The 70,333-nt window shown below is 48.1% G+C and overlaps 4 protein-coding genes across 6 annotated transcripts; 2 read left to right on the top strand and 2 right to left on the bottom strand.

Moving 5' to 3' along the window:
• Window positions 1-15,235: 15,235 nt before the first annotated feature.
• ZNF22 (zinc finger protein 22) lies at window positions 15,236-20,084 on the bottom strand. Of its 2 annotated transcripts, none has more exons than XM_025397380.1 (2): window positions 19,263-19,360; window positions 15,236-17,258 (listed from the first exon to the last, which is right to left on the bottom strand). In XM_025397380.1, exon 2 carries the CDS (start codon window positions 17,167-17,169, stop codon window positions 16,495-16,497), a length of 675 nt encoding a protein of 224 aa, XP_025253165.1. In that variant the 5' UTR covers window positions 17,170-17,258; window positions 19,263-19,360; the 3' UTR covers window positions 15,236-16,494. The 2 variants fall into 2 exon arrangements, with proteins under 2 accessions (XP_025253165.1, XP_025253164.1); XM_025397379.1 differs by lacking the exon at window positions 19,263-19,360 and adding an exon at window positions 19,570-20,084 and having other exon boundaries at window positions 15,239-17,258.
• Window positions 19,689-20,180, top strand: C9H10orf25 (chromosome 9 C10orf25 homolog). The gene is given in 3 exon segments (XM_025397384.1): window positions 19,689-19,928; window positions 19,930-20,028; window positions 20,142-20,180. Coding segments are annotated over 3 exon segments (378 nt in total).
• A 5,952-nt stretch (window positions 20,181-26,132) lies between these two features.
• On the bottom strand, window positions 26,133-61,578 carry RASSF4 (Ras association domain family member 4). The gene is made up of 11 exons (XM_025397378.1): window positions 61,555-61,578; window positions 50,610-50,695; window positions 49,025-49,100; window positions 38,181-38,323; window positions 36,731-36,822; window positions 35,882-36,039; window positions 31,477-31,578; window positions 31,138-31,189; window positions 29,794-29,915; window positions 28,868-28,965; window positions 26,133-27,596 (listed from the first exon to the last, which is right to left on the bottom strand). Exons 2-11 carry the CDS (start codon window positions 50,669-50,671, stop codon window positions 27,536-27,538), a joined length of 966 nt encoding a protein of 321 aa, XP_025253163.1. The 5' UTR covers window positions 50,672-50,695; window positions 61,555-61,578; the 3' UTR covers window positions 26,133-27,535.
• DEPP1 (DEPP1, autophagy regulator) lies at window positions 41,893-43,432 on the top strand. 2 transcript variants are annotated; one of them, XM_025397381.1, is made up of 2 exons: window positions 41,893-42,181; window positions 42,738-43,432. In XM_025397381.1, exon 2 carries the CDS (start codon window positions 42,763-42,765, stop codon window positions 43,399-43,401), a length of 639 nt encoding a protein of 212 aa, XP_025253166.1. In that variant the 5' UTR covers window positions 41,893-42,181; window positions 42,738-42,762; the 3' UTR covers window positions 43,402-43,432. The 2 variants fall into 2 exon arrangements, with proteins under 2 accessions (XP_025253166.1, XP_025253167.1); XM_025397382.1 differs by having other exon boundaries at window positions 41,996-42,181; window positions 42,575-43,432.
• Window positions 61,579-70,333: the final 8,755 nt, after the last annotated feature.

Genomic DNA, 70,333 nt, shown 5'->3' with positions numbered 1-70,333 from the left:
CACCTGCAAGGTTGTTTGCTCTGCACTTTACTTGTGCACTCATCAGTGGAAGGATGAAGGGGGCTGAAACCTCACTTCTCCTCCACTTTACATGTTATGTCCTGCAGCAGGGTCCTGTTAACTTGGAGGAAAGGATTCCTTTCTTATTCATACAAAGACAATGAAACTAGTGGTGGTCCTGCATTTAGCAACCTACAACCCCTGAAATGTTCTGATCACCAATATATTCCAGCCAACACATGATCTAGTAACATAATCTAGAGCCTCGCTTGGCATAAAAAGCCCACAAAGATGTGGTCCCTGCTTAGTTCAGATTTTACTAATCTCTACTTTGTAGTCTATTCTCCAGCTATGCTAACCCCTGGCGAGCCCCTAAATGTGACATTCTATCCCAAGCTTTCATATCTTTGTACAGACTGCTCTATCTTTGGAATACCCTTCCTCTGCTCCTGTGCTGTGTGGGCTTCAAGATGGTCCCTAGTTATCTCTGCCTCCTAATTTTCACATCCTGTGTGGTTCCCTCCCTTGAGGGTTGATGGAGTGGGGGCTCTAAGTTAATTCTAACCAATAGAACATAGCAGGCATAATGGAACATCACTTCTGTGATTATGTTACATAAGATTGTAATTTCTAACTTGCTAGCAGACTGTCTCTTGCTGGCTTTAATGAAACAAATTGCTATCCAGTGAGCTGTTATATGAGGAGGCAGGCCCACATAGCAAAGAACTATGAGAAACTTCTAGCCAACAGTCAGAAGGAAATTAAGCCCTCAGTCAATAGAACACAAGAAACTGAATTCTGCCAATAACCACATAGTTGTGGAAGAACATCCTTACCCAGTCAAGCCTTGAGATGAAATTGCAGCCCCAGCCACCGTCTTTTTTCTCCCAAGTTGTTTTCTTTTTCTTTTTGTTGACACATAGAAACCATATATATTTATAGAATGCAGAATAATATTTTCACGTATGTATACAATGTGTAATTACAAAATCAGGGTAATTGGCATATCCATTACCTCAAACATTTACCATTTCTTTGTGTTGTGAACATTCAAAATTCACTCTTCTAGTTTTCTGAAAATACACAATAAATTATAGTTAACCATATTCATGCCACAGTGCTACAGAACACTAAAACTCATTCTTTCTATTTAGCTGTAACTTTGTATCAGTTAGCCCTCTCCTTATCTCCCCTCCCTTCTACCCTTTCCAGCCTCTAATACCCGTGATGCTACTCTCTACTTCCATGAGTTTGGTTTTTATTTAGCTCCTACATATGTATGAAAACGTTCAGTATTTATCTTTCTGTGCCTGACTTATTTTGCTTAACATAACATCCTCCAGCTCCATCCATGTTGCCAAGAATGACAAGATTTTATTTCACATTTTTTTGAGATAAGGTCTCTGTCACCTAGGCTGGAGTATGATGACATGATCATAGCTCACTGCAGCCTCGAACTACTGGGCTCAAGTGATCCTCCTGTCTCAGCCTCCTTGAGTAGCTAGAATTACAGGTGTGTGCCACCATGCCCAGTTGCTTTTTGTATTTTTCCTAGAGACAGGGTCTCACTATGTTGCCCAGGCTGGTCTTGAACTCCCATGCACTCCTCTAACCTCAGCTTCCCAAAATGCTGGGATTACAGGCATAAGCCACCATGCCCAGCACAGGATTTCACTTTTTATGGTTGAGTAGTATTCTATTGTGTATATATACCAAATTTTTAAAATCCATTCATCTGTTGATGGACATTTATGTTGATTCCATATCTTAGTTATTGTGAATAATGCTATGGGGGTGCAAGTATGCCTTTAATATACTGATTTCGTTTCCTTTGGAAAACACTCAGTAGTGAGATTGTTGGATCGTTTGGTAGTTTTAGTTTTCTGAGAAACCTCCATATGGTTTTCCACAATGCCAGCCAAGTGGGAAGCCCAATATCTTGATTGCAGCCTGGTGGGAAGCCAAGAAGCACAGGACCCTGAGAAGCTATGCCTGAACTCTTGACTCACAGAAACCGTGAAATAATAAATGTGTGTTGTTCTAGGCTGCTAAGTTTATAGTTATTCACTCTGCAGCAATAGATAACTAATACAGCACCTGAATTCAGAAAACTCTTGGTCATCAGAGACTGGGGTGCTCCTTCCTCTTGATTCCAATACACCAAGTACATTCCCTATCATGCTAGCCAGAGACTTGAGAGCTGAACTCTGTCCATTGTAATTCTCATCTTTATTTATTTATTTATTTATTATTATTATTATTTTTTGAGATGGAGTCTCGCTCTGTTGCACAGGCTGGAGTGCATTGGTGCCAACTCAGCTCACTGCAACCTCCACCTTCTGGGTTCAAGCAATTCTCCTAGCATCAGCCTCCAGAGTAGCTGGGGTTACAGGTGCATGCCACCACACCCGGCTAATTTTTTGTATTTTTAGTAGAGGCAGGGTTTCATCATGTTGGCCAGGCTGGTCTGGGATTCCTGACCTCAAGTGATCCACCCTCCTTGGCCTCCCAAAATGTTGGGATTACAGGTGTGAGTCACTGTGCCCAGCCTCATTTTTATTTCTGTGTTCTTTTTCTCTACACTCTGGATATGTCTCCTGAGCTCTCTTTTACATCTCTGTTGTCTAAAATATCTGCGCTGGTCTCTGCGGCTTTCAGTGTGGATTTCAATTGCCTGAATTTCAATTTTAGATTTCTTGTAATCTTTCCTAATCCAACTGTTTTCTTATTTTGTCTTTTTGCTTTCTGAACTTGGCTTCTCTCATATTTGTGAGGATGAGAAGCATTTTGCTGCATTTCAGTAGATAGTTTTCAGAGGTATTGTACCAGGTCTGGTGCCAAACTCCCATCCTCTTAGTCTTGCTTCTGATTCCAGCAGTGACTGAGGCAAACAACTTAGCATGGGCTTTGACTTACCTCACACCATGAGTGTCTTGCTCCAAATATGCCCTGCGCATCCTTTACTTTCTATTTTTGGATGTCTTTGTCATCATGGACTGCAGCCCTCTCTCCAGCACATAAGAACCATCACAATCTGGAAGTATGTGGAGGATTTAGTGTCCTGGGCAGCAGCCCTATCAGAGCCAATGGATAAAGACTGCTGCCTGTGGGTCCTTGGGTAGACAAATGGGAGAGACACTCTATCGGCTCCTTTGAAGGTCCTGATGGAATTAAGTCCAGTCACTCTCAGCCTTTCTTCCTTTTATCACTTTCCCAGGGGACTCCCTTCCATTCTCTCAGATTTTCCCCCAAATAATTTATCCTTATAGAATAATAAGAATATATATATTCTTGCTTTCACTGTTTTTGGTAGCATCCAAGCCAAGTCAAGTATATTATTCCTTTCTAATGCCAGGATAATTCCTTTTTACTAATCTGTAGTATTCGCCAGCAACCTAGATGACCTGGAAGCATCTTCTTGCCCAGAGCCTCCTGATGAGAGCCCAGCCTAAACCTTGATTTTGGTCTTGTGAGACGCTAAACAGAAAACTCTGTTGAGCCCATCCAGACTTTTGACCATTAGACCTATGTTGTTTTAAGCTACTTAGTTGGTGGTACCTTGTTTTCTCACTGATCTTGAATCATGGGAGCAGGCCAAGAGATAGAACCTGTACTGGTTTAGATAGTGTCTCCCCAAAATTCATGTCCTTCCTGAATTTCAGAATGTAACCTTATTTGGAAATAGGGCCATTGAAAATGTACTTACAGTTAACATGAGGTCTTATTGGAATAAGTAGGCCCTTAATCCATTCTAACCGGTATTGTTATAAGAAGAGAAGAGGTACAGACACTGAGACACACTAGGGAGAAGGCTTTGTGAAGATGGAGGCAGAGATTGGAACAATGTGTCTATAAGCCAAGGAATATTAAAGATAGCCAGCAGCAACAAAACCTAAGAGAAAGGCATGGCACAGATTATTCTCCTCTAGACCCCACAGGGAGTACATGGCCCAGTATACACTTTGATTTCAGACTTCTAGAACCCAGAACTGTAAGGAGACAAATTTCTGTTATTGAAAGTCACCCAGTTTGTGTTACTTTGCTATAGCAGGGCTAGAAAACTAATACAGGACCTAAGTGTTTTTCTGCGCTTTTTGTGGTCTTTGTTTCATCAATCAAAGCCTGAGCCTTCCATGTATTAAGGAAGGACTGCATTCCTTAATCTAGGCTTATTTGTTAATAGGTTGTCTATCATTCTGAGGTTTTAGTGAGAGCATGGGTTTGTATTCTCACCTGTATGTTCAGGAAGATATCTGTGGGTGTTTGAAATAAGCTCTTTTTAGAGACTGCTCTAGTAGTCAGGGTTCTCCAGAGAAGCAGAATCAGTCAGATATATATAGATACATAAAAGGATACTTATTTTATTTTATTTTTTGAGACAGAGTCTCACTCTGTCACCCAGGCTGGAATTCTGTGGTGCAATTTCAGCTCACTGCAACCTCCGCCTCCTGGGTTCAGGCAATTCTCCTGCCTCAGCCACCCTAGAAGCTGGGATTACAGGCACATGCCACCATGCCTGGCTAATTTTTGTATTTTTAGTAGAGATGGGGGTTTCACCATGTTGATCAGGCTGGTCTCGAACTCCTGACCTCAGGTGATCCATCTGCCTCGGCCTCCCAAAGTGCTGGGATTACAGACGTGAGCCACCGCGCCCAGCCTATAAAAGGAGACTAATCATGGAAATTGGCTCACATGATTATGGAGGCCAAGAAGTCCCATGATCTGTCATCTGCAAGCTCAAGAACCAGAAAAGCAGGTGGTGTAATTCCATTTGAGTCCAAAGGTCTGAGAACCTAGCGGGCTGCTGGTGTCAGCCTCCAAATATGAAGGCTCAAGAACGAGTAGTATCAGGGCCTAAGGGCAGGAGAAGATGGATTTCCCAGCTCCAGAAGAGAGTGAATTCACCTTTCCTCTTCTTTTTTGTTTTAATCCAACCTTCGAGGGATTGGATGATGCTCATCTACATTGGTGAGGGCATATCTTTTTTATTCTGTCTACAGATTCAAATGCCAATCCCTTCCCTACATACACATCTAGAAATAATTATTTACCAGCTACGTGCATATTACTTAACCCAGTGAAGTCAACAAGTACAATTAACCATCAAAACCGCTGTGTAGCATGACCATTCTGAATGTTGTTGTTGCACATTTTGGAAACTTACTATAATTTTTTTCTAGGACCATGTGAGGCATTAATTAATTATCAAAATAATAAATGTTGACAGAAGATAAGTAAGTCCTTCACTCCACTACATAAACTTTGCCTTGGCTTTGGGGCTCTGGAGTTTTAAAAGGCCAGGTCCTGAAAGGAAAGGCCTAAGCCAGTCAATTTCCCTTCAATTTCAGAAAGGAAATAAAAGAATATATGATTGTCAAGTGGTATTATTTGGAATAACATACCCTCAGCATCAGAAAATGGAGAAGAGGAAACTGAAAAGAATCTGTGTAATGTGCAATAGTGTATATACTTGAGGCATTCTTCTACATGGCTGCCAGAAAGATCCATTAAAAATGCAAATCTGGCCGGGCACAGTGGCTCAGGTCTGTAATCCCAGCACTTTGGGAGGTACAAGATGGGTGGATCATTGAGGTCTGGAGTTCGAGACCAGCCTGGCCCACGTGAAACCCCATTTCTACTAAAAATACAAAATTAGCTAGGCATGGTGGCAGGCACCTGTAATCCTAGTTACTTGGGAGGTAGAGACAGGAGAATTGCTTGAACCGGAGAGGCAGAGGTTGCACTGAGCCGAGATGGCACCCCTGTACTCCAGTCGGGGTGACAAAGTGAGACTCCATCTCGAATTTAAAATAAAATAAAATAAAATAAAATAAAATAAAAATAAAAATCTGACTCTATATCGCCCCTACTTAAAGCCCTCTGGTAATACCAGAATGACTTCAGGAACATCAGTCACACTTCTTAGTCATTCACACCCTCCATGATTGGTGACCTCTCTACCTCCTCACTCTCATCTCCTCCACTCCCAACACACACTCTAAGTAACAGCCACATGGGGCTGTGCACAGTCCCCTGAATATTCCATGCTCCTTTATGCATTGTGCGTTTGAGTATGTGTTCCTACACTGGCATGGCTTCTCTTCCTCCAACCATCTCAGGCTGAACTGGCAAATCCTTCCTGGCCCATCCAACCAGAGGAGGGTCTCTCATCCTTGGTGCTGTGCTGGGCCCAGTGCACGTCTCCATTCTGCATGTATCCCCATCTTTGGGGATACATGATTTGGTTTCGTGGCTCACTTTTTGCTGTAGCTGTGGCCCAATGAGTCCCCCACTGGCACTACTGGCATGGAGCCTATCACTGTTTGCTGATTAAAGACACAAAAGTAGAGTGCTGGCCGCCCATCCAGAGTCACATCAGAGCTGAGTAGCAGCCTGGTGTCTGCATAGTATGAAGTTGTGGAGATAGACAAAACCTGGAGTCGAGTGGGACGTGGCTACATAACTTGAAATGAAATGAAAAAGAAAAGATAAGCCAGTGCAAACACACAACCTCAAAAAGCATGACTGTTCTCACTTTGTGACTCTTGTGCCCATGCACAGTAACCAGAATTGCATCTCCAAGATTATTTTCCAGGAAAAGGAACCAGTACTTCTTGGAGGACAACTGATTACACGGCTCAGGAAAAATCACCATGGGCCTGGACTTAGTAGTAACAGAAAATGGGATGCTATCAAGATGTCAGGGCGATGGGCTCCCACTAGTGAGACTCAAAGACCGGAATCATAATTACGTTTATCAGAAGAGCTTAAGCCAGTGAAAGGTCATGAGTTCATAAGGTACTTAAAAGAGGAGAGTTAATATTATGTAATAAAACAGTAGTTGTAACATTTAAAAAGATGTGTATAGTAGGATTAAAAGAAATTTTTATATATTTCAATAAATATCAGAATATTAATATGAGAACTTTTTCTCCTAATTACATGTTAATTAAAAGTTGATACACATCTATGTAAGAATATACACTTTTTATTGGAGCACAAGAAAGAGAACAAAATAATGTGGTCATAGTAGATATATGCAATCTGAAAAGCTAAGTTAGAAAATATGGCTTAATAATTCTGCAATGAAGTTTAAAGTTTAAAACCAGTACTTGAGTTAAATTAAGATTTTTTTAAAGGGAAAATTGCCTGTAAGGAACTTTTCTCAAGTAAGTGTGAAGTAAAAAGCAATTTAAATGCAGGCAGACCTCATTTTACTGCTTCTCTTTATTGCACTTTGCAGATACTGCATTGCTTACAAATGGAAGTTTGTGGCAATCCTGTATGCAGCAAGTCTATTGGCACCATTTTTCTAACAGCAGGTGCTCACTTCATTTGTGTTTTGGTAATTCTCACAATATCTCAAACACAACAATACTGAAATTAGGCCAGTCAATAATCCTATAATGGCCTCTAAGTGTTCAAGTGAAAGGAAGAGTTGCATGTCTTTCATCTTAAATCAAAAGCTAGAAATGTTTAAGCTTAGTGAGGAAGGCACGTCAAAACCTACGCAGTGAGCCAAGTTGTAAATGCAAAGAAAATGTTCTTGAGGAAATTAATTTTTTTCTTTTTTCTTTTTCTTTTTTTTTCTTTTTTTTTTTTTTTGAGACAGAGTCTCACTTTGTTGCCCAGGCTGGAGTGCAGTGGCGCGATCTTGGCTCACTGCAACCTCCACCTCCTGGGTTCAAGCAAGTCTCCTGTCTCAGCCTCCTGCAAGTGCCTGCCACCACGCCTGGATAATTTTCGTGTTTTCAGTAGAGACAGGGTTTCACCATATTGGTCAGGCTGGTCTCGAATCCTGACTTTGGGTGATCCGCCTGCCTCAGCCTCCCAAAGTGCTGGGATTACAGGCGTGAGCCACTGCATCCGGCCGGAAATTAATGTTTTTTTAAAAAATCATCATTCATGGATTCAGTGAACATATAAATGACAGGAAACAGAAACAACCTTATGACTGATGTGAAGAAAGTTTTAGTTGTCTAAATAGAAGGTCAAAACAGCCACAACATTCCTTAAGCCAAAGCCTAATCCAGAGCAAGGGCCTAACTCTCTTCAATTCCATGAAGGCTGAGAGAGGTGAAGAAGCTGCAGAAGAAAAGTTGGAAGCCAGCAGAGGTTGGTTCATGAAGTTTAAAAGAATAGGCCATCTCTATAACATAAAAGTGCAAGGTGAAGCAGCAAGTGCTGATGAAGAAGATGCAGCAAGTTATCCAGAAGATCTAGCTAAGATCACTCATGAAGGTGGCCACACTATCTAGCTAGGACTTTCATACCTAGAGAGGAGAAGTCAATGACTGGCTTCAAAGCATCAAAGGACAGGCTGACACTCTTATTAGGATCTAATGTAGCTGGTGACTTGAAGTTAAAGCCAGAGCCCATTTACCACTCTGAAAATTCCAAGGCAGTTATGAATTATACTAATCTTACTGACTCTGTTCTGTAAACTGAACAAAATCTGGATGACAGTTCATCTGTTTAAAGTATGGTTCACTCAATATTTTAAGCCAACTGTTGAAACCTAATGCTCAGAAAAAGATTCCTTTTAAAATATTACTATTCATTGGCAATGCACCTGGTCACCCAAAAGCTCTAATGGAGACGTACAAGGAGATTAATGTTGTTTTCACAGCTGTTAACACAACATCCACTCTGTAGCTCATGGATCAAGGACTAATTTTTATTTGCTAGTCTTATTATGTAAGAAATATATTTTGTCTGTAGCTTCCATATTGATTCCTCTGACAGATCAGGGCAATATAAATTGAAAACCTTCTAGAAAGTATTTGTCATTCTAGATGGCATTAAAAACATTTATTATTCATGAGAGAAGATCAAAATATCGACTTTGGAAGAAGTTGATTCCTACCCTCATGGGTGACTTTGAGAAGTTCAAGATTTCAGTGGGGGATGGCACTGCAGATGTGGTAAAAATAGCGAGAGAACTAGAATGAGAAGTGGAGCCTGAATATGTGACTAAATTGCTACAATCACATGATAAGATTTGAATGTGTGAGGGGTTGTGTTTTATACATGAGCAAAGAAAGTGGTTTCTTGAGATGAAATCTACTCCTAGTGAAGATGCTGTGAACATTGTGGAAATGACCACAAAGGATTTAGAATATGCCATAAACTTAGTTGGTAAAGCGGCATCAAGGTTTGAGAAGACTGACTCCAATTTTGAAAACAGTTATACTGCGGGTAAAACGCTATCAAACAGCACCATATGCTACAGAGAAATCTTTCATGAAAGAGTCAATTCATGTGGCAAACTTCACTAAGCATTTGCCACGGCCACCACAACCTTAAGCAACCACTATCCTGATCAGTCAGTAGCCATCAACATCAAGGCAAAGCCCTCCTTTAGCAAAAAGATTGAGTCTGTGAAGGCTCAGATCATCTTCAGCATTTTTTTTTAGCCATAAAGTATTTTTAATTAAAGTACACACATTGTTTTTTAGACATCTTGCCCTTGCACACTTGACTACAGTATAGTGTAAATGTAACTTTTATATGCACTGGGAAATAAAACAATTTGTCTGACTCACTTTATTGTGATATACACTTTTTTGCTGTAGTCCGGAACCAAATTTACACTATCTCTGAGGTATGCCTATAAATTTGTGTTTTATTGTTTCTAAGTAGATAGGATTCACTTACTGAGGTCCTTAGAAGACCTGACTCAATAATATAAAAAGTTATTAGTTTTTGCAAGAATGGATATAAAACACACTACCAAGACTTACATAACAAAACATACTACCAAGACTTACATATTTGACTAATTATTGTTTTTTCAAAGTAGTCGTATGTGAAAGTTATATGTTCATTGCAATGCTGCGATTGCTCAAAATATTGTTAGAATACTAATTTGTAAATTTAGAAATTGCCTCCAGAGCTAATAAGTTTCAAGAATATAAGTTCCATCCCTTTTCTGTTTTCTCTTTTCTCTTCTTCCTCCTTCCTTTCTTTCCTTTCTTTTCCACTTTCTTTCTTATCGTTAGAAACAACATTACTCCTCCCCTACAAAACACACACATTCAAGACAGAAAGGAGCCCTGTCATTACAGCTATGGGCAGGTTGTAGCTAGAGCTGAGAACTCTAATGGTAGTCCCCTGAAGACCCATTCATAACCTCGAGATACCTGAGGCTGCCCTAGCTACCCTTCCTAAGTCCCGTTGGTTCAACTCTTTCTTCAGTCATCTTTCTTTACTTCTCTTTATTTTGCTTTGGTTAATGACTGTTGGTTTTAGCACCTTGAAGCCATAGGATCATAACTGAAACAAGTTTACTTGCCAACTTTGGCTTCATCTGGTCTTAAGACCAGAGAGAAAAAAATGACTTGCCTAAAGGCACATAGATTTTCCATAGCAGAACTGGATCTAGAACTCAGGACTAATGACTCCAGGTCAGAGACTTTTCTCTTACATCACACTGCCTTTCAGATTCTACATCCCACCCCAGATGCACTCAACTGCTAACCACCAAGAGGTTCACATGTGTAGGCTCTGTGGTACAGCTCAGCCTTTTGGAAGAGGGGAGAAGAAAAGCACCAGGAGAAGGATTAGAGTAAGTTCTAGATGAGATGGTCACTTTATGAATTCAGTGCTCACAACTGGCTTCTCAGTGGTGACTTCTCATCTACCAGGCAAAGGCGAGAAAGGACCTAAGTGTTGTTCTGGGACCCACTTTCCTGTTTCCCTAGGCTGTTCCCAATCTCTGTTTTGCTACTGGAATGTAATTCACTTTTAATTTACATTTCAACTGTAAATAGAATGTCTGCACATGATAAGAAGTTCAAACAGCTTCTTATCTATGAAAAGTAAACTGTTCTCCCAACTCTGCAGCTCCTGCATCAGTCTCTACAGCTGCATTTCATTCCCGAAGGGTCTGGCTTTGCATTCTAGCCATCGTGTCAAAGTCTGGGCCACTGTTCTACACAGATTTTCATGGAGACTCCTTGGAGAGAGTGCTTTTGAGCAGAGTGATGGATGAAAGCTTGATGGAAATAGACTAAGGGGAGACTGCCAGGTAAGGAAACAGGGAAGATAAATGTAGACAAATCTTTCATGGAGCTGGCTGTAGAAAAGAGCAAAAGAGAGAAACTGAGAAAGTAGCTATTATTTGTTTAGCAAACATTTTGGATAGTTTCTTTTTCTACCAGGATAAGAAAAGGACTTGCCTATCCTCCTGTGTCTTGTAAGTTATTAAACATCTAAGTTACAGTGGAAATAGAAATGGCATTCAGGTAATTTGACTAAAATGTGCTCAACTTTTTAAATTATGCTTGTATTTTCAGACATTTAGCTGAACCCTAGTTGATTGTAAAGAGTAGTCTCTACATTTTGAGCATGGTATTTTCAAAGGAAAACACAGATTGAGCATCCCTAAATACGAAAATCTAGTATTTGAAACTTTTTGAATGTCAATGTGACGCCACAAGTGGAAAATTCCTCACCTGACCTCATGTGATAGGTCACAGTGAAAACTTTGTTTCATGTGCAGAATTATTAAAAATATTACCTTCAGGCTATGTATACAAGGGGTATAATAAACACATGAACTTTGTGTTTAGACTTGAGTCCCATCCCCAAAATATCTCATCATGTATATACAAATATTCCCAAATAATGATTAAAAAAAAAAAATCTGAATTCTGATACACTTCCGGTCGCCAGCGTTTCGGATAAGGGACACTCAACCTGTACAAGTTGAATGTGGAGAAACTACAGGACGGGCTGTTTTCCATGATCTCTCCTTTGCTGCCATCTAGTGACAGTTTATGTAACGTCAAATAGAAAAAGTCTGTTTTCTAACAATGAAGTCTTGATGTGGCTATTTCCTCTTACCCAGCGCCCTCACTGGGCTGAAGTATTTCCAGCTGAGCCTGGGAATTTAATTTGCTGGTTTGCATCAGCAGTGACACTTAATCTCCTCGAGAGCACTTATTAAACTACACTCTGGGTCCTGTACAAAACGAGGCAAGCTGACCTCTGAAAATGACGTATGGTACAACTACAACACAAGCAAAGGTCATGAGAGCATCATAAAAAGCCCATTATCGAACAAATATATGACACTCCATTGGAACCAGATGCCTGAGAAATGAGTCTTTTCTATAAAAATGTGCAGCCAAGTGTATACATTGTTTTATATTGTTGGTACTGTATCTTTGGAAACAATCTCTGGAAACATAATTTCTAGATCAGAGAGTAAATGCATATATGCTTCTGCTAGATATTGCCAAATCCCTCCTCAGTATGGGTTGTAACATTTTGTATCCCACCATCAATGTCTGAGTTTGGCTAGCTCTCCACAGCCTCACCAACGGAGTAGGTTTTACACTATTGGTCATTCTGATACATAAGAAATAGTAGCTCCTTGTAGTTTTATTTCTCTTATTATTGTCCTTTCAGCCAAAGTCTAGCTAGAAAAAGAGAAACCAGACCAATTACTCTAATAGAGAAAATGGAATGCAGGTGCTGGGTTAAACCGAATTGGTGAACTTATCAGGCAAAGAAGAAACATGGACATAACAGAAAGTCTAACTAGCTATATTAAACTATGTGGAATACACAGAATGGCTTCAGTTTTCTCACTGAACCTGAGCTTCTCTTCATGACTGTTTGCCCCCGAATCATCATAGTGTCCCCTCTTTGACTTACCTGCCTAAATTCCGATATTTAGCCTTTTAATCCCACTGAATAGACAGGCTTCTTGTATCCTAGGGGACCCATTTAGATTGCCCTGAACATAAAGATATAACCAGGGTCTCTCTGGGATTTAAGGTTATTCATCTCAGAAGCTTCATTTAAATTGGCATACCCATCCTGAATTCCTGAATTCAAAAATCTGTGCCTGAGAGGTCTCTTGACAAATTGGGATATAGTGTAACACATTTGTAACCTGGTATTATGAACTCGACACAGTTCCTGAAATGCTCTACGATGTAATTGACATTTATGACAAAGATAACATACAAAAAGAAACTTGCAACTAAGTCAGTTGATGTATATTGATGTAAAAGTTCTAAGTAAAATACTGTCAGATATTATAACACTAGAATTATAAAATGCCATTACTTAGTAGGACAAAATTGCTGAATCTATTCTGACACATTACCAACCATGTGGATCAAAGGAAAAAAATATCATCCATAAAGACTATGAAAGATTTGATCTTGCTATATTTAAATGCAATGATTCTAAGCAATACAGCTATTTGTGCTTGGCTTTACTGTAAGGAATGCAGCTATGAATAATGTTTCTGTCATTTTTGTCTCTGTCCATCACTCAGCAGTAAAATTTATCAATTTTAAACTGGTCTGGATTATTTTGCACTTCTTCTGAACAATAAAACAAGAAAAACAAAAGTAATTCTTTTACCAGATGTCACAATGCTTTATTTGAAAAATGACAGAAAAGAATCTGTTAGTTATCAGTTTACTACAGAACTCTGAATTTAGGAAACAGCCATCATACTTATCGCTAAATGAGATTAAAATAGTCCCCCTATTTTACCAGTGTGGTGAGAAATCCTATTTTGGAGTTCCCTCAACATATCTAGGGTTACGTTACAATCTAGCACTTCATGTGGACCGGGAAATTGGAGGAAGGTCCTCTGGTCTTCAGTTCATCATGACTGCAATTAAGAATTTCAATTGTCCAAGCTGGTTGGTCTGTTTGAAATCAATGTGGAACAGGGACCGGAGGCTCTTGCTCTTGGAGGTGAGTCCTCCTGGCACCCACTCAGCATCCTCTCATGGGTCCTGCCACACTCAGACTGTGCATGGTGGAGGGACAGTCACCCCTTTCTCCCATGTTTGAAGACAGCATATTAGTCTCAGGACAAATTTTCAACTTCCAGGGCTGACATCACAGGACATTCCGGCAACTCTATGTGTGGGGACTTTCACCTCAGGCCACAGTCATGGGATACAAATAAAACACACAAACAAGTTTTAATGCTGCCTTTAAGTCTCAGTAAGGAACAAAGAGAAGGGTCCCCAGGCAAAAAAAAAAAAAAAAAAGGAAGTATTACAGGGTATCGGCTAGAAACAGAAAGAGAATGTAGGGGAGGCGAGGCAGTGTTTCTCAACTATGAACCTCAAAAAGCTGTTTTTTCTCATCAGGCCACTGAAAGGATAGAACTTTTAAGACGGATGATTGGGTCCAGAGATGCACAAAAACAGCAGGATGGGTGCATCCATCAGGACGGGTACCAAATCTACACTGAAATCTGTGGCCTATCTCAACAGTTTATTTCTCACTCATGTGATACCCAAAGCAGGTTGGCAAGAGGCTCAGGAACTACCTAAATGTCAGCTCCACTTTGGCCTGGGAAATATGAGCACAGAGAATCACACAACAGCTTTTAAAAACATCACTAACTCAAATGGCCTGACCTAGTGTCGTTTCTCACAGCACTGTAAGGGTTCCAGGAAACATGGGGCCAACATTTGGATCTCACCAAATATCCTTCTTTCCTCCTTCCACACACAATATACCTTCTACCCAAGGAAGATAATCCCAAATCCCATATAGTCACTACACTCTGAAAACCCTGGGACAGCTCTAGATCAAGACTGGCTCCATCTATCTTCCACTGGTCCAGAGCTCTATTAACCAAAAATACCCCTTATCTGTGCTCCTCTCCACATGTTCCCCAACACAGTGGAGGAACAGAGTAATGCATCCCCATGCTCAAAGCACACAAGGGACCTTAGTCTGTGACAATTCTTCTGCTGTCCTGAAGGGCATACTGCTTGTTAAATTATTTTTAACATCACTACTGTGCACAGCCCTGTTTGCTGTCAGAATGGGCAAATTCCTGAAATTTAGGAAAGAAGTGTTGGCCCTGGCCTGAAGCTATTCCAGACACAACACTAATGTGAAGAGCATTGATAAATCCTCAAAAAGGCCCCATAGCCACAGTCCTGCCAAGGAGTGACTTGGATGTAACAGGGCGGCCAAAGATCACTTCTTTCGTAAAAAACTGTGATCATCTCATGCTTACAAAACACCTTGTGAATATTCTGCGGAATGGCACTTGTCAACAAGGCCATAACAAGGCCAACTTCTATGGCCCTATGCTCAAATGCAAGGCCAGGAGGAAGGCAAAGTTCAAGTGTGAGGAAATCAAAAACAGGCAAAGCAAGTGATCCATCCAAAAGCTGTGATTTTAGATCTAGTGTCTAAATAATTAAAGCAATTCCCCAGGAGAAAAATAAACAGAAGGTAGTAGTATACAAAATATTTCATTTTTTATTTTCATGAATAATTGTCATTAATACAGCAGAAACCGATATAAAAGATACCAAAAAATCAGAAGAATGTTAGCATTCAATAGAAATTAAAACCTGAGCTGAGGGCTCATCAGAGTCTGACACTTGGCACCATTCTCATGGAAGTGAATAAACATGTTTGCCGGACTCCTTAAAACAATTCATGTAACATAGAAAGAGTTAAATTTCAAAGGAGCTACAATGCACTGACACATTACATGACTCTTGTTGTTGACAAACATTTAAGCAGGGCTATCTAAAGCTCACAGTCTTGAAGGCAGGGAGGTGTGTAAATTGTAGGTTTTTAATTAGCAGAAAGCAAGCTGAGATTTTTCTTGGTAAAATAGTTCGTTTATTCATGTAGATCTAAAAGGCTGGCTCAGTTTGTCAGAGCACAAAAGAATGCCAGAAGAGGTCAAGGACATGGGAATGGATCGACATGAATCCATCCCAACTTGTGGAAAACAAATGACACAGCAGTTACCATCACAAAGAACTCTATTAGTAGGAATAGGAGACTTAAGGTTCAATTCAGTTCTCATTTAGATTCTATAGCATCTCTAAGAATTTGGTTAAAACACAAACAAACAGGGAAATCCTTACTCCTTTAATTAACAGCTGTCAACAAGGAGAAGAAATAAAAGAACTAATATAGATGGGCCTTACTGATTAAAAATCTGTGAGCTTGAATACATTTTAATATGTTGAATCTAGAGTCATAAACCAATGGTTAATATACTACAAAACTTTACAAACAAAATCTCGTCTGTTGCAGAACTTCAAAAGTAGTGGAATTAATTTCTTCTCCCTTTTAATTTTTTCTTCCACAGTCCTAAAACTGAGTAATCATTGGCATGCCTGCACTTTCACAAATGTATCCTCAAAACATGATGGTTTTTCTCAAAATGTATCTGCAAATCATGATAGTGTTTGAAAACGGAAGTAATTTCAAATTAGGTCAACAATGTCATGCTCCCTCAAAACGTATTTTCAGTTCTTTGTGCTCCATGTCACATAAAAAAGAAATGAGGGTAGCTGGACTCATGTAATTTCTTTCAGCTCAATGTCATTAAATTCCCAATGTTTTCACACTAGCAAAAGATCCAGTATTTAAGTGATCTACTATAAAGCATCTCTATTTCTAAAAAAGATTCATTTTTTACTTTTTATTTTTTCTCAAGGGGGCTCAAAAAGCTGTCAAAAAGCCCTACACTTAACGGAGACCAGCCACAGACTTCCTTCCTGTACCAGCTTTCCAAGAGGGTAAGTGAGTCTTCACCCTGATATTTTTGCCCCGAGTTTTACGAGGCTTCTCTTCTTTATGCACCTTCATGTGCTGCCTCAGATGAGAGCTCTGACTGAAACATTTGCCACATTCACTGCACTGGTAGGGTTTCTCCCCGGTGTGGGTTCTCTGATGTTGAATAAGGTGGGAGCTCTGGCTGAAACACCGGCCACACTCATCACACTGATAGGGTTTTTCTCCAGTATGAATTCTCTGGTGCTGAATGAGATTTGAGCTCTGTTTAAAGCTTTCTCCACACTCATCACATTTGTAGGGCTTTTCCCCAGTATGGATCCGTCGATGCTGAATGAGATTAGAACTCTGAAAGAAACTTTTCCCACAATCAGCACATTTATGGGATTTCTTTCCAGTATGGATCTTCTGGTGTTGAAAAAGAGTTGAACTCTGACTGAAACTCTTTTCACATTCAGTACATTTATAGGGTTTGTCATCCAAGCTTCTTCTGAGTCTACTCAAGCTTGAGTCAAATCGAATAGTCATGCCCCACTTCTGCCGCGGCCGGCCTGTTTTGCGCTTGTTCTCATAGGCCTTTCCTTGGCTTGAGCTCCGAGAAATACCCGCTTTAGGCTTTGCTAACCTCATGGTGAATAACCAAATGTATTTGTAAGAGAGTTTACAGGCTTCTTCTGAACTACTGTTTCATTTCCTAGCGGTGCACAGCTCAGAATTTTCTGTGTGTAGAAGGAAAAAAAAAAGTATAGATGATCAGAAAAAAATATAGGTATCTGTTAATTATTCAATTTTAATATCTCTTCAAACCACCAAAATTGCATTCATGTTTAAATTTAAAAAGTATAAATGCAAACAAAGATAATATGGGGGGAAATACTTGCAAAGTAATTCTAACAATTCCAGAGTTTAACCTTAACAAATATCACCAAATTTTGACTGAGTTTAGCACTGGAGTTTCTATTGGGACAGGATAAAAACAAAGTGATGAGGTGAAATATAAATTTTCTAGGCATTACCAAATGAGTACATAATTTTGAAGGACTAAAAAGTGGAGATATGGTAAATCTTAATGGGAATGGAATGACTCCAAAAGACAATCAAAATTTGTGTAATAGAGTATCACTATGTTTTAATATTTAGTTCCGTGTTAAACTTCTACTCACTAGTAACTGCCTACAGTACCCAAATGAATAAGAAATGACACATTATACTACTTTATGATATACTCCTATTTATCTGTATTTAGCATTTGATTTCCATAGCTCTAGATGACAGCTTAGCTCTAATTCTGTAGCATAAAGTGCTTTGAAAATTGAAACTTCTCTATAGGGAGTGGTAGGTTTACTTAGTCTATGAAGACACGCTTTATTATTGGTTTTTATAGATCCTAATGATCCAAGAAAGCAATCTGTTGAAAACCCAAAACAAAAGTATTGTTTTCCGAGAGAGGAAAACTGCAAAAGAACTTTTACCAGATAGTTGAATGAAACTGAGTAGAAAAAAGTATGGTAGGTAGGACACAAGAAAAGGAGAGTGGGGAGAAAATGAGTTTACATGTTAAAAGTAGGACGGAATTTTTAGAATACCCAAATGCTGCAAAATTCAAAATCTGAAAGAATTTTATTTATTTATAAGGCTGACTTGTGGCTATTTAAAATAACAGCCAAAACAAACCAACAAAAATCCCTACAAACCCCACATAGGTGGCAATGTGGGAAAATCTAGAACTTCAAAAGCAATACAATTATTGGAACTATTTTTCATTATCTTTTGTCAGAATGTGGAATTTAAAACAGAAACAATTACTCTGGGTTTCTTTGCATACAAGCATATAAAGCAAATAAATGAAAACAAAAACATCATTTTTCTTGCTTTCCTTTCATCTTATTGTATAATTGAGACTTTAGGCCCAGGACTTTATCTGGATATTTAATAATTACATCAGCTGTAATTATGGTTAGCATAAGAGCAAGCTGCATATAACACAAGATTACAGGTAGCACTACTCAGTCCTTAACTTAAGCAAATATTTACAGAACATCTACCACACAGGAGACACTGTGTTAGTTTGGTACATGGTGTTGGTGTTGTTGAGTTTTTTTTTTTTTAAATAACTATAATGGTCATTATACATATTTTTAAAAGCACATGCATTTAATACAATGGAAGTCAGATGTAGTCAGAAACTCAGACTGTCAAATCCACCTACGGATGAGGCAATCATACTAATAGGTAGTATGTGCCAGACACTGTGTAACTTGATTCTGTACTAGCTCTTTAATTCTCCCGGCACCTTTATACAGTTATTTCCGTTTGAAGTTAAGGAAACGAGGGCACAATGCTAGAAGGCACTGGCCGGGTTCCCAGATCCTAGCAGTTTGACTCCAGAGTCTGTATTCTTAGTGGCAGCCACATCTTCCATCGCTCAGTCCAGCGCGGCGACCCGTGCTTTGCACAGCTCCGCAGCAGGAGCAAGCACCAAGTTAAACCTGAGTGACAGAAGCTGCTGTTCCTGCACACCCAGCTAACTGGAATGTGCCTCAGTTTCCTCGTAAAATGGGGAGGGTAATGATAAAGTGGCAACACCATCAGGATGTTAGAAGTTGCAATGAGTCTGAATCTGAAAACCGCTCAGAGCAGCCTTGTGCCGCCTAAGCATTTGTTCCACGTTATCTAGTCCTCGAACGCTCCGAGCGACGGAAGGGGCCGGGGCTGCTGCTCACCCGACCGGTTCCACCCGCTGCGGGCCGCGCCTCGCCGGGGCCCTCACTCCAAGCCTCCACCGTCCCCAGCACTTCGCCGGCCGCTCCTCATTGACCCGGCCAGCCCGCCGCGCAGGCCGCGGCCCCACCCTGAGCCCGCGTGGCCCTCCCGCCCCCGCCCGGCGGCCAGGCACAGCCAGGAGGCCGGAGACGCCAGCCACGCCATCGCCCCGGCCCGCGCCGCCCTCGTTACGGCCAGCGCGCTCTCGAGCGGACCTGAGTATCCGACGCGGGCCCCACGCGCCGCACTCGCCGCAGGCCCACTCACCGCGCGGGATCAGCCGCCACCCTGGCTCGCTGGGCGCCTCCCGCGCCGCCGGAAGTGAGGGCCTCGCCGCGCTCTGGCGCCGCCGCGGTCGCTCTAGGAATGAGGCGGAGCGACCCTCTATGGTCCCGGACCCACCCGAAAGCGTTGTTCGTTTTTTCTTGTGGTTTTGTTTTCCCCTCCCCCTGCCCCGACTCGGAAGGCGTCCTGTGACCCCCTAGGACCTCAAGAGCTGTAACCGCCCTTGTGTGTGGTCGAGGCTTTTGAAAACAAACTCCGGCTTCTCCAACCTAGAAACTGCATACTTTCTACAAATACCGAGCTTTTTGAGAGCCTGGTACTTTTCACGAAGTCACCTTATTTAATTATCACCGAAAAGCACCTGTAAGATGGGAGCGGTTATACTCCATTTACAGGAAAGGAACCAAGGCTCAGAGAAGAAATTTGCTCCGTTCACCGTGTGTAAGCGGACGACCCAGAATTGGAGTGGTTCTTTATGGTTCCAAAGTCTGATTTCAACACACCCCTTTTGTTGCTCATTAGTAATGATCTCTCTTGGTTCTTCTTCCTTCCAGGCTCCTCCTCAGCCATCCTGGCCGTGCTCAGTCATCTGACCAGCTGACCTCCGAGTTCCCCCACTCCGTGGGGAACTCCTCCACCTCTTGGCTTCCAATGCTATTGCTGCATACTGAAGACTCCCGCATTGGTAACTCCAGTCTGACCGTGGGACGTGAATGTTATTGAACTTTAGACTTGTATATCGAAATGATTACTCAAGAGCACCGCGTTTGCATGTGTAATGAACATCCCAAACTTAACATACCCCAAAATGAATTCCTGATATCTACCTAACCTGTTCTTGCAACAGTCTTCTTCCCAGGGATGGTTGAAGATCCCATCATCTTTCCAGTTGCTCAGGCCAAAAACCTTGATGTCATTGTTGTCGCTTCTTTTTTTCATCCAAAACTCACCTGTGATTTATCGGCAAATTCTGTTGGCTTCATCTTTAAAATATATTCATTATCGAGCCACTTTCAACACTTCCACTGCTATAACCACCAAGCCACCTTCATCCACCTTCTGGATTATTATACTGGCTTCCTGACTGGTTGCCCTACAGTCTATTCACAGCCCCAGAGTAATCCTCTTAAACCTAAGTCAGATCGTGTCATTCATTTGTTCAAAACCTTCAAAGACTTCCCAACTTATTACAGCAAAGTCAGGGGCCTTGCAGTGGCACACGATGCCTGTCATGATCTGTCTCTTTAGTTCTTTATTGTGTCTGCAGTGCTAATAACAGTGCTCAGCAGGGAACAGGCGCCCAGTAAATATTTGTTGAATGAATGAATTTATAAGATGCCTTATTGTTTACAAAGTGCTTTTACATCTTGTCTTCTGGTTATTCATCTTCACCATACTATCATGAAGCACAGATGATCATATCTGTCTTGCAAATCAGTAAACTGAGGCAAGAGAGGCTGACCTGCCTGAAGTAATACAGTGGGTTGTTGGTGGAGGCTAAACTAAGTCACAGGTTCATTCTCTTAAGCTGAGGCTTTCTGCTCTGTAGGGAGCTGTCTCTGCATATGGCAAAGCACAAAGCTGAATGAGGTCTGGACAAAGAAGCTCCACTCACAATCTAGAGAGTATCTGGACTATTGCAGTGATTAAATGAGATAATGTAAGGCACTTAGCACAATGTATAACACAGAAGAAATGACAGTCATTGCTGTTACTTTTATTATTAAATTATTATAAGTTGGTTGATGCTGGTGGTTGGAGAGTTTGGGGGTAAAGAGCAATGGCCAGATATGTAGAAATGGTTTAGGAAAAGTGTCAGGAGCAAACGTGACCTGTTGGGAGTGTCTGCTCTATGTACACTAAAATAAAAAGATAATTTTAAAAAACCATTTTGTTAGTAAGGTAGTTACTAATTAAAACTAACTCTTTTCTTGTCTACATAAAGGTGGATTATCCCTTTTTCCTATACCTGAAAACAACTGGGCCAGCCATAGAAGGCCCAGAGGTATGTCAACTAAAGCATCGGGTAAACAAGGATGGATTTTTTAAAAAGAGAGAAATAAAAGTCAGGAAATAAAGGGGTGTGTGTCTCTAAGTGTGGACAGAGTCCTAGGCAGTAAGGATGGAGAGGAGGGAGAGTCGGAGAAAGATATGAGGGAGAGGAGGGTAAAGGAGAATGGGAAAAAGACAAGGAGAGAAAGCAGGTAGGGTTTTATGCCTTCAGCTTAGCTATTAATATAATAATAGTTAACACTTACTGAGTGCTTATTGTGTGCCGCACACTGTTTGCAGCATTTGAGGATCTCATGTGAGATTCCTGAGGCATGATTGTTCCTGAGAGTTTGCTCCACCTTCTCTGGTTTTGGTCCCTGCACTTTGTGGTGTGACTCCGGTGCCTCCTTGTGAACCACATGCCCATCCCACTGATGTTGACTTGACCACTGATTTCAATTGGCCGACTGCATGTGACTGGATGCAAGGGGTACACCACATCCCAGAAGAAGCTTCGAGTCATTGTGTTTCTGCCAGGACTCTGCTCTTTCCCTCTGCCTTGAGAATAGCATGTGCCAAGTAGGGGCTGTCCCTTTAGTCTAGGACCCAGGATGATAAGACACATGGAGCAGAGCCACAGAAGCTCACACGTAGCTACAACAGTCCCACATAACGTTAGAGAAACAAATGCTCTTGTAATACTGAGATTCTTGGTGTTGTTATTGCATTAAAGTTGACTAATGTACCTCCACCAACCTTAAGAGATAGGAATTGTTATTATCCTGTGATATTGTGAAATAAATAGTTGGTCTTCTACCCATTTCCTGACATACAACTTCTAAAATTCTTAGAATCTCCAAAGTGATGTCGTTTTATATGCTAATGAGTTGACTGATGCCTGGCAGCCCCTGGGTAGCTTCAGGATGGGGCTGGTCACTGCAAACACCACGGCAGGAATAAAAGGATGGCAATTTCAGCTCCACCCTATCAACATCTGGGGAGAAGGGCAACTGAAGGTGAAGTGGATTGCCAATGGCTGATGAATTAATCAATCATGCCTATGTTACGAAGTCTCCATAAAAGCCCCAAAAGGACTGGGTTCAGAGAGCTTCTGGATACTTGAACACATGGATGTTACTGGAGGATGACACCTGGGGTTGGGGGGTGCAAAGGGGAAGGGGCATGGAAGCTCTGCACCCTTTTCTTCATACCTCACTCTATGCATTTCTTTTTCTGTATCCTTTGGAATATCATTTGTAATAAACCAGGAAATGTGTTTCGCTGAGTTCTGTGAACACTCTTGCAAATTAACCCAAGGAGGGGGTCATAGGAATCCGAACTTAAAGTGGGTAGTTCACAAGTTCCAGAGGCCAGGGCTTGTAACTAATGGGACGGGTGGAGATCACCTTATGGGACTGAGCCCTCAACCTATGAGAAGTGATGCTATCTTCAAGTAGATAGTGTCAAAACTGAATTAGAGGACACCCAGCTGGTGTCTCTGCAGAAATTATTATTTGGTTGGTGTGTGGGGAGAACCCCTCGCCCCATTTGATCACAGAAGTCTTTTGTGATTATTGCTGCTGAGTGAAAGAATAGTAGAAAGCACTTTGAGGCCGGGTGCGGTGGCTCAAGCCTGTAATCCCAGCACTTTGGGAGGCCGAGACGGGCGGATCACGAGGTCAGGAGATCGAGACCATCCTGGCTAACACGGTGAAACACCGTCTCTACTAAAACATACAAAAAACTAGCCGGGCGAGGTGGCGGGTGCCTGTAGTCCCAGCTATGTGGGAGGCTGAGGCAGGAGAATGGCATGAACCTGGGAGGCGGAGCTTGCAGTGAGCTGAGATCCGGCCACTGCACTCTAGCCTGGGTGACAAAGCGAGACTCCGTCTCAAAAAAAAAAAAAAAAAAAAAAAAGAAAGCACTTTGAGTTTGTTTTCTTCCACACAGAATCCCCATTTCACAGATGAGAAAATTGAGGCAAGAAACTCGCCCAAGGTCATGCACATTTATAAGTGGCAAAGACAGACTTTGAAATCAGAAAGTCTGGCTCCAGAGCCTATTAACCTTTCTATAACAGTGTATCTCCCAAATGGAATTCTAGGCAATTTTTATGCAAATTATTGAAAATGGTCACACATGATATTTACAAAACACAAGGGAGAAAGGGAACAAGGGCGTGGGAGCCAGGGGGTGGACACAGTCTGGGAATCGTTCTGCACATATTTCTGGGATTCTGGCCCAAGAGAGGCCAGATCCCTTAGTGGCCGGGGCATCTCTGGGAAACTACCCAGCAGGGGCCAGTGTGCCCCTGAACCCAGTGGTATTTGAAGGGTTCATTCTAGGAAGAAGAGTCTTCTGGGGTGAGCAAAGTCCTGGCAAGACAGTTTCATTTTCCTGTGTCTTTGTCCCCTGCACCCCACTGGCTTACACACACACACACACACACACACACACACACACGCTGTCTCGGCCGGGACCACTGCTGCCTTGGGTCTGTGTTTGGCAACATGGATCCCCAGTTCAAGTGCCAGAAAGGCAGTTATAGGTGTGGCTCATGTGCAGTAATTAGAGTGGTCCGTCTCCCACCAAGAACTCTCAGCCCAGGGATCCTGAACAATGGTTCTTTCCACCAAGCCTGAGACTTGGCTTTCTGTTTCCTTTGGACTCTCTGGGAAAGAAAATCCTGGGAATTCCCATTCCTAGGTCTGAGAAAACATCTCTGTTAAAAGTTGACCAGGAGGGCACAGGGCCCCACCCTGCACAACATGAGTCTCGGGCAGGGCATGTGAGCAGCTAGCCTGACCCCAAACAATTGCAGCTCTCAGGGCCTAAATATAGCCCATGCATCTGGCTGTTTTTATACTCAGTTGCTTGGCTCTGATCGACCAAGCTTCCTGTCTGATCACCACTGAGGAACTGAGGGCAGGGGGCTGCTGCCCACCACTGCACCTGGCAAGGATATCCTGCTGCCCCTCCGCAGCTGCAAGGCACCTGCGTCCTACACACCAGGGACACATTTTGCACTGCTGGTTCCTCCACAAATCGTCTGGTCAGACTGGATATGCTTTGGGCCTTGTTTCCATGGGACTAAGGGGCCAGATGTATCCTGGGTGAACCCTGGCTCTATTTTGCCAGTGGGAAGGTCTTATTCCATTTTCTGGTAAACATTCCAAGCAGGTAGCATGTGGTTATCACCGAGGAAAAACAAGATGTTTTTGATCCTTTCTGGTAATTTGTTCTGGGCAAACAAACTTGTTTTTCCTGAGTCCAGTCCTTTTGCAATCATGCTGATTTCATCCTGTGCTGTTTATTATTCTCTCTGGTTCTTGAGGCCTGTGCTGGCAAGATAGTCCTATTTTAGGAGACAACACTCTCCCATAGGGATCTTTGCTTTATCTTCGAATATGTTTATTACCTGAGACACTAGGTCGCCAACAGGGCATATGAGAAATACCCTAAGCCCTATGGAGAAAGAAAGCGGGAGCTCCCCACAGGAACCAGTAGGAAACCACAGAGACCAGCCTCTAACCTTTGAAATTATGGGGTTGAGGTGAGCTGAATTTGCAGCTTTTCAGATTGCCTCTGAACAGCAAATATCATGTTGATTAAAAAAAAAAAAGGTGTGAACTCTTCAGCTGATTGCAGAAGTGTACCTTTTCCCTTTTTCTGAGCCACTTGCTAGTGATTTTTCTGACCCGTAATGTTCAGAAATTAGATTGATAACACCTACCTTAAAAGTGACACTTATCCAAAAAGGTCTTAAGTAATATTGTAATAACTTGCAAAAGCAAACCAACCAACCAAACAGGCTGGTGCTTAGAGAGGGTCTCCTGCTCCACTGGCTTCCTGTGTGCCAGGACCTGGCCTGCTCCTGGCTGGCAGGTGCATCTTGACCTGTGACACCACATGCACTTCTTAGCCAACTCTGCCTCGGCCTCACCTCACTCCCAGAAGCTTTGCCGGCTCACTGCTCAGCTATCTCCTGACCCTCCCAGTGTCTGGCCGCCTTCTCCTGATGAGGAGACCCCTAGACACAGGACAGACTGGCTCCATCTTTGTGCTTCCAGGGCTGAGCACAGGCCTGGCACAAGGCAGTCACTCAGTTACAGCTGAACAATGGGACAGGAGCTGTCCTACACCTGAGGTTGTAAATAATAGCTTGGGAGTGCAGTTACCTGGGAGCTCCTGTTTGATTTGTTTTGTACCCTCTCCTAGGCCCTGCTTCCATCCCACCTGAGCCCCTGGCCTGGAAGATTCTTGGGGCCCTCCTGATGCTAAGATTCTGTGGCTCAGGGTGACTCTATTGCTCATCATCCAGGTCACTGTAGGCTCCCACCAGTGACGCCTGCATGTTCCATGGCAGCTTCTCCTCAGGCACCACCCTAGTCCTCAGGGCATGCACAGAAATGAAGGAGTCATGTCGGCTCCTAGAGCAGCGAGTTGTGGCTCTTCTGCCACACATCGTTTAGGATAAGAGTTTCAGAAGTTAGAGCAGGGAGTCAGGGGAGACGCAGAGAAAGAAAAAAAAAAAAAAAAAAAAGAAAGCTTGGTTCTCACTTCTTCAGTTCAATACAGCACGCCTTTATTGAGCACCTAAGGATCTATGCTGCCAAAGGAGCAGAGTCGCCAAAACAGTGAACAGGCCTCCCCTGCAGCTGTGTCTGTGATGATGGAGCTGGGTTGGGGAAATCCTGCTGTGACATTTGCCCTGACAAACAGTTCTGCACAGCATGGTGGCTTCCAAGCTCTGCTCTTGATGGGCACCTGTAAGGAGCTTCTACATGCTTTAGAGATGGAGCTTCTCCTATCTTTGCAAGCCTTTGTGGTTCTTCCCTTTAAATCTGCCTTCCATGGACCTCAACAGGAGACTAATTTGGTCTTCAGTTTGCTCTGTTTTAGACAAATACTTCACATGACTGATGTAAACTGTTGCAGAGTTTCGCAAAGGCTGTCTCATTCATTCCTGAAATTCTCCATCAGTCACAAACACAAATTGTTCAGTATCTGGCCCTAGGGAATTCAAAGCCCTTTCCTCAAAACAGACATTTCTCCTTATCATTCTTCCTTCCGGGGAAGTATTGAAAGTCATCCCCACCCACTAGAAGAGAGAAACACAAGCCCAGAAAAGGCAAGAGGTACACAGGCACCCACTGGACAGTGGTGATGGGGCTGAACACTGCCTTCCGGAGCTGCCGCTGGGCAGCCGTGGACTCTCATCCACACAGGGCAGCAACCTCTCAATGCCATGTGGACCCTCGTCAATGTGACTGAACGGCCGTGTTTCTTGCAGCAAGCTCCTTCGAAGAATCCCTTTAGGTCTCTCTGATGAAGTAAAGACTGATTTCTGCAGAGAAAGTGAGATACTTGTGGCCTTATTCCTGGTCTTACCTCTGTGCTGGGGCTGAGCTGTGCCAGACTCACAGGGTGACATTGGAGGCTTAGAAGCCGGGGACGCTGTGGTGAGGTGACGGCTGAAAGCAGGCTAGATCTCATACCTGCTGGCAGGCCCTGCTTTTCCCAACAGTGTTCCTGCGGGGCAGCATGATATGAGGGCAGACAAGAATCTCACATGAAGGAAGAGGACAGGGGCTTGTGGATCCACAGGGTCTCCCGGACAGGCACTGAGCAAGCGGATGAAGCTAAAGCCGCAGGGGCTGGGCAAGCACTGCTCTCCAGTGCAGGAAAGGCATGGTGTAGACAGGGCTGGCCACACAGATCTGACCCAGCAAGTTCCTAGCCCCACAGGCCTCGGTCGGCTTCCTGTGGGTGCTCATCTTGGAGCCAAGAGCTGGCTGTGGGAATCATGGTGCTCAGGCTTCAGACAGGTAGACACACAGGCGCTCCATTCCTCAGGCAGTGGCCATCAGTCAATGTGACCAGCCGGGGCCAGCCACCAGGGCTCAGTGTGCACCTGCCACTGCTGGGGACTTTGGAAGAGGCAGGTGTTGGCCAGTTACTTGGCCTCCACCAGCTGCTCCAGGCGCTGCAGCATCGTCAGACGCAGGGCTTGGAACCTGGAGGGAGACATCGCCAAGAGGACTCACTGAGGCTGGACAGGGCAGGGAGGTGGGCAGCAGAGCGAGGGACCTGCAGATGGCCAGCTCAGGAGATCCCTGCAGCAGCCTCATCTCTCCTCTGCCAGAGAGAGGGAAGGCTGTGGCCTGCGTCTCATGAGGAGCAGCGAAACCGGGCTGCGGACTGCACAGAGCATCAAAGCGGAGTGTTGTCATTTCTATTGCAAAGACTCTAATACCGACAACAGCACAGTGGAGTGGACAGGGCAGTAGGGCAGAGATCAGGAAGCCCATGTTTCAGCCCAGATTATGCCGTAAGCTGTGCGGCAACCTTCCTTGTGCTGGGCCTCAGTGTCCACTCTGTACGTTAAGTGGACCCCCTAGTTGACCCCCAGATCCCTTTCAGCTCTCAAATCCTACAGGGTCAGGACCGACTGCAGAGTGGAAGATTCCCTCTGACTTTGGTCTCCTCTGTCTGTGTGGGGTCTGGCTGCACAGACAGGAGCCTGTGGAGGATGTGGCTTTCCGTGGGCCATTCAACCAGAAGCTAATATCCATCCTTTTCCCACCCACCCCAGGCCCTCTCAGTGAGCTCCTGCCCTTTCCTTCCTAGCTGCCTCCCTGCCAGCCCTGGGTGGGGTGCCCTCCACAAGTCCTGCACCACAGTTCACTTTGCTGAGGGGGAGACGTCAGTGGGACTACAGCCTGGCTAACCTCATGCAGCCGGACCCTGGCGTGGTGTCCCCAGGAGCTGGCAGGTGACACCTGCTCACCTTTTCATTGAACTGGCCCTCTGCACCTGAAAACATCAGCTGAGGCTGGGAGTTCCAACATCTGCCACTTTGGAGAAGGCTCAGAATTCCCACTAGGACGAAAGGCCCCGACCAGGCCAAGTCTGCCTCAGCATGCCTGCTCCTTGGAGCTGCATCACTAGCAGACCTCAGAAGCTTGACCCAGCGCCCACCTGGGTTCCTGCCTGAGTCTCCTGCCAGGTGTTCTGCAGCTCATGCCTATGCTGGTGAGGATGCCAAGGCTGGATGGGTGATCAGGGCTGCGTCCCACCATTTTGGCAAGCTGTCACCCCCAGCGTGGTGGCAATACCAAGCAGGGGGCCAGAGGGCGATGCCAGAGAGCCAGGGTTAGCAGGCCTTCCCATGCCAGGGCACCGGTGCCCATGGAGGAGAGAGACCTCCCAGCTGGCACTGGTGCTGTGCCTTGCAGACCTGCCCTGATGTTCAGGACTCATGACTGGCTGTTTCAGTGCTGCTTACTTCATGGTCAGTTTGATTATTTCTCTTTCTTCCTCTTCTTTTAATTTTTCAACAAAACTGTCCAGCACCGGCATTTCAAACTTAATGTACTGAGCGACCTAGAAAATCCAAGAACATTTTAATGTGCTTTAAATTCGAAGCCAAAAGTATGTTTTTTTTTTCCTCAAGGCTTCCACAGTGGCCCATCCAGCCAACATCTTGTATCCATGGAAGGAGCTGCCGCTTTTCCCACCCCACCCCCACACTGCTGGGTTGTGTACAGATGCCAGGACAGGAGCCTATTATTATCTCAAAGGCAACTGTTATCCCTGGGAGGAAATATTAAACTGAATATTAGGAAGAGCATTCAGTACAGCAGCCTTGTCCCACTGGGCGCCCTCTGGGCTGGGGGGTAGGGAGGTGGGAGCACTATTGTTTCTAACAACTGCAGCAGCCTGAGGGATATGGGGTCACTGGGCCTCCTACCTGAGGTTCAAAGCCTGTAAGCGTCTTCTAAGCAGAGGAGTTTGGAAATGCACTCACTGTCTAGTCAGAACTCAGGCTATTAGTAAGACTTAAATAGCTCCCTGTCTTCCACAAGTGCAAGGTAGGGCCTAGTTAAAAACCCTTTGCATAGGTCTCTCACATAATGACAACAAAATACATTCCAATAAAGGAAAAGACTTTACTTCCCTGAAAGGAAGAGGACAGGGCCATGGTTTTATAGGACCCAAATTCTTCTTTTCCCTAAGCTGTTGGCGCTGGCGGTCACTGATGGGAGAGGGAGGGTTGGTGCCTCCCTGTGCTGGGCTGGGAGCCCTTCGGGAGGGTATGGAGCTCCTGGAGACATCACCTGAGAGGGCTCTGGCCAGGAGTCCTCGGTAGGCCTCATCACCCAAGAGCCCCTCACCCTAGAGCAGGCCTCCCTAGCCTCAGCCCCCACTCACGTCATGGGGGACTTCCACGCCCAAGTCAGCTTCCATCAGGAACATCCTGGCGATCTTCTCACACGGCCCATGCAGGATTCTGGAAATCAGTGGGTACTCGCAGTCTTTTAATTTTGTCCGTTCTGAAAAAGAAGATGGTTTACAAAAATCACGGCAGATTAGTCACCTCTCTCTGTTCCAGATTAAGAACTGATAGAAAATGCACGTCTAGGGGCGAAGGGAATCCTAAGGACACAGACCTCTCTAATAGCACTGCCCTGAGAGATCCCTGCTCATGCTGAAGGAAGGCAGAACAGGGCCCCCAAATCTGCCACTTTGGCATAAGGATTAAGTGGAGCAGCTGGCAATTGAGAAGAAGAAGATGCAAGTGAGGCTCTTTGCCCTCCCCTATTTGCCGAAAAGCAGGACATAAATTTGTCAAGGTGTGCCCCTGCCCCTCTCCAGGGAAGGATGGAGTTAATCACCAGAGACAACCTGAGCCCCTCCTCAGTCTGGAGAGGGCACCAGAGGAACCTGCACAGCATGTCCCGGTGAAGCCTTTCCGTGGGACGACAGCTCCCCATGCAGTGACCCTCCGGCCCTTCGCCTCCCCAGAAACTCAGGCGCTTCTGCTCTGTCCTGTCACTTCCCTAAAAACTTACTGCTCTTTTGTGAATATGCTATTTAAGCCCAAATTCTAACCACTCATCCCTGGATATTCCAAAGGGCATGCATGATGCAAGTGTTAACAAACTTCTGTCTGTTCTTCTCCTTAATCTGGCTTTTGTTAATCTAAATACAGGGCCTCAGCCAATGAACCTAAATGGGTAGAAGGAAAAGATATTTTTCCTCCCCTACAGTGTCATTCCGCAAAGGTGCAGCTTGAAGAGAAACAAGATCTGAGGGGGTGGGAGAAAGAAAAGCTGAGATGGGAGAGCCAGGGCCTGATGCACTGTGACACACACCCTACCCTTCCTGACTCAGCCCCAATGAGCTAGGGACCCATCCATTTACTGGAAGAGGCGGAGAGGGAGGCTTCCTACAGCTTGGTGGGATTCTCTTTCAGAATCCTGAAAGAATTAAACTTAATGTACTGAGCGACCTAGAAAATCCAAGAACATTTTAATGTGCTTTAAATTTGAAGCCAAAAGTATGTTTTCTTTTTCTTAAGGCTTCCATAGTGTGCCCGGCTTTGGGTGGGGGAGAAATATTCATACTGGGAAGCACAGTGTGCCCCAGCCCACTAGGCAAGCCAGCCCAGAGCCCGTCTGGGAGGGAGTACAGTCGGTGGTTGGTGGGGAGGGGGCTTGCTGAACAGGCAGAGACCTTTTGCTTTTATGATCCAGAAGTGGGGCAGGTACTTACCCCCAGACTCATGAACGATGTAGAGTGCGAACTCACTGGGGCCGTCTTCCACCTACACGGGCAGTCACAGGAAGTCAGATCACAGTGCTTTGAGATGGGAGAGAACCGAGAGGATCCCCTGACAGTAACTACACCCCCAGTAACACACAGACAAGCCACAAGGAACCTGCCCTCTCCCAACCCCCTCTTGCTTGAAAACCGAAAGACAAAAGCTCAGCAGAGGGACCCTTGCTAAACCTTCTGCCCAGGAGCCACGGGCAACTTTCCCCAGAACCCCACCCCCAACAGAACAGCAAATCACTGGCATCCTGGGGCAAGGCCGCTCCTGGCCAGGCTTACCCTAAATTTGTTCAGCAGCAGGGTGAGCACCTGCAGGGTTGTCATGGTGCTGTTGACCCTCACATTGGTCACGGACCCATAGGCCGGAGTAAACACGGAGGTCTGTACCAGGAAGGGAGAGAAGTTCAGGGCAGGCCCCGAAGGGACAAGGGGCTGACATCACGATGGTGAACAGACCCAGGCAGCAGGTGACGCTGGGAACACTTGTGCCTGTCCATTCACGCTGATGCACACACAAGCTGTTCCCAGACCTGGGGGACACTCCGGGAAGCTGTAGTAGTGCACGCCTTCCAGAGGCCTAAGGAAGATGTCTACACACCCAGAAGGGCCAGCTTTCTGGACCCGAGGAACCAGGACCATGGAAGTCATTCACAAGGGTGGGGGAACCAGTCTCTCCTTCACTCTTTCTATTGATCAAGTCACCAGGTGTCTGTTGATTCTAAGGTTGAAAGTTCCCCAGTCTGTACCCTCCTCTTCATTCTCCCAGCGGTGCCTAGTAGAGGCACTGGTCACAACCCATCAGCTTCCCAGTTTGTTCCCTTCTGGTCTCAGTCCCTCTAATCTGTACTCTGCACCGCTTGCCTACAGGCACAAACTTCTAAAACCCATGCACCTCCAAGTGAGGTCTAGCCCAGCTGCATCCATACAGTCTCGGCTCCCTTCCCTACCCTGCTCCACACCACCTGAATCGGAGTTCGCGTTTGTAGAACACAAGGCCAAGCAATCTGTGCAGTTTAATGTGAGAAGCATTGTTTGAAAGCATGGATCTAAAAGTATCTGAAGGCTTCCTGGGGCCTGTGCAATATCATCTGTAGTTCTTCTCGTGCCATGTGCGTATGACACTATGGTTGCCTAACAAGCACCCTGTGCTCCAGTCGTAGAGCTTCTTCACAATCTGGCTGGGGGGCGGCGGGGGCACATTATATTTTGCAGGTATCTTGCCTTTGCCTAAGAGACACCATATATGAAATCAACCAGGACTCTGCCTGACACATAAGGAAATAGGTCGGTCCTCAATAAACACTAGCTGTGTACTGAACCCAAGATTTTACATACAATCATTGATTTAACATTCATAACAACCCTTTGAGGCACCTATAACCAGTTCCCTTTTCTTAGAAAGGAATCATACGCTTTAGGAGGCTACCCAGCTTGTTCAGAGTCACTCATCTAGAAAAGACAGAGCCCTGACTCAAAGGATTCCATGATTCCTGAAAACCTACATGTTACCCCCTTGGTGCTGGTGCCTCCCAGCGAATGTGACTTCTCTGCAGGTGAACCTCCCCTTGCTTTTCAAACTCAAGTTTAGATTCACATATTCCTCCTCTGAGATCCTAGCTCTGTTTTCCCAAGGAGGTAGCTGAGGCTTAGAGAGCTCAAGGACCTATTCAGTATCCCCCACTGGTCCCTGCTCTGATAAGTACAGGTACATCTGGGAGCCATTGTGAGTTCAGGTCCAGACTATCACAATGAAGCAAACATCTCAATAAAGTGAGTCACACAAATGTTTTGGTTTCCCAGGGCATATACAAGATATGTTTATACTATACTGTAGTTTCTTAAGGGTGAGATAGTATTACATCTCAAAAATATGCATGCCTTAATTAAAACTACTTTATTGCTAAAAAATCTGACACAGAGACACAAAGTGAACACACGCTGTTGGAAAATGGCACCGACAGACTTGTTCAACACAGGGTTGCTGCACACCTTCAATTTGCAGAAAACGCGGATGTAGTTAAAAAAAAAAATGCAGATGTTTACACGTCCCATCTGTAACAATCTGCGAGGTACAGTAACAAGAAGCACAATAAAATGAAGCATGTTGTGCCAGAGACTCAACCTTGATCTGCTTCCCCCGGCTTGATTCTAGTTGAGGTGCAGAGTGACTCAGTTACACAGAAAGCCAGGACTGGGATTAGGCCTTCTTGTCCAAAGAAATATGGAAGAGAGGGCCAGGTGCAGTGGTTCATGCCTGTAATCCCAGCACTTTGGGAGGCCAAGGTGGGAGGATCACGAGGTCAGGAGGTCGAGACCAGCCTGGCCAATATGGTGAAACCCCGTCTCTACAAAAAATACAAAAATTGGCCAGGCATGATGGTGCACACCTGTAGTCCCAGCTACTCAGGAGGCAGAAGAATCGCTTGAATCTGGGAGGTGGAGGTTGCAGTGAGCCAAGATCATGCCACTGCACCAGCCTGGGCTACAGAGTGACACTCCATCTCAAAAAAAAAAAAAAAAGAAAGAAAGAAAGAAAAGAAAAGAAAGAAATCTGGAAGAGAGGAGTTAGGCTATTTCAAAAAGACAAAAATTCTTGTTAACAAGACACTGTGTTTCTTCTGCATAAAGCCTTTTCTCAAGGTGATACCAACCAACTTCAAGTAGGAAAAAAGGCCCCGTGGCTACTTTCTCATCTCTAACCACCAATGGTTTCTCTCTAACAAAATGCATTGGAATCCAACAGGTCAGGCAGTAGAAAGAGCTACAAAGTTTTACCCAGTCTGGAAATAAAACCAACATTTCTGGGAATCACAACAGTTTTGGAAAATGACCGAGTGAAGTAATAGTGCACAGTTCTAAGAAACAAAACCTGGAACTATCTCAGAAATTCAATGCTAGGAATTATTTATTTTTCAATTGTTGCCTCTGACTCAAGGAATCTGTGTCCTAATTTCTAAGGACATTAGTTCTGTATGGATGTTGAGCGTAGTGACAAAGGGCTTCTTGTACAGTGATTTTCTTTGGGACTCCCCTTACTCACCCAGAAGATGGGGGAGCTGGTGCCCCAAATGCTTATGATATTATTCCCTGTCCTTGAAAGCAGTACTTTTTTCTGGAAGAATGGATTCACATTCCATAGGCAAATCTGTCACTAGGAGGAAAAGCTGCCCTCACTGGGTGACAGGCTGAGACCCCGTGTCGTCTGACTGAGTAGCTCTTCCTGATAGTGTGGTTCAGACGGAAATGAGAGGCTGTGATGAAAACCCTCACTGTTCATTTCAAAGGCTGCAGAGTGCTTAGGACATGGTGTTCCTATGACACTGGCAATCACTACAATAAGGTTTACTGTGCCAGACACACTTCTTAGTGATGAATGAGACCCTTCGAGGAGAAGCGAATGTACCAATGCTAAACCCCACCATTCAGTACTTTGAATCGTGGAGCAAAAGAATCCCCCCTGCCTGGCTTTTTTTCGGTAAGAAACATAGAACTGGAAAATACCTAAACTCATGCATATATTTTGGAAAATTTTTGAGTAATTCCTTAAACTAGCATATCAATCTTTATTTGAATGCTAACAATGGGTACTCAACACATTACACACTAAACCCCTTTTGGAACAAGATTTAAAGAATACTCAAGTCATGTTATGTGTCCTTGGGCTAATCTACACCGTTGTTAATCTTTGCCTAACTTCAACCCTGGGTCCCCTTTACTCTCTCGGGAAACTCTACTTTGGAATAGTCCTGGATTTTTCTGGACTTAGCAAAGGCAACCCTATTGTCATTCATTCACTCACCACAAGCCTAGCAGGGGATGGAAGGGAGATCCTGAAATTAAAGCAGGGTCCCTTCAGCTTGCCCAGCAGAATTCGGCTTCATTCCAAAGTCCAGGGCACCCCAAGTGTGGCTTGAATGGCCCCTGGATGGCCTAACCTGGGACACCTGCTGCTTCAGATCAGACCCTGAGACCCTCCCCCTGGGCCCCCTCCCTGCCATAAGTCATCCTCTATCAAGAAGGGCAGCTGCTTCAACTGGAAATCTCAGTTTGCATTTCCCAGTGATGTGGGTAGTATGTGGCTTGTCACAGGACGCTCCATCCAGGGCCTTACCCAGACAGCCAACCATTCTATTTATAGTAACAATCAACTTATCCTGTTATAGTTCAGTTTGTTTATAGAATGATGTAATTTGGGGAAGGAAAGCTTTTCCTGAGGTCAGTACAATGCATCCTTAGACAAAAGGCTGCATGGTGGGAATCTGGGGTCATCCAGGTTCTCTGGGGCACAGACACACGTGCCCTGGGCACACTCCTGCTTAATTATTCAGTGTGAGTGATGGTTCGATACACAGTGTTCCCAGGGATCAACCAATCGCGTTCGGGGGTAAGCCTCCTAGAAAGCGCCCTCGTTGAAGATACGTTCAGCGTTACTGTCTGCCCAGGGCATCTTCGCTTACTTGCCAGAAATCTGTGTGACTTATGAGGATGGACTGACAGTGAGAATGTGCTGGAAAATGCATAGGTCATAAACGGGGCTGTTATGTGGATGCAACCTGGCAGGAGCTTTTTCCTCCTGAGGGCACAGGAATGCCAGCAGCCCCCACACAGGTCATGGTGCTTGCTGTGCCTGTGCTCAGGGCTGGCTCCCCATGTACCCAGGGGACAGACCAGGCTGGGGCATCACCTTATGATTGTAGAAGTGGCCATTGATAGAGAACCGGTGTCGCCGGATGCGCTGGGCCTCACCGGGGGCACGGCATTTGGGCCTCCTCTGGCTTATGCAACTGGCGTCGCTCTTGGTCCGCATCAGCTGGGGGGCCTCCTCTGCCTCCTCCAGGGGCCCTGCATGAGAAATGGATGAGAGAATGGCAGGGTGGGTGATCCTGACAGAGCAACTGCCTGCTGTCAGGAGGTCTGGCTCCCTAGAGCTCTGTGGTCATGTGCATTGGGGCAGATGGGGACGTGAGGGCCATTCCTGGACTGGAGGCTGGATACTCCCAGCTTGCAGATAGGAAGGTGAGACCCAGACAGGGTATCCTGGGTCACAATGTCACATGGCCATACCCCTCTTGGTCTCTGTCTTAGGGTGCCCACGGAGGTCTTTGGTGGCCCCAGCCCTGTCTTCTGAGCCCCTGCTCTGAAACAGGCCCTTCACTGAGTGCTAAGGGAAGGGGCACAAAAAGGATGTATCAGCAGGTACAGAGGATGAGGACGAGGTCCCAGAGGGAGGCGAGGGGCCAGGAGGGAGCAGTGCCCTCTGTGGATGCTCCTTTCCCATAGCACACATAGGGTAGGGGACTCAGGCCACCCCTACACTGTCACCTCCCAAACCTCTGCTCACTTTTCCATAAAGAGGAGCCAGAATGAGGGCAGAGCGCCTCACAGGCAGGCACCTGGGTAGGGGTCCAGCAGGTGAAGCCCCTCTTTTGCTGGGGCACAAAGCTGTCCTTCGGAGACTGTGGTTGTGAGCCAAGCCCCTCTGCTCCTACCCTGGATGAGGCAGGGGTCTGGGCAGCTCATGGGCTCCGCTTACCTGAGCTGTCTGTAGAACTCTCAGCCTTGTGCACTGGCTGAGTGCTTGGCCCCTGGGCTGTGATGTTCCCGTCCTGGGGCGATGGCTCCTTTCTGAAAAGAGACAACTGCGGTGCTGAGATGGCTGCTGGCAGAGAAAGGGAGCTCAGGCCAAGGAGAAGAGACCAGCAGCCCCTGGGGCAGGACACAGGCGGGAAGCCCGGCAGGCTGAGGTGAGGCCTGGATTTCAAACCGAGAGAGTCAGTCTGAAACAATAAAAGAAAAGTAGAGGCCTCCCCCAGCATCTGCTGGACGGAAGTGAGGCTGGCCTGAGGGCTTGTGCTGGACTGCATCACACAGACACATGGATGCATGAACGCAGTCAGGGCCTGCACATTCCTAGGCACCAGGCTTAGCCAGGCCAGCAGCTGTGTGCCAAACGGGCTCACTGGGCTTCCCAAAGGCCTGGTAGGGTGTCAGGCAGGGGCCACCTAGAAGGGCCCAACCTCCAGGCCTCTTAGCAGGATGAACCCCAGGCCAGGGCAGCCAGTGCTGGGCTGGAGAAGGAGTGAGTATGATGGGACAGATCCCTGCAGCCCAGGGAACCTGGGGAGGAGAAGACAGACGGGATCCTGGAGAACACATGGGCACCAGCCGCGACTGCTGTCTGTGACTGCTTGTACCTCGAGGAGGGGCACATGTGAGTCACACTTGCAGCCTTCCTAAGGAGTCTGACTTTATGATCTAATTCTGTGTGGCTCAGAATTCGCTGAGTGACGGGACACCTAGGGATGTGCCAGGGCTGTCAGGGTGGTGAGTGCTGTCACAGCATGGGTTTTATGTGAAATCTGAAGGGGGCAAAGCTCTGAATGTGTGCTCTCTACAGGAGTTATTACTGGAGAAGCAGGCAAGGCCCAGCTACTAACTGCGTCTTTTGGGAGTGGGCTGAGGAGGAGATAAATGTGCATTAAACAGTAAGGCAGGCAGGAGACCATTTCCTCCTGACGGAAACATTTTTCTGATATTAAACAAATCTAATGAGAAATTCTGACAAATTTATTTTAAAAATTTTGACATTAAAATGAAAACAGAGTAGTAAGAGGCTAAATTTGTGTGCATTTTTAAGATAGAACAAGAGACGGCAAGACATGTTCAGCTTGCACAGGTGCTGGGAGCCCTGCTGGCTGTAGTCGTCCCTTCTTGCCAGCAAGGTGGCTTGGAGGAAGTTTGAGAAACAGAAATGGAGGTCATGGGAGCCTGGAACATTCTCCAGGAGGGAGGGAGAGGCCACTCTGGGTGAGGCTGTGGACTGAGGCAGTCACGGGGCATGGCGATGAGGCTGGGTCACCCTCCCATGCCAGTGTCCCATAAGGGAACAGGGCTCCCACCCTGAGGCTCGGGATATCCCCAACCCACACCCCAAACAGGGAGCTTGGGCTGAGCAGGTGTCACAGAAGCCACCGGGTACTCACGGAGGGCAGTTGGGCCGTCCAGGCATCCATGAGGTGGAGGAGAGGTGCACCTGCTCCCGGTCATCCTGCATCTGCAGGCGGATGGGCCGCCTCAGCCCCCAGGCAATGTTGAGGAGCCCCTCGATGATCAGAGTCCCTTCTTCCTGTGGGGGTACACACATCAGCCCTTCCTCCAAAGCAGCTGCCCACCTTCCCTGTGCCCCCTAGGGATGGGATGCTCTGGACACTTAGGCCTTGCACATCCCTCCTCCTGAGTGGCCCCATCCCCTCGGGAAGGACCATCAACCACTACGTGTCCTGAGGCATGTGACCAGGCCCTGTGGGAGGAAGCCTGAGATGTGCTCAGCTCATGCCTGGCCAGGGACACAGCCCGGAGCGCAGTGGGCTGAGTCAGGTGTCCCACAGGAACCCAGCTGCTGGCCGGCAGACACGTCCACACTTCAGTGAGGAAGCGGTTCCAGGAACGCACAGTCTGTCTGCTCGTGCCAAGCAGGGGACCTCTCTGCCCACACTGCACCTGGGAGGGGGGGTCCTGTGCCACCAGTTCCTGTGCCACCAGGCCCTGCAGGGTCCCACGCCCACCAGAGCAGAAGTGGGCACTCTCTGTCCTAGCTGTGTCTCAGCCTCACCCTTCTCCTGGTGCCTCCCGAAAGCAGCAGCGTCGACTTGCCAGGGCTAACAGAGAGGCTTGCTTTTCTCACCACTGCTTAGACATCACTAACCTTACATCCCATGCCAGAATTTCTACAACAGCCTTCATCCCATGTCCCCAACCTGCCTCAGTGTCCCTAGGTCTGCAGGTGACATGGTTCCTCTCCTGCTGCCAACCTGGGGCCCTAATCAATAGAGTCCTTTGCAGGCACCTTGCTAGTGCTGGTTGGCACCTCTTGGGCCCTTGATTCAGTGCCCCTGACCTATTCCAGGCCTCTGTCTCTGCGAGACCACGCCAGGCCTCTGTGCCAATCCCAGTTACTCTGTGTGTAAGCCTGGCCAAGCTGAGTCATTTGCCAGAATACTTGCCAGCAACCTCGGCTGCCCTCTACCCAGAGCCGCGGTCTTGAAGCTACGCACTCCTAATGTGCTCTGACACTAGTCTTTCCACAACTAACTTGGAATATCATTCTCCCATTGCCATCTCAATCAACATTTAATTTTCTTATTTATTTATGTTTTATTGTGGTAAGGACATATAACATAAGAACTACCCTCTAAACAAACTGTTAAGTGCACAATACTGTATTGTTCACTGTAGGCACAATGTTGCCCAGCCCATGTCCAGGACTTACTCATCTTGCATAGCTGAAATGTTATATCAGCTGCACAGAAACTCCCCACTTCCTCCTTCCCTGCCCCAGGCCCTGCAACCACCATTTTTACTCTCTGCCTCTATGAGCCTATTTTAGATTCCTTATATAAAGGAATTATGCAGTATTTCTGACCCATATTTTAGATTCACAAATCCCATTTCTCTCTCCTCGTTGGCACTAAAAGCCCCGTGAGAACAGGGATGCCATGGAAACTTCTTCGTATCCCTGGCAGCACTCAGGAAGACCCTGCACAATGTGGATTTCATGGTAAGTTAGCAATGGGGTTTCTGGGTTCAAACATCCTGCCATCCACAGAGAAAACAGTGTATCCAAAGGTTATCAAAAACACACACAGCTTCCAGATATGACCTTGCATTATCCGCTAAAAAGGAAAACAAACAAGCAGAAACCAGAGCTGTTTTTGATACTCGCTGGTGCTCTACAAGCATAGATGTGTCACTGAGCTCCCTATGAAGGAGAGGCCAGCACGGATCTATGGAGTTCAAAGGTCTACGGCGGGTTCTGTTCTTGCCTCTTGGTCTCGGGTGCCTCTCAGTGGAGACAGCTTGTGGGGATGGCTCACTCGTGGAGACCCACTGCCCTCCAGCCCCACCCTGGACTCCAGGCAGAGGGAGATGGAGGAGACACAGCCCCAGCCATGAGGGGCTCAGGACACAGAAGGAGATGCAATGCAGCTTCCTGGAGAGGGTGCTTGTGCACTGCACTCTGGAAGACCAGTGAGGGAGGACAGGGAGGGAAGCTGAGCAGGACCTGCCTGGACAAGGTCGGGGGCTTGGTTGTACTGGGGCAGGCTGGCTAGCCATGACCCAGGCCAGCCACCCCTGCAGAGGTGACGTGTATGCCCCCAACATTGCCGCCCACCACGGTTCACCCTCCCCCAGCTTGGCCGCATCTGAATGGAGGGAAAGTCCTATCAGCCAGCAGCAAATTCTCCGTCTCCCTCCTTTTAGTCTCTTGACTAATCTGCTCATTGCTAATAAATTCAAAGAAGAGCCAGCGAACTAGACAAAGGGTCTACAAAAGATATAAGAGTTTGGGCAAGGTGAGAAGTGCCATGTGCCACTGAAATCCTGTTCACCGTCTCAGGCACTCCCTGCTCCGATGCCTTTGTGCACATGGAGTTCCCACCTAGAATTCAAGAACTTGGGACTGCCAGTTCCTCTTGCTTGCCTAGGGAGTCTGGGGTCTGCCCAGTACTGAGAGCTCAGGCTTAGGCTACCTCTGGGGGACTCCTCTTTCTCCCCCACCTGCAGCACAGGCAGGCGTGTTCCAGGTGGGACTGTGGCTGGGGCAGAGGATCTGTGGCCTGTCGGGGGATTGCAGGAGCTTCCCAGGGACTGCTTCCCTCGTCCTTGGCAGCCTCCTTTGCTGGCATGGTCACTCCTGGACAGAGGCGGTGGCTTTCTAATGCTGCCCAGGTGCTCCTTGGCAGCCCCCCAGCCCCAGCCCAGTCCCAGCAACCAGAGCGATCCTTTGAAGCAGAAGCCAGACTGCAGTGCCCTTGTTCAAACCCTGCAGTGTCCTTGCCTCCCTCTTGGAGGGAAACACAGCATCCACGCCAAGGTTCACTGACCCCCTCCTACATGGGCCAGTCTGCAGGCACCTTGCTGTGCCCTGGGCATGTCCGTCTGGAGCACCTCACCACAGGGACTTTGCACGTGCTGCCCCCGCCACCTGGAATGTGCATTTTCCCATTTTTTTCAGGTTTCTGCTCCAATATCTGCTCTGAGGGAAGACACCCCTGACCACTGTTCCTGTGGCGGCAGCCTACCACAGCGTCCCACTGTGCTGCTGTGCTTTTCCTTCAGGCAGCTCTTGCTGTTGCCTGAATCACAGCACCCACTCATCTCTGGCTCTATCTCCTCCATTACTAGAATATGAGCTCCAGGGGGCCACACCTGTGTGTGCAGTCACAGCACACAGTAGCACCTCACATCTGGTGAACAAGTAAACAAATCCTCAGGAAGCACCCCATCTGGGGTGTAAGAAGACCAGGGTCAGACCCCGCAGACTGCTCTTGGTCCCTTGGGAGCAGGGTGTGTCTATCCTAAGAGCAGGCCTAAGGACCCAGCCTCAGCTGCCTCCAGGCTGGGGTCCTGTGCTGCTGATTTTTCATCAAAGTTGCCGAGGACCTGGCCCAACTTCACAGGAGTCATGATGGGCTGGTGTAATACAGAGTGGGAAACAAGCTTTGGGGCAGGGGTGGGCCTGGGGCTACCTGTGAGGGCCCAGTGGAACCCCTCCCTCTCCCAGTGCCCCTAGGTGACCAGCAGCGCACCCACCCCTTTCCTGCCCTGCAGCGTAAACATTCCCCAGCCTCCTACTGGCAGAAAAACACCTCCAAGCGGGCAGCTGGGCCAGGCCCCGCCCTCCAAGCTGTTTTCCTAAGAGAGCCTTCCTGAGCAGGCTATTTTTGGTCCTCGTGACAGTGATTGATAGCTGGTGGGAAGGTATAAAAGCAGCTGCCTGCCGAAGCTCTTCAGACAGCTCAGGGAAGAGTCTGGCACAGTTTTCTCTGAGACTCAGTGCACCGTCCTCCTCCCAGCGACCCCACCCTGGACCCCCTGCCGGACCCTCCACCCTTTGGCCTCCAAGCTTCCCAGGGGCTTCCTTTGGACTGGACTGTCCCTGCTCATCCATTCTCCTGCCACCCCCAGACCTTCTCGGCTCCAGGTAAGAGGGAGCAGCTGCCCTTGGGTTTGAGACAAAACACAAGGACTTTGTTTATGTTTGAAGGCAATTCCCAGCCTGAACTTGCACAGCCTCCCTATGGGTTAGAGAAGAGGGCTGTCTGTAGAAGGCTTTGCATTTACAAAGGGATTCAGGGGTTATTTCATGTGTTTCCTACAACATCCCTGCCAGGGGTATTTATAACCCTGTTTTACGGATGGGTAAGTGGAGGCCTGGAGAGGTGGCCTTGCCAAAGGTCCCAAGGTGTGTGGCCGATCCTGGTTTTAAACCCAGCTTTCCTCTGACCAGTGTTTGTTAGGTTGGTTTCTCTTATCTGTGCACATTCTGAAACAATAAGGATAAAATCTTAAGCCTTTGGGTTTTCAACTTAAACAGGAAGAAAGAGCCCAGGAGTCCGAGCTCTGGTCTGGGCTCTGTAGACTTCGAACTGCTCTCAGGGCACCAGATTCCTACAAGCAGCCCCAGAGGAGTGTGGGGACACTGAGGGGCGGTGGGATGCATGGCAGGCCCTCACCACCTGGCCTCTGTTTCCCAACAGGTTGCCGCCTCCTCTCGCCAGGGTGATGAGGTCCCGGCTTCTGCTCTCCGTGGCCCATCTGCCCACAATTCGGGAGACCACGGAGGAGATGCTGCTTGGGGGTCCTGGGCAGGAGCCCCCGCCCTCTCCTAGCCTGGATGACTACGTGAGATCCATATCTCGACTGGCACAACCCACCTCTGTGCTGAACAAGGCCACGGCCCAGGGCCAACCCAGGCCACCCCACAGGCCAGCCCAGGCCTGCCGGAAGGGCCGCCCTGCTGTGTCCCTGCGGGACATCACCGCACGTTTCAGTGGCCAGCAGCCCACACTGCCCACGGCTGATGCTGTGGACCCCCTGGACTGGCTTTTTGGGGAGTCCCAGGAAAAGCAGCCAAGCCAGAGGGACCTGCCGAGGAGGACTGGCCCCTCTGCTGGCCTCTGGGGTCCGCACAGACAGATGGACAGCAGCAAGGCCAGGGGGGCCCCCAGAGGGAGGCTCTGTGAAGCCAGGATGCCTGGGCACTCCCTAGCAAGACCATTGCAGGATGGGCAGCAGAGCTCTGACCTAAGAAGCTGGACTTTGGGGCAGCCTGCCCAAGCCATGGCCTCCCCCCGCAGCCCCCGCCCCAGCAGTGTCCTCAGAACGCTCTACTCGCACCTCCCGGTGATCCATGAACTCTGACCCCTGCCCAATAAAGGCTTCTGTAAAGAGCTCGGTGGGTCTACATCTCCCGTCTTCCCCCATGGTGGTCACTGTCCCTGGCAGGTCTCTGGAACAGAAATGCTTTTCTGCAGAGGCCCCTGCTGGGGCAGTTCACAGTGAGACCAACCCCCTCTGAATATAACAGCCTGTCTCACATGAGGAGATGTTACCGATCCCGTTTGCTCTGATCCTTGCTGGCTGATCACCTTGAGCAAGTTACTTAACATCTGTGTTCTCAGTTTCTCGTGGGTAATATGGGACTAATTACTGGCACCTGCCTCCCAGGCCATTCTGACGCATAAAGGCATGTAGGAGCCCATTCGCTGAGTAGCTATCGTCATCGCTGGTGGGGAAACTGGTGGTAAGGGTATGAGGGTAGTGGGGTGCCAGCCCCCCAGGTGTTTCAGAACAAGGCCTCAGGCACTCCCAAGTCCACCTCTTGGACTCCACTCTCAAAGTCCATGTTATGTGAGGCCCAAGAGAACACATGGAGTCTTAGCAAATGCACTGATGTATTCCAGGGGGACTGTCACCTGGCACCACTGGGGCACTCTGCTGGCTACAACTCATACATCCTGTCGTGGCACTGGGAGAGTTCCCCCATGACGAGGGCCAAGACAGAATCTGTACCACTCAGTCCTACCATCCCCACCCCCATCTCACCTCCACCCAGGGGGCTCATGGCATGGTCAGGGTCCCAGTTGTGGGTGAGAAGCAGGGCACTGTCCAGCTGCCCTTCACCGGGGAAGTCCAGATGTTCTAAGGCCCAGGCCAGGGCATCTGGAGTCTGAAGGACCCCAATTCCTAGAGGCATCTGGCAGCAAGAAGGGGAGGCATCAGGGAATGGGAATCAGGCTGCCTCTGGTCAGCGGCAAAAGGACAGAGAGAGGAGAGGAGGAAGATTGAGCTGGGGGCGGCAACCAAGCTCACCTGGGCGGGTCTCTGCGAGTTGTCAACCTGGGTCATTCTCTTTTTTTGTGGCTATTTTTAATTGCTTTGGATTTGTTAAATGTTTGTCTTCTGTTACGTTCAGACAAGCAATTACCCAGTTTCCTTATCTATAAAATGGGGACATCAACAGTGTCCTTCACACCCTGCAAGGGCTGGGAACCTGCTCATATGAACTTGGAGCTGCAACTGTGAGCACTGTAGACAAATGTTTGTATCTGTCACAGCCCACTGTGTCTCTGTGGTGGTCTCAAACCTGCAGGTTCCTGTCTTTGGGCAAACGTGTGGGGCAGGTTTTGGCCAGGGCAGCCTTTAGCCAACCATCACCCTCAGGAGAGATCCGGAGGGCCCCCGACCAAAGCAGAGGGGCCGAGATCCAGGCTTGCTGGGTCCAGCCTCACTACAGCCCCTTCTGCAAAGCATCATGAAATTGGGTCAGAGGGGAGAGTCCAGCAACTAGGATGGGGTCAGCAGACTCCTCCATGCTCAGAAGCTGCCTCACTGCATCTGGGGAGGTCAGGCAGTTTGAGGAGACCCACCATCCCCGGGCTTCCCCACTAATACCCAGCTTTGTGAAAGAGGTCAGTGGCACCTTTGGAAGGTGCTCCCTCCCCGTCGAATACAGGTTTGTGGTGGGGGCTTCTGGCAGTGTCTCAAGCTCCTGCAGAGAGGCCCAGGGGAATTCCTTTCCCTTCAAGCTAAGCCTCCTGGTGGGCCCTTGTAGAGCAGTTGCATTCTCCTTCCTACTTGCCACTGGAGTGGGGGTGGGGAGAGTGGAAAGGGGAGTAGAGAGGGGAGTAGAGAGGGGAGTGGAGGTGGGGGTGGGAGTGGAGAGGGGAGTGGGGCTGGGGGTAGAGAGGGAATGGAGAGGGAAGTGGGGGCGGGGGTGGGAGGTGGGAGTGGGGGTGGGAGTGGAGAGGGGAGTGGGGCTGGGGGTGGAGAGGGAATGGAGAGGGAAGTGGGGGCAGGGATGGGAGGTGGAGAAAGGCGTGAGGGTGGAAGGTGGGGGTGGGGGTGGGAGTGGAGAGGAAAGTGGGGCTGGGGGTGGAGAGGAGAGTGGGGGTGGGGGTGGGAGGTGGAGAGGGGGGTGGGGGTGGGTGGTGGAAGGTGTTGGTGGGAGGTGAAGAAGGGAGTGATTGGGACACAAGGCCCTGCCCAGAGTGGGCAGGCTGGGAAGCGCTTTGCGGCTCCCAGAAAACAGATGTTCTTGGAGCTGGTCAGTCACTCCGGGGGCCAGTGGTCTGCCAGGCCTTCGGAGAGGGGACGGGGCAACTCTCTCAAGGCGGGATGTTGGTTTTCCGCACCCCTGGGAGAGGGAGAGAGCCCCCGGACCAGGGGAAGCCCCTTCCGTTTCTCGCATTGCTGAGGGGGTCCCAGGGCCTAGGAGCGGGACTGGGTGTGGAGCGCGTCCGCGGTCACCAGGGGGCGCCCTCGAGCCTCGGCGCCGCGCCGCAGGCGGGCGGGGCCGGCACGCAGTCCCCGGAGAGGGTTCCGCCGCCTGGGGCTCACTTGCTTCCCGAGAGCCGAGAGCGATGGGTTTACACAAGGACATTTCCCGGCAGTCCTTTTTTCTTTTGAGATACCAGCCAGCCTGGTTAAAGCCCTTTGCCATGTTCAAAAGGCACAGGCTGTTCCCCGTTGTTCAGGCTTTTTGTTGTAATACAAGCAAAATTATCCCAAAGGTGAGGTTCATGATAGAGGAAGTCGGCGCCTCAGCCTCCAGAGAAGGCGTCCCTCCTCTGGCCCCTCGGAAGCGAGGAGAAAGCTCACAAGGAGACGCTGGCCCCAGGGCGTGGCCCTGCCCACCTTCGGAGAAGTGCGATGAGACAGTGGAGGAGAAGGCACCCCAAACCGTACTGCTCAGGCTGCGGGTGCTGCAGCGGGGAGGGGCAGTGAGAACACGGGGGGGGGGGGTCTCTTTCAGGCGGCTCTGGGAGCGCACCCTGGGTGGTGAGCCCCTGGCCAGCCTGAGAGCCCCTTGGCTTGGGGCTCAAGGGCAACAAACAGCTCCCTGTGTCCCTGAGACCTGTTCACTGATACTGGGTGGAGACCTCCAAAGCCTAATGCTGGAAATGGTATTGCCGTTTTGAGTGGCTGTGATCTTGGGGCCATGGCCAGCACCTTTCATTTACTGCAATGTGACCTTGTCTAGAGACTTAAACTCTGGGAGCCTCGATCTCTTTGCCTGGAAAATAATCATTCCTGTATCACCTTATACTAAATAAGGAGAGGCAAAGCGCCTGGTGCATTGGAGGTTCCCCGGGGAAGTGTCCGTTCCTCTTGTCTGCCCAGCCCTTGGGGCCTGTGGTGCCTGAGGAGAGACTGGCCTGGGATGGCCCTGCCTCTGTAGCAAGTGCCCAGAGGTCCAGGAGGTCGTCGTGCCGGGTGCGTCACAGGGCTGCAGTGAGATCTGGAGGCCTATCAGCGTCACAGCCTGAAGCCTCATCTTATGTGGTGATTGTGACCCAGCAAAAATGCACACTTCTTCAGGCCGGTACCCCTTGGGCTGTTAAGGCTACAGAAGTTTCCTGAAAGGTACTTTCTGGCTCCATGGAGACCAGGTCAAACCTCACACGTTCTTCAGAGTTAGGGACAGGAAAATCCCCTTGGTGGGTTGACTTTCTATCATTAAGGGCTGTCAAGAGCACCTCTTCCCAGCCTTAGAGTCCCCTAGTTCTCTATGTGGGCTGTCCCGCAGCATACACAAACCACAAACGCAGGGTGGAGGCTCTTGGGGCTTCCTGCCCCACCACCCCTGCCCCCGACAACCATTCCTACAGAGGGGATTATCTTGGGGAATCCCGAGTGCCAAAACTAAGCTCTTACTAGTGGTTTTCAAACTTGACCTTCCACCGGAATGCCCTGGAGGGCTCATTAAAACACGGACAGGAGGACTAAGTGTTTTCGGTTCAGCAGGCCGGGGGGAGGGGCGTGGTAGGAATTTGCATTCAACAGCAGCGACCACACCCCAGGCCTCCACCAGATATGAAGTGGCCTGTGTTAACAGCACAGGTGGAAATCCCTGTGGCCCCATCACCCTCTCCCCAGTGCCTCCCTCTGCCCAGCACACTGGAGCTCAGGACTGAGAACTCACCCCAGCTCTCTCCAGGCCTACACATGCTGCTTAAGTCACCCACCAACTCTGCACAGGGACCCACAGGGTGCCTGGCCTAGGGAGGGCAGGATGGGGGCAGGCAGGGTGAGACAGGTGTCACAGAAGCAAGCGTCAGGAGGTGAGATGGCAGGAGAGGGAGGGGAGCAAGTTATCGGGCCCTGTGGCCTGGGCAGGTCAAGGAGGTGGAGTGTGAGATTTGTACCATGCTTGGTGGTCACAGGCAGCCCAGCATAGCCTGCACCAGGAGCCAGAAGCTCCCGAAGGGTGTGACGTCTGGCCTGGCTGGCCAAGGGGACACCTCAGGGGCTGGCTGAGGCCGTCTGGCAGCAGATTCTGGCTGGCCCTCTGACCTGCCACTGACTGGCAACCCCCGGCTGCCCAGAGCTGCCTGGATGCCTGGGCCAGCTCTGGCCTGGGAGCTGTAGAAGGGTGTCTAAATTACTGAAGAGGGGGGACTAGGACTAGTGAGCCAGGACTAGTGAGGAGGTCTTGAGTTTCCTGGGGCTGCCCTGCCCATTCCTGTGTTCAACAACAGAGGGGCACTTGGAATCCATCAGCCCTGGTCAGATGCTGATGGATGGGAGAAAGTCCAGGAGCCAACCCAATCTCAACTGCAGAACCCCCCCTCAAAAACAGCCTTACCACGATAGACTTGCCATTAGGCAGTACAAATATGTTCAATTAGACCAAGATAGGGCCACAAAGCCCAACCAAGATTCCCACGTGAAACATCGGAGGATGTGAATGACCACAAGACTAGGGCTCCACTTGCCCTGCCCAGTGGGTGGTCCCCCAAGCCTAGGCCCTGCAGAGTCCAGCCAGTGCCTGAGGGCTGTGTTTGGCATCAGACATGTATTTAGCCCACATGATGTTTCAAGATTTGGGAAATTCCTCATGAAATTCCAGATAATCTATCCTTTTTTGAAAAATCAGAAAGGGTCTGGCTGCACTAGGCCTACGGTCCTGCATAGCAGGGATGGTTTGATCTGATGGGCAGCTGACTCCTTGAGTGGGGACCCACTCCCCACACCTGCGCTGCCTGCTGTGAGCCCCTGGGCCTGTAAGCCCCTGTGTAGCCCCACACCCCACTTTACAAATGAAAGCACTGGGGACCAGGAGCCACAGGTAAGACCATGCAGGTATGTGGCGGGGCCAGCAGGGAACAGAGAGGGACCAACTCCTCTCGTCCGCTGAGTGGTGTGATGGGCGGAGGAAGGACCTGCTCTCAGCAGCAGTTCACCTGGACAAAAGTCTCAGGGGAATGGGGAAGGAGGAAGACCCCCAAGGTGATTTCTGCCACTAGGAACTCTGGAAGGGATGTGCTGACCCTCTGCAAGGAGATGACCTGGCTGCTGATAACCTGATCCCTGGCTCAGGGTCAGAGGTGAGTGATGAGAGTGACCATATAATTTATTGTCCAAACTGGGTCACTGCTGAGCGTGAAGGGAACGGTCTTCATCATTACCCTGAAACAACACGTGTCAGGCAGGGCCTCGCAGGGTACATGGTGACCTCTATGAACAAGAGCAACAGGCTCACCTCGCGGTGTCTCAGCTGGAAGCTCTTGCCCTCATGGTAGCAGTTGTAGGTTTTCAGCAGGCCTAAGAGCTCCGACCTAGAAAGGGAAAGACACACATGTACTCCTGGGGTGTGGCAGGGCCTCGGCTTCTGGTCTTTGGCTTCCCTGGCCTCTTTTTCCTCATTTGTAAAAGGAGTGTGACAGCACCCTTCTCACAGGCCAGGCATAACCAGAGGAGACCAGACTGTGCCATCGCGATGCACCCAGATGGTTTTGCACATGGCCCTGGTGGGAGGCATTGGGGTGGGGCTGAGGAGGAGGCGAGACTCACAGGACAGGCCTGCATCTGGTCCAGGATGTCCAGGGTGCCGACATTTTCACTATCACAGGTAAGGCCCTGGCAGCCTCCCTGTCCTCCACCTGCGTTGCTTCCTCACAGTAAATGCCCTGGACTTGCTTGTGGCATTGTACAGCCTATTGCTTTTCCCCATATCACTTCCTACAAGGCCTGCTGTTGCTGCTGTGGGCCACCCTGAGGGGTGCCTGCCTCTTCCCCACCCTGACTTTCCGAAGGCGCAGCAGAAGGTGATGGTCCTTTGAGTAAGGCCCTGAAGTCTGCAGTAAGTCACTTTCCCTCAATGCTGTTTCCCTTCCCGAAGGGAAAGCCACAGCCCTGGCTAATGTTGGAGGGAGGGGAGGCCTAGACAGCTGCCTGAACCCAAGCTGGGCTCTGTGGGGCAGTGGGGCCAACAGACGTGAGATGTGAGCCACACTGGTAATTTCAATCTTCTAGTACATGTTAGGAGGTGATATGGTTTGGATCTGTGTCCCCACCCAGATCTCATGTGGAACTGTAATTCCCAGGGTTGGAGGCGGGGCCAGGTGGGAGGTGTTTGGATCATGGGAGCAGATCCCTCATGAGTGGCTTGGGCCATCCCCGCGATGATGAGTGAGCCCTCGCTCTGAGTTCACACGAGATCTGGTCATTTAAAAGTGTGTGGCACCACCCTCCATTCCCTCTCTCTTGCTCCTGCTTTCGCCATGTGAAGTGCCTGCTCCCCATTCGCCTTCCACCATGGCTGGAGGCTCCCTGAGGCCTCCCTGGAAGTCAAGCAGATGCCAGCACCACACTTCCTATAAGCCTCCAGAACCGTGAGCCAACTAAACCTCTTTTCTTTATAAATTACCCAACTTCAGGTATTTCTTTATAGCAACACAAGAATGGCCTAATACAGAAGGGAAAATGAAACAGGTGAAATTAGCATTAATAACACATTTTATTGAACTCAATACATCTAAATTACTATTTGTCAACATGCAATCAATGTAAAAGTTATAATGAGGCCTCGTACACACTTATTTAGTATAAAGGGCCTGCCATCTGGAGCCTCTTTTCTATTGCCCATGCCTCCCAGCCATGGACATGTGTGGCTTGGGGATCCCCTATTGGACAGGCTCAAAAAGAAGCACCCCATCACTGTCTCCCAGGGCACCCCATCAGATATCTGAACAAGTGCTCAGAACCCCTCCACCTAAAGGCTGCCCAGGATGAGGGGAATGGCAAATGTGAAGACTCCCCCACCCAACCTGCACACCGAGGCTTACTTCTGAATGGACTTGCTGTCACTGATGGGCACGTGAGAACTCGGCAGACAGTCTTCCTTCATCTTCTCTTCCTCTTGTCTGCAGACCTAGAAGTTACTTGTTGGGAAGACAAGGAAGAGTGGACGAACAGGTGAGCCAGAGGAATGCTGGCCAGGGCAGCACCCAACACCTGCAGCCCTGGCACAGACACTGTCAGCCTTGGCATCACACTGCCTGGGCACAAGGTGGCTGCAGCTGAAAGGGTCTGGCCCAGACCCACATGGCCACATGTCAGCCAAGCTGCCCTTGGTTGGGCAAAGTCATGCTGAGCCAGTGACACTGGTCCTTTCAGCCGCCCACCTCGGAAGACTCTCCATAATCCCCAGGAATCCAGATCTGTCTCCTAAGCATTTTAGACCACATGCTCCCTTCCCTTGGCTGGGACAGCCTGACTGATGGCTTCTGCCTTGGTTGCTCCTGCAATCCTCCAGAGCTACCCTGGGCCTCTCTCCTGCCTTCCCACTGAGCCAGGCAGTGGCCCATCACTGGCTCTCCTGGCAGTGGGTTAGTCGGCCTGTGTTCCCTATGTGCTGTAGACGGTTGGCATCTTCTCTGAGTTATCTCATCCAGTCCCTACAACAATACTGTGAGGTGAGTATCACCATATTCCCAGTTTACAGATGAGAAGACAGGGACAGGAGTTTAAGCACTTTGCCCAAGATTACCAGCAAGTAAGCAGCAAAGCCACTGTTCCAGCATTCGGACCCCTGATTCTGGTCTCTTAGCACCTTCTCTATGTCGAACACAGGCAGTGACTTAAACCCCCAAACCTTCCTTTCCTCGTCTGTGCAACAAAGTAATCTCAAGCCCACAGGATCACTAGTGGATCCACACACACACTGTTCACACACACTGTTCCACACACATACTGTTCCCTCTTTCCACACACAGCCTTGACCAGTTTGAGGAGCTGCTCCTGCCCTCCCCAGGTTTCTTTCACGGACGGTAAATCCACCAGAGCTTTCTGGATCTTGTTGGCATCTGCACGACTTCCTGTTCCTCTCACTCCCCCATGTCAGTGTGGCCAAGGACTCTTATCAAGGCCTCCTACATGCTGGGCAGGGAGGTAAAGCTTCACACACACACACACACACACACACTCTCACACATACACTCATACACACACATACACAAAAACACACATACACAATCACATGCACACACACATACACTCACACACTCTCACGTGCACACAAACACACAGTCACACTCCAGACCTACACACATGCTCACACACACGCACAAACACAACACACGCACATACACACAAACACACACAATCTCATGCACACACACACACACACACACACTGCAATGCTGACCTTGCCTCCACCTTCCATCTCCCAAGTTGCAGCACAGGGCTGGGGGTGTTAGGACACATTGGGAGGGGGCACAGCCTGGGGCCACACCACATCCTTCCCACAGCACAGTTCCACTCATTCACAACTCCCCCACATCTGTTCACACAAACCCATCATGTCTTCCTGACCTGAGCGTGTTCTAATGCCACGGGGAGCGGGGAGCTCAAGCTCAGTTCCACCTGCTGTCGTATTTATTAATGTCCTCAGAGCCCGTCCCTGCAGAATGCCCATCCCCTCGGGCACTCACTTGGACAGGTCCAATTTGCTCTCTCCCTCCTTGCTTGACACCCACAAATGTGATGAGCCTGCCCTCTGTGCTAACATCAGCCCTGCGTGAGCCTGTGATGCCAGAGGCAGGGAAATACAGTTGGCCTGGAGAAGGGGAAGGATTTGAGGGAGTGGGCTTCCTGATCACCTCAGGATCATCCTATCCATACCTCCTCCCCTCTGCCGTGCTCCAGAGTGAGGCACCTCAGGGCCTGGAAGGATGTCAGGCCCCCAGCAGCAAGGCCTGGAGCCGGCGACTTCTTGCTGCATTTTTCTTGGCCAGGCAACAGGGATTTCAAAATAAAGTTTCAGTTCCTCAGCACCTCCGCTTGCCTGTGGAAAAAGTGATCTGCCCCCCTCTCTGGGTAGTTCCTCATATGTTTGCAAGGCAGAAGCCTAGTGCAGCCCGGGGTGAGCCATGGGACTGGGTTTCTCAGCCCACACTGCTTCTGTGGGTCTTCAGCATAACGAAATCTTGCTTTCAGCAAACTCATTACAGGAAGGGCTGGATTTACCCCCACATAACAGGCAGTGTTTTTTTCTCTTGCCTTCCTCTGTATCCAGCTTCCACCCCAACTTCCTGCTCTAAGCCCCGGGCTCACTGAACAGTTCACGGCTCCCCTAAGGGGCTCTATGCTTTTTCTTCCCTTGGGGCTTTTGTAGTGCTGTTCTCTGTTCAGAACCCAGAACTACTCCTTCCTCCGATGTTAGCTCCTCCTGGAAAGCCTTGCCAGAAAAGCCCCAGTCCATGTCAGGGCAGCCCCTCTCTGCCCCATCACCTCTTCCCATTTCCCCACTGGGCCCTGCAGAACCCAGCTCTTGTTTAGACTTCCCTCCCAAGAGAACAGGAGCACGGGGGCAGGGTACTTTACCACTAGTTTCCAGCCCCAAGTATAAGCCTGGCACATCGCAGGAAGTCTATACATGGTTGTTAAATTGCTGAATAAATACAAGAAGCTTCTAGACTCCCTCCAAGTCTACTCTTCCAGAGCTGTGCACATACAGCAGGAATAAATAATATAAAAGTCTCCAATGGCCACGGAGGTGACTCCACTGAGGGACACTCGTCACGGGGTCCATGGGGAATGGGGGGCACATTCATTCTGCGACGTGGCAACTCTTTTGGCATTTCATAAGAAGCCAGGAATCTGGATTTTTCTGGGCTGTATTCCACTACTGAAAGGTGGATGGCTGGCAGAGGCATGCACTGTCCCTGGAATGCCCATGTGATCGCTCACCACCCTGGCCCTCTGCAGCTGGCTGGGGCCATGGGCCTCATTCTGACCACTGAGCTGCGAACAAGCGTGTGGGTCCCTTCCAGGCCAGCAGCTTTATGAACCAGTGCACAACCCTGCAGTTCTCCTGTCTCCGCCATGATGGCTCAGAAAGCCACGTGTTTCAACTGTGCAGCTACTCGATGGTCAGCTTGGGTCTCTGAGTGACTGTGGACCAGAACCGTCTGCCAACCCACACTGGATGTAGACTGAGAAAGAGAAATAACCCTCTGCTGTGACAAGCCACTGGTGTATCAGGGATTTGTTACTGCAGCATAACCCAGACCAAGTCTCATGAAATACATAATCCAATTAAAACAACATATATTTAATGTAATATTTTATATTTAAATATATTTGTAAATAAACCAAACACCTTTGTAAGACAGATACACCTAGTGGTGATACAGGAATAATACAGATGGTTGCAGGAGAATAGCAAATTCCAGGCAGCCATTTCACATGACCATCAAAAGGAAACTGTTGAAATAGGAGTTATAAGAAGCTAGGCGTCATAAGACTCTAAAATATCAGAGCGTGGCCAAGCTGGCTAAGACCAACTGAACCCAACATGGTGCTGGATTCGACCTAGGTTTCTCCTCACTCATTAACCAGGCAACTCTCTGGGATGCTAAGTCACACACCCACAGCACCGTGACAGTTCCAGAACACCAATATGTGACGTAAAAATGGGTGGCACCACAGTTTCAAGAAAGTTCCACATTTTTCCAGGAATCTTCTTGGATATTCCCCCCTTGGTTAAAGAAACCCATCAAGGCAGCAGCTCCCAACTCCCTTGCACACTCTCCCTTCTTGAGTGTGTACTTTCACTATTTTCTGACTTGTATGAGAAGGAATTCAAGGAGTCAAGAGCCTGGACATCAGCTGGGGTCAAAGTCCCACCAGTGTTTGGGGACCCCTCCTAGTCCACTAGACAGTGAGGCTCCAGTTTGTGACTTCTGATTCACGACACGGCATGATTTACATTTACTTCCAGTCTCCTATAGCGTGTGGGGAAGAAGTTCATTTTGCCATACGTAGTAGGAATACTTAGAAGTGGAATTTCCCGTAAGTCAGGCAGTGGTTACTTATTCATAGAAGATGCTTCCTAAAGAGCTCTGGGGTGCTTAGCTGCATGCCTTCTCCTCTCTGGGCCTTAATTTTCCCATCTGTACAACAAGAATATTGACCTCCAATGGGTTTGAAATTTTCTTAACTGTGGAACTCTTTGCTCAAATAGAAAATATATGCAAAACAGATTAAAGGGGATTGCCGTGGTTAACAGTGAGATGGTGGCAGAGAGCCTCATCTCCTAGGACTCTGGGTAATACTACTTGAAAAGCATGGTTCTCCCTCGCTGGCCTTCATGAGTGCTTTTCCCCTGCATGCCTGCTTATTTACAGGACACAACTATGGTTGAGTGTCTCCAGCCATGATTGAATGGCATCAGCTGGGGGCGGCTGCTCAGAGGAGACAAACCAGGAGGAAAGTAGAGTTCTAGACTGCAGATGGCAAAGTGAAGGGGTAAAGGAGAAGATGGGCTTGTGGGGTGAACAGCTGGGGCAGAGAATGGGGCATGGCATCTCAGAGGAGGGCAGGGGGGTCAGCAAACAAGGCTGAGGGAGGTGGCTCAGGGCCCACTGCAGCAAAGGGAGGCTCTTCCAGCTTGCTGGGCTGGGTCCTGAGCCTTACAGGGTAGGAACCTCGGCTCCACACAAAGACAGTCTCTCCTTTGAGAGAGGCACACATTTCTGTGTCCTCCAGCACTCATTAGCTTCATGGCCCTAAGCAAGGGAAGGAGATGAAAATATTTTATCCCTAACATACATTTCTTTGACATATTCTTAAATGGCTGCCACTTGCCCATCCTGAAAAAAGTGGCTGGCAGAGTGTCTTCAGTGGGAAAATTTGCATCTGTAGAGAATCTCCATTAATGCAACCAGGCCCCCTCCCCTTTCCAGGTCTTTCCCCACATCCAGGAGAGATTGAGAATCCACACCTCTAAAAGTCTCTCTGAGGGAGGCTTCATCTACATAACAAGGTCACTTTCACTAGTCAAGCCTCTCCTCCTCCCATAGCCTGTTTCACCAGAATCTAAGCCCCTATTCTTTCTGTAACCTCAAAATGGTATATAAGTCTCTGTATATGGTATATAACTCACTGGGAAACTAGACCATCATTCTGAAGGCTCCCATGCATGCACCTTAAGTAAATGTGTATGCCTTTTCTCCTATTAATCAATCCACCTCATGTCTGATTTTTAGTGAAACTTTCAGGGGCTAAGAGCCTATGGCTCCCACAAAAGTCACTTGTCTCTTTGGTTCTCACACCCAACACCGCAAGAAGACCTGTTTTCCCTGAGCTCCAGGATCACTCACAGAATTCCACTGCAGAACGCAACACTGAGCTTGCGCCCTATCCCCTTAACCAGACTTGCATTCATTTTGATGAATTTCATTCGTTTTGACATCACTGGGCGAGTCTTATAGGAAGCTGCATGAATACATAAGGGGTGTCTAAAAGACAGCTGTGGCAGGAGGGAGCTACAAGGGGGAACACACACACCCAACAGGAGAGGAAAGGGAGCCATGTCTCTATTTGGAGCATTTTCCTGGAGCAGCCTTTTGCATTGAATCTCCAAGTGCACTAGGTGGGGCCTTTGAGAATCTCTGCCAGCGTATTTTCCAGTCTTTTATAAACAACACAACCTTATCTTGAAACTAGATCCTAGGTAGAAGCCTAATACACAAATGGATTAAAGCGAGGCTGCATGGGTGGCAGCAGGAGTCAGGAGAGGACGGGCTGGGGCTGGCCTGCCACCCAGGCTCAGGCTCAAAACTACAGAGTGACAGATGCAGTTGGACAGGCCAAGTCAGCTAGCGGGCCCTCCCCTCCCCCCAGCCGTGCCATTCTGCTGGGAAAGTTCAGCCTTCTTTGTCTGGGCCTGCTCCCCTCCCCCAGGTCCCAGGACAGAGCTCAGGCCTCCACGCCTGTTTCCCAGGCTGGAGGACACTCTGTCCCCAACCAGAGTGATCAACTGCAGCCAGGGCCCTCTGTAACCCAGAGGAGGCCCCCTGGGCGGCATGCCAGCCATGGCTACCTGTCCCAGTGAACAAGCAGTGAGTTGTTCTCCCTTTCCACTTCAGCAGCTGTTCTGCCAGCCGTGCAGACAGCCAGCCTGCTGTCGCTACTGAGGGACAAAGGCCGCTGAGGGCTTTAGAGCTGCTAGGCATGGGCTGTCTTTCTTTTTTTGTGTTTGTGGGGACAGTAATTACAGAAGAAGATGACTGTGATTCTTCCAGTCACTCCCGGGGCCCAATTCCTACAGGTCAGTGGCAAAAGGAACAGAAGATGCTGAGTGAAGTGAGGCTTTCGTGACACGAAATTGAGTCCACTTGAAAGCCTTTCATTTTAAGACTGTGCTGTCTGCTTTTCTGTCTGACAATGACCCTTCTTACATAAAACATGGCCAGCATAGATGTGGTGTCCTTGCTTGGCAAAAGGGAAAACGTACGGGCATCCAAATTAAAATGTTCTAAGCATGTCTGTGAAGGCTGAGAGCTTGGTTACCTCTGTTTTAACATTTCCTGGAATTGTGATTTTTATTTTCTTATTTCAGCATGATTTAAATCAAATAGGTTATATAGAAAGTGACCTGGAAAGCAAAAGAAAGGAGGACAAGGGTGTGGGGCACAGCTGGGGGCCTGAGCTGCTCCTGCTAGAGGAGGACAGCAAGTGCAGGCCACAGAGCAGGTGCAGGCCACGCTGCCGGCATTCCGGGGGGACTAAGTTCCTGGCTGCAGTCCATGGCTACCACATTCAAATGCCAGCCACAACGGCAACAGGGCACAGAGGACAATGAACCTTTAAAAGGCCCCTCCCAGCACCTGTTAGCCAGCAAACGACAGAAGCCTGGCCGGGGAAGAAGCTGCAGTGTCTGCCAGCACCAGGTGCCTCTGAGGGGGTACCCTCAGCCAAGCATTTCTGTGGCGAGAGCCGGCTGTCTGGTTGTAGATGGCAGGCAGCGCCTCAGCAGCTGCCGCTCCCACCTCCTTCCACACTGCTATCCCCTCCTGCTGCCTAGTTCCAATCACCAGACCCCTCCTCTCCACTCCCACCACCATCCCTCTGGCTCAATTCACTCCTCCCTGTCCCGGAAGATTCTGCACTGTCCGGGTAGAGACAGTGGAGACCAGGGGAGTCCAGAAGAGGCGGGCACAGAGCTCCCCTCCACCTCCGCTCCCGACTTGCCCTGGGCTGACCACACAGGCCTGGCTCATCTTTACTCCTCGCTGTGGTCCTGGGCTCTCACTGACAGGTCTCTCTGAGTCCAGCCCAGCATCCAGGCCTCCCTGATACAGTTCCCCTTCCTCTGAGAGCCTGGCCCTGAGCACTCATGTAGATCACAGACCAGCCTTCCCAGTGGGCAAGACTTCTGGCTTCTGCCCTTGTTTCAAGGCAAAGCAATTTGGGACAAGAAAACCATTTCCAGTCCTCCTGCTCCCCCTTACACCTTAAACATACAATCCCTGGCCCTGGAACCCCCTGAACCACTCCTCAACTTCCCCACCAACCAGGCTCACCTCCTCCCTATGGAAGAGAAGATCCGGCCGGGTGCAGTGACTCATGCCTGTAATCCCAGCACTTTGGGAGGCCGAGGCGGGTGGATCACCTGAGGTTGGGAGTTCGAGACCAGCCTGACCAACATGGAGAAACCCCGTCTCTACTAAAAATACAAAAAATTAGCCGGGCGGGCTGGCACATGCCTGTAATCCCAGCTACTATGGAGCCTGAGGCAGGAGAATCGCTTGAATCTGGGAGGCAGAGGTTGCGGTGAGCTGAGATCGTGCCATTGCACTCCAACCTGGGCAACAAGAGTGGAAAAAAAAAGAGAGAGAAAGAGAGAGAGAGAAGCTCCACAGGAACAAAGATCTTCTTAGCTATGGTTTTCGGGCCAAACAGGTGCCCAAAATGGGCACTGGCCAATATCCCAATTGCCTGGGGCTGTGAGTGTAATGCAGAGGGGTAGACCCCTCTGGGCGCCTGCTGCTGCAGGGCTGCTCTGGAGGTTCTCTACGGCTGCCCTCACCTATGCTGTCCACTACCCCAGGCCTATGTGCCACATGCCACTGCTGGAGACACAAGGGCCCTGTGAGACACAAGGGTCTCAGAATCTTTTGGGTCATAGAGTCCTTTGGAGTCTCTTGAAAGCTTAGTGCAGTCTCCCCAGAAAATGCATGTATGTGCATGTTGCTGCAATCTGCATGCACGTGCACACACACACACAATTTGCATACTACTGCAGGGGGATGAGACAGTTCTTGTCCACGTGCTCCCAGATCCCCAGATCCCAGGTTTAGAGTCTCTGCTGAAACCTGTCACAGCAAGAAAGAAGAGGCAAAGGGGCATCGTAGAGCCTTGCATGTGAATTTTGCTGTGGCATTAACTTGGCCTGTGATCCTAGCGTGTTGTGCCATCTCTTGGGCCTCAGTTTAGCCAGAGCTGTTGTGGCAGCTGATATAGAGTCTTCAGGGCTCTTCCCAGCTCTGCAGCTATGGGGCTCAATGACATCCCACCCCCGCTTCCCAAGGCCAGGCAGGGCAAAGAGAGCGGGTTCTGGGCCTCTTCCTCCAGAGTATATCCTAGGGAAGAAGGTGGGACAGCCAGAAAAGGAGACCCTGGGCACAAGTTTCTCTTTAACAAAAATAAAAAAACTGTAGAAGCTTTAGGAAGTGTAGCCACTTTCTATTTGATTTTCTTTATTTTAAAACAGTTTTCCCAAAGGTCCTCTGAGAGAGAATAACCACCTGGCCTTTGCAAGGCTCTGGGTTGTAAGCTCTGCTCTGTGACTGCCTGGCTTTGTGACCTTAGGCAAGTCCAGTTCCCTCTCTGAACCTTGGGCACCTCATCAATTAAATAACTAAAATTCTCGATGACTTCTGTGAAGACGAATGAGGAGACATGTAAGATGGGCCTTGTGTGGGGCTCACCCATAATGAAAAGAGGCTCCCATTACTGTTCGTACTGACACTGGGAGTCAGGGACTCTGGAGAGACCGTGGGGCCCCAGACATGGGAATGTGAGGCCTCCCTGTAGGAGTGGCCATGAGTGAGGAGAGAGTCTGAGCTGACCACTGAAACCAGGCCCCAGACCCCAGGGGCCCAGGGCAGAGGCTTTCTGGCAGTCCTCCTAGTTAGGGTCTCCCCTTTGAGGCCTTGCACTTCCAGAATCTGAACTCTGACACACACCCAAGTTTCGTTCATGTTCTTTGTTATCTGTCATGGTCCACTTGGTCCTGACCCAGGGGGACCCTGGACATTGATTCTGTTCTCGACCTCCAGGCCACCCACTGGAGCTTCATGGTGGAAATACAGCCCCATCTCCTGAGTTTCAGATAGACACTTTAATCTGTGGCATCAACATTTTTATTGTCAAATCACCAGCGCTACACATAGAAAGAATTATGGCTAGAACTAACGACAACAGCCTTCCCATACACTGACAAAGTGCTGAAACAGCCCATGACAATTTCTGGGAGCAATTTTTTAAACCTAAGTTTAATGAGTTTCATCTCTTCTCTTCTCTCCTTTCCTCTTTCTCCTCTGACCCTCTCCCTCCTGTCTTCTCCCCTAACCTGCTGTCCTGGCAGCAGTAGCTAAGGAACCACACAGAGGAACAGAAGGCAGGAAGGTCTATATTTACCTGTTACTTCACCAATTCATTTCTAACTTTTTTTAAAAAAAATGGATTTTGGCAACAAATCCTGATTGACACCTTAGTACTGTAGGCAGTTAAACTACAGCAAAGCCAGCGAGGGGCTCTTCTGTGAGTGCACAGCATAGCTTTGTAGTCTAACCTGCTTGGGTTCAAATTCCAGAAGCCCAGCCCTTATTTGCTGTGCGACCTTATTTAATTACTCTGTGAAATGGGGCTCCTGAAGCTCTCCTTACTGTGTTTTAAGAAAGTGCTGGCCCTGGCCTGGGCACTGACTCTGGTGTGAGAGGAGGCCTCCCTTCCTCCGCTGTGCCAGGTTAATGAAAACACTGAGGCATCTTTTGGAAGTGGGAAGTGCAGGACGGGTCTGGAGTCAGGAGCCCAGAAGAGCAGGGCAGCAGGCAGGATGAGCTCGGGAGACTAGGGGTGAAGAATAAGAGACCCAGCGGCACAGCAAGCCCGGGGTTCAAATCCTGACTACATCACCAACTCATCCGGTAAAGGTGGACAATTTTGTAACTCTTTAAGCCTCAGTTTTCTCATCTGACAACAGGATAACGAAAGTAGGACTCTCACTTGCTGTGAGGAGTAAGAGGCATACTGTGTTAAAGCACTTGGCCCAGAGCAAGGCAAGCCCTCTACAGACAGCGATTGTGAGACAGACCCCTGCTGCTATTATCTAGGCATTCGATTTCCATCAGTGAAATCGGAGTTGTGCCAGAGGCCTCTAGGCTCTCTCCCCAACTCTAGGATCAGTACTTCTAGGAAACTGGCTAAGGACAAGGTGAACAAAAAAGGTGTAGCCAGTGGCCGCGCTCACCTGTCGTGCTCAGGTTGTAGCCCCTAAAGTGCTTAACAGAGGTGCCAGGCGCAGTGCCCACTCTCAGTAATGAGCCCGAGGCCCGCAATGCGCCAAGCTGGCAGGGGGAGGGACCCTGTGTGCTGCGGCCGAAGGGCACAAGTGTCCAGGCTTCAGCGTCCCTGCCTGGTGGCAGTCCTGGGTCGGAGGGGATGGTCCATGGACGCCCAAGCACTCTCCTGCTCGTTCGTCACTCACCGTTCAGTCATCGCGCAGTCCAGAAGCCACTGCATGTGTCGTGCCCTCGCTTGCACCGGAGCTGCCCCCGCAGCGCCTGCCGACCCCCGGCTTCAGCTCCTCGGGACTAGGCCCGCCCAGCGCCCCGCCCCCTCGACCCTCGCCCCGCCCCGCTCCCCGCCTCTTGCCCTGCACGGCCAATGGTGCCGCCCCGGCTTCTCCGTCCCGCCCCGGGCACGCCCCTCACTCCGCACCGGCCAATGGCACCGCCCCGTACGCCCCGCCTCGCCCCGCCCCGGGAACACCGGTAGGGTCTGGGAGCCGGGCGGTGCCGGAGGGGCTGCGGGGAAGGTTAGGGGCCTGTGACCTGCCAGGTGTCCCCAGGCCATTGCTCAGCGCGCTGCGCGTTCCTGAGTTCCCGAGGGCGTCCCGGGACGCGCGGAGAAAGCAGTCCGACTCAGCCCCGAGGGGTTCGGTGTGCGGGCGGCGGCCAGGGACTTTGCGGGGTAACGCGGACTCCTGGACTTCCAACAAAGGCCGCTGCGCAGGCGCTGCAATCACTGCAGTCACTTGTCTGCATGCCTGGTGGGGCTTGGAGTCTGGGGAGGCTTATCAGTAAAGCCCGGAGCATTTGCTATTTATTGCTCTAGGGGCACCTTTGTACAGTCTGGCTGTTTGCTTGGCATGGCCACTTAGAACTTCTTATCGTTTAAGAAATCCGATCTGGTGAATAAGAAGAAGTTAGTCTTTCTCTCCCAGTCACTGCCTCCTGGACGAAGGTTTGCCAGCACGGAGGCAGAGAGGACAGAAAACCACAGGCCATTTGGGGAACTGGAAACAGTTCAGTGTTTCTGGGGCGTGGGGGTGGCAAGGCAGGGCATGGGGTTGATGGAAAACATTTGTAATTTCTGCTTTATCTCACCATTCCCAGCTCTGACCCCTGGACCTGTTCTCTCCCACCCCTAACATAAATCATTTCAGTTTCATTCAACATGCGTTTCCTAATATTTTTAGGGTGTCATGGCCATTTTAGAATCTGATATGTATCTTCTAGAAAACGCAGGTGGCCACATGCACCAAAATCAGCCTGGAATTTGAGTCTCATGGGTCCCTGAACCCCAACTTAGAGGGCCTTTGCTAATGCTTACATGGCTGCTGTATGACTTATGTTGCAACCTCCACCTGCAAAAAGTGACAGGACTGAAGATACCCGGTTCAGGGGCCCTCCCATTTCTGCGTTTGCTTGAATTTTTGGAGAATGGCCCATGCTTTGACAGCTCTGAGGGTCCCTGTGGTTGATGACTTGTCATGACACATTTGCTGTTCCACAGCCCTCATCAAAGCTGAGACAAATAATTGGGTGCTTCCAAAGGTTTTTTAAAACAGTGGGTAAAATTCAATATAGCTGTCAACCTCTGAGCATGAGATCCTAAGAATTTAATCACTCCTGATAGGAGAAGTAAACATAGCACAGGGTGATATAACAGTTTCCCTGGGCTCTCCGGAACTCGAGTGTGAATCATTCTCTCTGACCCAGTTAATGCTGTTCACAGGGCCATGAGTGGCTCTGAGTGAGGACTGGTTTGGGACAGCAAGCCCATGTGTCCTGTGCACCTATTGCGGCTCAGACACTATGCTAGTGCTTTACATTGGGGATCCCATGCAATTCCTTCAGCACTCCTGGGCAGTTGGTGTTACTTCTTGCATTTCTTTAAATTTCCATTTTTATTTTAGATTTAGGAGATACATGTGCAGGTTTGTTACAATTGTATATTGTGTGGTACTGAGGTTTGGGCTTCTATTGATCCTGTCACCCAGATAGTGAGCGTAGTACCCAGTAGGAAGTTTTTCACCCCTTGCCACGCTGTCTCCCTTCCACTTTTGGAGTCCCCAGTGTCTATTGTTTTTTTCTTTATGTCTCGGTGAACCCGATATTTAGCTCTTGCTTGTAAGTGAGAACATGTGGTGTTTGATTTTCTATTTCTGCATTAGTTCGCTTAGGATAATGGTGTCCAGCTGCATCCATGCTGCAGCAAAGGACACATTGTTATTTTCTTTCATGGCTGCGAGTGCTAGAATTTTACATCGGACACAAGTGTCCATTGTCAGCATCCTCAGTTCCCTCAGAAGGAGGGTTCACCTTTTCTTTCAGGGTTCAATAGAACGGGGTGTGTTCTCCAGCTCACTTATGGTGGAGGCTGCCGATCGTGTCGGTTGCTAGCCAATATCCACTTCCTTCTTTGCAAAAAAGAAAGAGAGATAGGAAAGAAGGAAAAGGACAAGAAGGAAGGAAGGAAGGAAGGAAGGGAGGGAGGGAGGGAGGGAGGGAGGAAGGGAGGGAGGGAGGGAGGGAGGGAAAGATCGAGGAGGGAGAGAGGGAGGAAAGAAGGAAGGAGGGAGGGAGGAAAGAGGGAAAGGGGAAGAGAGGAAAGAGAGAAGGAGGGAGGGAGGGAGGGAAAGAGGGAGGGAAAGGAGAGAGAAAAACCAACTTGTCTGTAGCAGCAACATGCCAGCCCCTAGTTATGGCTCATGCCCACTTGTATTTTTCATACTCTACTTACAACCCAACAGTGGGTCATGAAATTAACTTAGTTGATGATGTGACTAGTACTTAAACAAATGCAAGGGAAAATATCAGTGTACAGCACAAACAGTAAATATAAGTTGTGTTTTGTGGAACTTTTTGTTTGCATTCTTACTGTGGGTTACAGTTAAAAAAAAAAAAAACAGCTGTCTAAGTCTTGACAATCCTTTTCATAGCTTTTTTCAGTGAAGCTAGAGGTGACCATGAGACCTACTTCTGGACACAGAGACAGGGGAAAGTGTGCTGGGGGAGGAGAGATCTGAGGGATGGTGAAGATAACTTTTGCTTTCCTGGTAGAAAGAACAGATGTCTCTCCTGCCTGCCTGTCTCAAATGAGTACATGATATGTAATATCTGGAGCATTGGCAGCCACGTTGAGATCATAATGCAAGATGTCCACATGCTGAGGCTGGCAGAGCATAAAGATCAAAGGTGTCTGGATCGTTCTTAACATCATGGAGCTTCTGCACCATCCCTGCACTGCCTACTCCAGACTCCCTACCATGGAGAAAAATTAGCTCCTATTTCTTCAAGGCAGAGGTTGGTAAACCTTTTCTGTACAGTGCTGGATAGTAAATATTTTAGGCTTTGTGGGCTAAATGGTCCGTGTCACAACTACTCACCACTATTGGGGTAGTTTGAAAGTAGCCATAGACAATATGTAAACGAAAGGACATGGTTGTGGTTCTCATAAAACTATTCTAAAAAATGGATGGCAGGGCTATATATAGTGTGCCAACCCCTTTCCTAGATGATCTTGTCCCCTAATTGTCTCTCTGACCTCATCTCCTCCTACTGCCTCTCCTTCTTCCTGCTCTGATCACACTGTTTCTCCCACACACCCAGCCTGTTCCTGTCAGGGTCATGCCTTCCCATGGAGGGCTCTTTCCCCAGATGTCCACAGCGCTCCCTCCTTCCCCTTCTTCCCCTCCTTCAGGTCTTTAATCACAAATCACCTCCTTTTTAAGGCCTTCCCTGGGCCCTCTGTAAAATGCCCCTCCCTGACCCACGCGTACCACTCTGGCGTGCTGTATATTCCAGCTCTTTATCATGAGCTCCTAGAGGAAGGGACACTATGCTTCCTTTTTTTTTTTTGAGACGGAGTCTGGCTCTGTCGCCCAGGCTGGAGTGCTGTGGCCGGATCTCAGCTCACTGCAAGCTCCGCCTCCCGGGTTCACGCCATTCTCCTGCCTCAGCCTCCCGAGTAGCTGGGACTACAGGCGCCCGCCGCCTCGCCCGGCTAGTTTTTTTTTTTTTTTTTGTATTTTTTAGTAGAGACGGGGTTTCACCGTGCTAGCCAGGGTGGTCTCGATCTCCTGACCTCGTGATCCGCCCGTCTCGGCCTCCCAAAGTGCTGGGATTACAGGCTTGAGCCACCGCGCCCGGCCAACACTATGCTTCCTTAAACGCTGATTCTGTCTGAATTGTTACAGTGTTTAATCAATATTTGATATATGATTGATTTTTTTTTCTTTTTGCCAGATTCAGGTAAGAAAACAGACTCAGGGAGGCCGAGATCCCCCTCCAAATGACACGTACAGATAGCAGTAGAGTCCAGGTTTGTGCCTGGTGGCCCCATGTGGTGGTGTCTGTACCACCCGGGAGTGAGGGAAAACAACATCTACCTCTAATGGAACACAGTGGGTCTCAGGGGAGCCAAGGCCACACAGAAGTTCCTGCAAGACTTCTTGCTCCAGGGCGCCACCCCAGTAAAGGAGGCTTTTGGGAGTCCATTAAGTGAGCAGGGCGTCCTGTTCATCGTGGGCAATTGCATTCTTTTTGGCCTTCCTACCTCAGAAAGACTTAGGAAATGCTGTTATTCTGCAAACAGTTCGGACTGGCTTGTAAGATCCATAAAAAGACAAATGGAAACACTCACGAGCTAATGTTTTTATGAAAGAGCCACAAAGGACAAATTTATGTTTGATTTGCAAGTAGGGAAGCTCATAAGAACCTAAAAGCCTGATAAAGCCTACCCGGCCCGTCTGTCAGGCAGGCTGTTCTGTGTGGTTTTGGCTTGAGGCATCTTGGCACCAGGGCTCAGCTTCCAAAAGACCGAAAAATTACCTTCTTCCCTTTGGTGCTCCCAGGGTGAAAAGGCTGGGTACAATCACGTGTTGTTGAGATGTAATTTAGATTTTTGAGGCCTGAAAAATAGGTTTATATATCTTGATGTAAATGATATTAATAATGAGAACCATTTTCAAACCATTCTCTTAAGACAGTAAATGGGATTTTGAATTAATTTCTAATTGATCTGATTGATTCCTTAAGGTCTTTTATGGATGACTTTATGTGATTTTTTCCCCTTCATTGTATCCAACATTACATTAAAAACAAATGACTTCTACCTTTCTTTCTTTTCTTCCTTCCTTCCTTTCTCTTTCTTTCTTTCTTTCCTTCCTTCCTTCCTTCCTTCCTTCCTTCCTTCCTTCCTTCCTTTCTTTCTTTCTTTCTTTCTTTCTTTCTTTCTTTCTTTCTTTCTTTCTTTCTTTCTTTCTTTCTTTCTTTCTTTCCTTCCTTCCTTCCTTCCTTCCTTCCCTGCCTCCCTCCCTCCTTCCTTCCTTCTTTCCTTCCTTCCTCTTTCTTTCCTTCTTCTTTCTTTCTTTTTCTTCCTTTCTTCCTTTCTTTCTCTTTCTTTCTTTCTTTCTTTCTTTCTTTCTTTCTTTCTTTCTTTCTTTCTTTCTTTCTTTCTTTCCTTCCTTGCTTCCTTCCTTCCCTGCCTCCCTCCCTCCTTCCTTCCTTCTTTCCTTCCTTCCTCTTTCTTTCCTTCTTCTTTCTTTCTTTCTCTTTCTTTCTTTCATTCTCTTTCTCTCTCTCTCTTTCCCTCCTTCCTTCCTTCTTTCTTTTTTCCTTTCCTTTCCTTTCCTTCCTTCTTTCTTTTCTCCTTTCCTTTCCTTTCCTTTCCTTTCTTTTCTTTTCCTTCCTTTCCTTTCCTTTCCTTCCTTTCTCTCTCTCTCTCTCTTCTTTTTTGGCAGGTCTTGCTTGCTCTGTCCCCTAGGCTGGAGTGCAGTGACAGTCACAGCTCACTGCAACCTCGACCTCCTATGCTCCAGCAATCCTCCCACCTTAGCCTCCTGAGTAGCTGGGACTATAGCCATGTGTCACTACACCCAGCTAATTTTTAAGTTTTTTTTTATAGAGATAGGGTCTCTCTATGTTGCCCTGCTGGTCTCTAACTCCTGGACTCAAATGATCCTTCTGCCTCAGCCTCCCAAAGTGCTGGGAATTCAGGCATGAGCCACCATGCCCTACCACAAATGACCTTTTCAATCAATTTTTCAAAAAGTCTGTGTGATTCCAAATGTGTGTTCTTTAGAAAACAGTTGATGATTGTGTGTGCTTGGCAGGAAGAGACCACATACAGAACGTTTCTTGCTCTGTTTGCTTTGGTGAAATCGTTGAGCAATGAGGTCATCCCGTTGCATGATCTTAATATACAGAAGACTTTGTATTTACCGTCAATTTTCAGTGAATTCTCAAAAAATCTGCATACCACTTATCTTTTCTTTCTACATGAAATAGTTTTGATTAACTCCATTTGTTAGCATATAAATAATAACTTTAGGTAAATATATTTTACTCTTCAACCCATACCAGAGGCAGACTAGAAATGATAATTTATTCTCCAAGTGTACATAAAGTTTAATGATATATGCTGCATAAGTGCCTTCTTGTTAAACACACACACACAAATGCAAGATTTTATGTATTATTTTTCCATTACAATTATGCTTTAGAAAACCCTTTGCATCCTACCCTGCAGAACTAATAAGTGTGTGAGCATAGGGTTACTTTTAAAAACTGCTGCTGAAACTTCCTTTTGGGGAAAAAATAAGTGCTTGGCTCAATCACTTTCTCTACTTGGTCTCTGAGAAAAGGATGAGCTGTCTGACACATGTCTACTCCAAATACATTTATGAGGACAAGGATGGTCTGAAAGCCCACATGCAGAGAACGTAACTAGGCCTGGTTTTTTGAGGAGCCGATAGCTTTTTCCCTTTATCCTCACCTCCCTATCTTCAAGCTACTGGAAATATCTATCTATCTATTATCTATCTATCTGTCTATCTATCTATCTAGATATAGATATAGATTTATCCAACAGAACAAGCTGGAAGGCTGGAGAAGGACATCTCTCCACCTTCCTAGGCTGCCCCTGCCTCCCCAGGACTGTCACCTCCCCACCCATCCACACTTCACCACCCTCCAATATTGCCTTGGGCTGTTCTCCTGTGGGGCCCAGACAGTGTGGGGCAGCTGGTAAGCTGATTGTTATTAATGGACGTTGTAACTGCTGTGAGTAGATAACATCTTAAAAAAAGACAAAAATAATTATGGTGATTTTAAAATCATCTTAAAAAAAGACAAAAATATTATGGCAAGACTCCTGAACAAACTAAATTTTCAATATAACTCTAATTTTAACAACATCAGAAAGTGACTTTATGTTGTTCAATATTTTGATCATTTAACAAACAGCAGCACTGTGAAAGGAAAGTAGGCACAAAACAGTTCAGTGTAGGAGGGTTTACAGAAGGACAGCGCTTCTCAAAGGAGAATGTCTTAAAAATGGATTTTCCTCCACAAAGAGCCTGGTGTTGCAGCTTGGGCTCCAGAATTCCTATGAATAGTGAGATATGACTGAGATGCAAGGCTGTGAACTAGTAAGTGATCAGGACCTTCCCTCAAGCCAGGATGTGAAACAGCCAAAGGAAGTGGAGACCTCCCAGATGGAAAAGGAAAGGAACCTTGAGAGGGCACAGCACAGATGCACAAACAAGGGCGATCTGTCCAGCTCCGGGACTGCACGTTTTAAAACACACCATCCTCAGGGCATTCTGGGAAAATCCACCAGCCAGACAGTGTGGCTGCTGCCATGTCCTGGAGGGAAGCTCTGTCCTCTCTATTTCTTTCAAGTATGCAGCTTCCAAGGAATGTAAAACATTCCCCAAGGGGGAAGGGCCAAGCTGGCCCGCAGCTAGCTAGACTTGACCTGTTAACCCTGTGTTCAGTTGAGTTGACCTCACCTCCCAGCCTGCCATCAAAGCCACCTCTGTTAAGCCTCCCGTTTGATGGGGGCTGCCCATGCCCAAGCTGCCTTCCCAGTCTTCCTAACTGTGAACTAAGGACTTGTGTTTAAGAAAGGATAGAGCCATGTAATTGCAAATTGTCTTAAGTTTTGTCTCATTTGGAGATCATCTCTGGCTTTTCACCTTGAAAACTAATGCTCTCAAAATAATGAATAAGCTGTCGACTTTACAGCTGAGACAGAATTAGAATGATTAGTGGATTAATCAGGGTTATTCCAGAGAAACAGTATATGTGTTTATATATATCTCCCATTGAGTTCAAGAAAGAGATGGGTGTAGCTAGCTAGGTAGCTCACTATATAGCTAGCTAGATAGATTATAAGGAATATTTGGCTCATGTAATTGTGGAGCTGCCAAGTTCAGAATCTGCTGGGCTGATCCCAGTAGGCTAGAGATTTAGGTTAGTTGATGTTGCAGTGTTGAGTCTGAAATCTGCAGGCCAGCAAGGTGGAAACTGAATCAGGGTTTCTATGCTGCAGTCTTTAGGCACAGTTGCCTCTTTCTCAGGCACTTCAATCTTTGCTCTTAAAGCCTTTAGTTGATTGGATGAAGCCCACCCACATTACGAAGGGAAGTCTTCATTACTCAAAGTCTGCTGATTTATATGTATGTGTCTTCTGAAAAAAATACCTTCACGGTGACATCGAGACTGGTGTTTGATCAAACACACAATAGGCTAACCAAGTGGACACCTAGAATTAACCATCACAACCAGTAAGCATGGAGAGTTTGACCCACAGCTCATATTCATGTTTTATCAGGATAGACTCTGTGGCAGAGCATGGCCTGATGTCAGGGCATTCCGAGGCTCCTTAGCATGTAATGGTGCCTCTTTTTCCTCGGATTTCATCTACCTGTGCAACCTGTGGCAATGTTTGAGAAATTTTTGCTACTCCATTGGTCTAATGAATCAAACTTAGGGATTGGCAAACATCTTTGGTAAAGGGCCAGATAATGAATATTTTCTTATTTGCAGGTCGCACTATCTCTCTTGCAACTGCTCAAGCAAAAGCAACCATAGGAAATATGTAAGTGAATGAGTGTGGCTGTGTTCCAATAAAACTTTATTTACAAAAATAAGCAGAGGGCCCCATTTGGGCCACAGGTGAAGAAGAGTTTGTGTGACATCTCCCTTTGGCAGTGATCTTTTCTCCCTGCCAAACATGGTGAAGGGGATGGATAAGTGACACCACGGACTGGGATACTTTTAGTTGTGAGGAATAAAAAACCCAAACAATGGGGATTTTATGACCTCACATAATAAAAATCCCCAGCAATGGGTAGCTCTAGATTTAGTTTATTCAATGTCTCAAAGTCATCTCGAAGGACCCAAGTTCTTTCCATCTTTGCTCATTG

The sequence above is a fragment of the Theropithecus gelada genome, chromosome 9, assembly GCF_003255815.1.
Source record: "Theropithecus gelada isolate Dixy chromosome 9, Tgel_1.0, whole genome shotgun sequence".
Taxonomy (NCBI): domain Eukaryota; kingdom Metazoa; phylum Chordata; class Mammalia; order Primates; family Cercopithecidae; genus Theropithecus; species Theropithecus gelada.
Note: the sequence above shows the minus strand (reverse complement) of the source record. Positions and strands in the feature narration are given on the sequence as shown.

Coding starts and splice junctions, on each gene's coding strand:
- ZNF22 (XM_025397379.1), bottom strand. CDS start 17,169: ATGAGGTTAGCAAAGCCTAAAGCGGGTATTTCTCGGAGCTCAAGCCAA.
- DEPP1 (XM_025397381.1), top strand. CDS start 42,763: ATGAGGTCCCGGCTTCTGCTCTCCGTGGCCCATCTGCCCACAATTCGG.
- RASSF4 (XM_025397378.1), bottom strand. CDS start 50,671: ATGAAGGAAGACTGTCTGCCGAGTTCTCACGTGCCCATCAGTGACAGC. Junction 36,823..38,180: donor GGACGGCCCAACTGCCCTCC/GTGAGTACCCGG, acceptor GTCTCTTTTCAG/AAAGGAGCCATCGCCCCAGG. Junction 28,966..29,793: donor GCGTGGAAGTCCCCCATGAC/GTGAGTGGGGGC, acceptor TGGATTTTCTAG/GTCGCTCAGTACATTAAGTT.